The sequence below is a fragment of the Medicago sativa genome, chromosome 2, assembly GCF_051527215.1.
Source record: "Medicago sativa cultivar Bolivia chromosome 2, Bolivia_mono, whole genome shotgun sequence".
Lineage (NCBI taxonomy): Eukaryota > Viridiplantae > Streptophyta > Magnoliopsida > Fabales > Fabaceae > Medicago > Medicago sativa.
Genome location: NC_140750.1, coordinates 82434108 through 82487066, shown reverse-complemented (window position 1 = coordinate 82487066; position 52959 = coordinate 82434108). Strand labels below are relative to the sequence as shown.

Sequence of the window (52959 nt, the reverse complement as noted above, 5' to 3'; positions counted from 1 at the left end):
ATTGTAACTAGCTAAACTAAATTGCAAAAGTAAAAGTTGAGATAAATAAGGCGTGAAACTTGTTAGGACTAGAGTTCCTTAACCAAGCTTCACACATAACCTAATGATCAATACAAATTCTAGCTTTATAACCAATATTATCACAATCATTTCTACAATATCCTTCGTGTCCAAAGCGATATCATTATTTCTAAGGTATCGTTTAAACATTCGTGTCCAAACCATTTAAAAGATAACAAAGTCGGTTGGATAACTTAATCGATCGTGTCCAACCGACTAAATGTCCAAAAGCATTACGTTCTTGATTAAAGGTGATTATCAAAGATTAACAAATGTGTCAAGTAAGATAACCTAAGATAGATTGTTACTCTAGGTCTAGATTCAAGAGTTCGTGTCCAAATCATCTTGAATCTCATTGAAAGCATTAAGAACAAGAATAACAACAATATTGAATAAAAGTGCTTGAACCATATATTTATAGATCAAAGATTACATGTTAGCAAAGGTTAAGTACCTCTCATCCCAACAAAGGAGATTTAGCTACACATCGTCATGGAAGCCTTGCAAGAATGGATTGAAAAGGAAGGATTCATTACAACTTGTGATGTCTCAACAAAGGAGGAAGAATCCAACTTCTAATCACCCTTACTCTCTATGATCTAACCCTATTTCTCTCTCTAAGATATTACAAGTCAAGAACTATCAAAACCTAAGAGAGAAACTAACTAACTAAGAAGCTATATGATATATCTTCAAAGAATAGCAAGTGGGTGTTTATAGACTTCTGCTCTGCATGAACTCGCAGCTGCGAGCTACATCACTCGCAATTGCGAGTTGCTTCTTCTAGACCAATGAGCTTCTGCCACGTCATATCTGAGGTGCTTAGGCCGCCCTAACTCGCAATTGCGAGTAAATGAGCTTGCAGTTGCGAGTTGCTCGCATTTGATACTCACAGTTGCGAGTTGAGTGCGAGTTGCTACTGCCACCTGGATCAGCTTCTGCCATTTTGCACTTTTTCATGATTTTTGGTCTTTGATCAGTGTCTTGGGGTAAATTCCTGCATAAAAGGATAGAGTAAGATATATAAAGCGTAATAAGGCATTTAACACTTATTTCTCGGCTTTTCCTTCAATAACTTGTAAAGCAAGCAACAAAAAATGCTTAAAATATAACAAGAAAGTATTACTTCCTAGCACTTATCAATTATTAACAACTTTTCCTTGTAACAACTGTTATTACTACTTGTAACAACCCTATTACTAATCCATTATTCCATCGTCTACATCGTGTTGTTATCGATTACATCATTATTGTTTCGTTACTTTATTATCGTTATTTAAGTTTAAGGGTAAAACAGTAAAATAATTTTAAAATTCCTCCCCTCCCCTTGCGAATCAAACACACTTTTAATTAAAATATCTCCCCTCCCCTCCCCTCCGTTAAAATTCCTCCCCTCCCCTCCCATCCCCTCCCTTCCTAATTCTTGAACCAAACGGAAGTGGCGAACTGATTCACATATAATGGAGTGTTGAGTTGTGTGTGAAGAAGGGTGTAAATAGAATATAGAGAAGATAATTAGGTTTTGTCTGCAAGTTGAGAAGGGAAATATAGAAAATTTTCACATTTTTTTCAATCCGATTAAAAGACGTACTCGATTGTCCTCGTGAGCTTAACTCAGTTAGTATGGACAATGCATAAAATATGCAAGGTCCGGGTTCGAACCTCGGCCACCGGAAAAAAAAATGACGTACTCGATTTATTTAGGATGAAAGAAGTTACAAACACAAAGTCACAAACAATAGAGAGAACACCTCATATCCTTTACCCCAACAAACCATGAAAATTGACAATTTACAATCCTTTTGGAGTCACTATGACTTTACCACTACAAAAGATTTTTGGAATCAAATCTACATATCGAAAAATTTAACAAAAGTTTTCTGAAGTTTTAGCTGCACCATGAGATTATGTGAATTCTGATTCAACTAAAAGAATTGAACTTTAATTGAAATTGAGAATTAAAAGGAAAATCGATATTTCGATGGTACCGATTGAAACTTAACTCACTGTCACTAAAACTTATGAAACACGTGTTGATACCAAAATTATAAAATTTATGGCATTGAGAAACTCTTGGTGTTAGAATTTGTATAGAAGAAGGAAACTCATTTCGAATGGCCATGGAATGTGATTTGCCGAAGTTATCCATATTAAGTGAAATTCTACTAAACTATTTTGATGTCGAAGATTTCATTTTCAACAAGAAGTGACATATGTTATAAGACACTAGAAGAAGTCATTTAAAGAGTCGAATATTGACATAGTTCGTCGATCAAGCAAACAACTCCTACATAGAAGTTATCGGAAGTTATTCAAAGGAACATGTGTCAATATCTTAGATGTAGGAAGTTATTTTCTTTTCTCTATAACTAGTTGCAATTTTGATGTATTAGAGGTTGGATCCTATTTTCTAAAAGCCTTGTAACACCCACACCGCGTTGGCAAACGGGTTCAGTGGCGGATAGAGATGGATTCCAATCACCTTTTACATTCCCTACAATTTAATATTGCTTTGTTCTTACTTATTCTCATTTTTCTTTTGCAATTTGCATTTCTTTTTTTCTTTCTTTATTTTACTTTCTTTTGAATATGCTCACTTGAGTATTTTTCTATTATGTTGTCATGAGACAACTTGTTATTAAAAGTTGTTGGATGAAATTCTAACATTAATAAGAACAATAATTTTGTTCTTAAAGAACGCATGAAGTGATATCATAAATCTCGAGACTTGAACGAATACTGTAAAAAGACATTTATTCTGTTCTAAAGCGTTGATGGATATTGAAGTTAACATTATCAAAAATCGGTGTAAACAATACATTAAGAAAAAAAGAAATGATATTTGTACAATTTTTTTGTGACAATTTTTTCTTAATCTCACATTATGTTCTTATTCTATCTCTCTTTCTTTTTCTTCGTTTATTGTTTTTGACCAATATCTTCGTTTATTGTCATTGTGTCATAGGTTCTTTATGTTTTCTTTAGGTGATACAAAAAAAATGTATTTGTTTTGATCTTAATGATTCAAATCTTGAGTATATGTTTGTCTTTTTGCGCCTTTGTTTTGATGAAGATTCTTAGATTATCATAAGTATTTTATGATAGAATCTTCATCCATATGATCCTAAATTTTCTTCTTTGATAATTCTCCAATCAATATCATTAACGAATGACTTAACGAATAATTCATTCATGAATTGGTTTCTCTTCATAGTTGATTCTTGTCATTTTGATGAACTAATTCGAATAATTTTGAGTGTAATAAGCATCTTTATAATGAGAACATTCTTTCATCAGAATTGACAATGTTCTCCTCTACATGAGATGACAATATCTTCTTGGTCAATTAACCTTGAATTATTTTGTTGATGATACAATACTTGTCAAGATTCTCCTTGGTGATTGCACACATTGTTTCTTGTTCATTGAGTATCTTTAAGATGTTTTAGTAGAATGTACTTATTAAGACAAACCAATTATTCTCTTGAAGGAAACTTGTATGCCTTTTCCTAAAAATCTTTTAGAAACTATTTGAAGATCATTCTTGAATCTTCATCATATCTTGAAATCCTTTGATTAATTAATGACACTTTGAGCAGGTTTTGAGATCCTCATAAAATGTATGCATAACTTGTTTTGACGTGTATTGCTTAAATGAATACTTAAGGTATGTAACACAACTCAATATGCATATTGTGACATGACTTTAAGATGGGACTTCTTCTTCCTTGAATCTTTAAATTTTGTTTAAATTTTTTGTAGTGACGAGGATGAATCAATTAATCTTGAAGTTCATTTTCTTGTTGAATCTTTTTCAATCAACACTATTTTGATTCAAACAATATTTTTTATGTGGCTTATTTGATCTTTTGATGCTATTGTTTTGGTATTCTTCCATTGATTTTATATATATATATATATATATATATATATATATATATATATATATATATATATATATATATATATATAGAACATATACTATGAGAATGACATTTTTATATGAGAATAGTGAGAATGAATAAGAGCCATGAGATTAAAAAGAATTGGTTGAGATTAAAACATTCCTAAATGAGTCATTTGTCATTAACATCATGATATAATAGTGATTTTTATTGTATCAATAATATTCTTTTTTTAAAAAGGGTGTCATTATTATTCATTTATTTCGGTCATCATCTCTCTCCACGGTCTTCATCTCCTCCATTGAAAAATTCATAATTTCCATTTCAAGATATCAACACTTCAATGGTTTCCTTTAGAATTCGGTTCTTATCACACCATAGAAATACGCATCCATCCATTTCTTTGATTTCAATTTTTTTTCCTTCTAAATTGTTGTCTTTTGTAACCATGTTTTTATTCTATTTTGTCGTGATCCAGTTTGATCTATGAGAAAGAAGCTTGATACTCATTTCACTGTTCTAAGTTTTTTTTTATAAAAAAAATATGTTCTAAGAAGTTTATATATATATATATATATATATATATATATATATATATGGGTAATGATAGAAGACACCTTTTATGAAGGTGTCTTTTATCAAGTTACTCTATGAGCATTTGCGAAAAGACACCAACTTACTTTTATGAAGGTGTCTTTTAGCAAAGTTATAACTAAAAAGTGAAAATCACACCTTAAGGTGTGACTTGTTAAAAGACACCACCAAAGGATGGCTTGTAACAAAACCATATATATATATATATATATATATATATATATATATATGCACTTGTAAGAGATTTATTGTTTGTCTTCTTCTATCAAACGACTTACGAGCTAACATCAATACATCACAATTCATAAAACTTAGTCTTCATTTCATAAAGGTTGTTATCATTAAAACATTCATAAAAAACATTTTTGTTTCTACATTTGTATCCGCGTTGGCATTTGGACCCTTCACGTTTCTGAAGAGTTGGACTCGGTGTTCCTAAAAGTTCACTTGTTTTTTTTTTTTTTTTTAGAAATTTAGTTTCGAGACCGAATACCAGCTCGCTGAATCGTGCATTTGTGGTTAATGTATCATTTATGTTTCCTATGTACTTATTATTACCTTTTAGGGGACATAAATATAAACCAATAGTAAACGAAATAAGAAAGTAAAAATAAAATTAAAAAAAAATCATTTATAAAAAATTGTTTAATGGTGGTTAAAAATAAAATTAAAAAAAATCATTCATAAAAAATTGTTTAATGGTGGTTGATCGACAATCTAAAACAACTTAACACATACAATTAATCAAAATATTCAGAATTGCCACATATACTAAAAACATTAATTGACGTGACAATTCTAATTGTTTTGATTGATTGTGTGTGCAAAATTGTTGTGGACTATCGATCCACCACCATTAAGTAAATCAAGTTTTTGATAGATTCTATCATTGTAATTCTTGGAAAATTACCGTGTAAAAAAGAAAAGAAATTAATTCTATTCTTGTAATTTTAGATTCTTTATATTTTTGTCCTCCTATTTTTTACACAAAATCAAGAAAAGTGAACTTTTTTTGAAAGATGTTTTTTTTTTTTTGAAGAATTTGAAAGATGTTCCTTTTCTCTACTTTGTGTCTACATGAAAAGTGACTTAGATGTTGATTTTTTTATATAATTTTTTGCAAGCATGTTTAGGACGTTAAAATTTGGCTTTCCACATAAAATTAGATTTTTCCTGGCAAGTGATGAATTTTAATTAAGAATTTGTAAAGCGCAAAAAACTCAAAAACAAAACAATGAAACCACGACTCATAAATCAAATTTTGAGCTGATTATTTTTACAAAGATATCCATAAAAATATATAGAAAAGATATGCAAAGTTTCACACAATTCTGAAGCGACCTCAATTTATTTTTATTTTTTACCTAAACATGCACAATTGCAATTTTATTTCGAATAAACATATATTCACGGGTCAAATTTAGTTTCCTAATGTCAAATTTAGCTCCCTAATTTTTCTAGCATGTTTATAATATCATAAGATCATCCGCCATGAAATTTTGGAGATTTTACACAATGGACGAATTAATAATGAATTTTTGTTCCTCATAATTATGAATTTTTTAAACAATTCATAATCAATTTGTCTCTCGTTTAGAGACTTCCAAATTTAATGGTGAAGAACCATGACTGCAAAATTAGAGAACATAATTTGACTCATGAATATATGCTTAATATGAACAAAATTTTGCATATTTTTGTTGGAAAATTAAAATAAATAGAGGCGTCTTTAAAATGCTATGAAATTTTGCAGATCCTTCTTGTATATTTTTTTTATATGTATATGCAAACAATCATCTTAAACTTCGATTTCTAAGTCGAGATTTCCATTGTTTTTTTTGAGTTTTTGACGCTTTAAAAATTGATAATTAATTTTTTCTTGTCGTAAAATTCTAATTTTATGTGGAAACCCATATTTTAATACTCTAAGTATGCCGACAAAAAATCACAAAAAAATTCAACCTCTAAATAACTATTATGGACTTTATGTCTAAAGAGAAAAATAGAAGGGCAAAATTGCAAGAATTTCAAACTACATGGGTAGAATCCGTTTGTTTATATGATCATCTTTCAAACTTCGTGTATATTGTAGATCAATTTGAATAATCTCTATTATATATATTTCCCTTATTTTATTTTGATAGTACACGTGGCACCTTCATATTTCTCATTTCATTTAATGCTTTCTTATCATCTAATCAAAATTGATTATGACACATTTATTTGTATATCAACCAATAAAAAGAGGATCATGACTCATTTGTTTTTCATGAGCCAATCAAAATGGATCATAACTCATTTGTAAATTAATACATGGTTTTTTTTCCTATATATATATACAATTTGTTTTTCATCATTTTCATCCTTCTCCCATAAAAAATGGTATTGTGTATTTTTATTTCTCCCAAAAAAAAATGTATTGTGTATTTTTATTTCTCCCAAAAAAAAATGTATTGAGGTTGATTTTTTTTTTTTTTTATTTGTATGTTAGTTTCCATTGGAGAACATATGGCTCCATATTCTGAAAATTTATTCAATTTCTCATATAAATCCATTATATATTGTACATCTCCATGTATGTTGTCCAAATACTCAAGATCGTCATATGAAACTCAAGTTCTAACGAGTTATCACATAGATCTAATCATGTAATGTAACTTGAAGAAGGTTTATGTACCAAGAGAAAAATTAAGAATGTTTATTTGATAAGTCTATTGTTGGCGTTTTTACATTTAAGCTGATTGTATCGACCAATTTTATATTCTATTGTAGTTTAGATTTTTGCTCATTCCTCTTTGCATATTCTTTTATGATGTGCGTTTGATTCCCGTTTTCACTCATTCTATGAAAAATTTGACTTTTTGTGCTATTGTTCCATATATTCGTTAACCTGGATATGAAAATATGATTTATTTTGTTATGAACTATTCTTAAGATCATTATTGTGTAGCTTAGTAATAACGTGCAAATGAAATTTTTATTTTTCCAGGATTCACAAGGATTAATAATTATATTATTGAATTTTATGAATCTCTAAATCAGCATATGAACTTTTTTTTGTTGCCAACAAACGTATGCAAAATTCTATTTATGTGGCCAAGTTATTATTTGGTAACATGATAAATATGATTAATAACATGTAATTAAAAACATTAATTGTCACTTTTGGATGACTAGAGGTTACTCAAATATGCATAAATTATGGAAATTTATACTAAGCAACTAAATAATTAGAAAGTTCAACCAAATTTGCACTAATCATGAAAGAATATATTAAGAAACTTTTATATTGCAAAGAAAGTTCAAAAAATAAGAAAGTTCAAGAAAATTGGCCCTTAATTAAACGAAATAAAAAATATTAATTATATTGCAAAGAAAAAATGACGTGCTCTCAAGATTTAAATAATCGAGGTTACTTAGAAAAAAAACTATTGAATATTTTTTTTAAATAAACTAAAAATAGATATATTTTAAGTTTTTATTATTCTTTCACATCTATTTTTTTAAATGGAATATTTCATGTACTTAAAAAAATTATCGCTAAATTTTCAAAAAAAAATATCATTAAATTTCGAATACTTCAATTTGAATAATTTAATATTTTTCTTTTTTTTTTTGTGATTTTTTTCATGTTATTGAATATAATCATGATAAAATAAATTAAGAGTCATTGATGTGGCCATTTGAATTAAAACGATTATATTAAATGTCTCATTTATTGGGTCAGATGAAAAAAAAATGTTATTTAAATGATACCATTATATGATATCAGGTTTTGAATCGCTATTTTTGCTATTAATACTAATAATAACATTCCTAATCAAGGTTGGCTCGGCTAATAATGAGTTGACTCAACCTTAAAGACGTGGATTCAATCCCTACTATTAGTGTGAGGATCTCTTTGATAGGGAGTAACTTTGTAAGTGCTCATTAAGTCATGAGACATATCTTGATCTTGATGTGTCCTCCAGAGTGCAACTCACCTAAAATATTTATAATAAAAAAAACAATTTTTTTTAAATTGTAAATTGTAGATTATGATAGTAGTCTTTGAAAAGCCTCAATTTAATTTATGACAAATTAAGGGTGTGTTTGTTTCAAGGCTAGAAATTACATTCCTTGAAAGGACATTCCTATCCATTTGTTTGGTAAAAATTTATATTTCCTGAAATATTTTAGAAATTAATTAATTAAAAAAATTAAAATGAAAATAAATGTTAATGGTAGTGAGAATTTATAGCAAGTTGAGTTTTATTACCATGAAAATTTTAGATTCACATCCTTTAAGCATGAGAATAACAATAGAAGAAACAATGGAAAAAAACATGTGTAAAGCATGAAGATCTTGGATTTTTTCCAAGAGCGGGGGATACTTTCTCCCACACTGGGCGCAGTTGAGCACGTAAACGAATTCCTTCTATCATTGGTTTTAGGAGACGAAAAGGAATATATCAGTTCTGATTCGGTTTGTAAATCAGACGAGAATAGTGAGGTACAAAGTGTCAAGTTGTGGATTTGATAAAGAGAGCGACAAAACTGCTATGTTCAAAAAAGCAAAATTAATAATATGGGATGATACACTGATAATGCATCGTTATTGTTTTGAGGCGTTTGACCGAACCATGCGCGATATAATGTCTTATGATGGTGTCGATAATATAGACAAACCATTTGGGAGTGTTTCTGTTGTTTTAGGTGGTGATTTAAGAATTTTTTTGCCAGTCATAAGAAAAGGATGCATACAAGATATACTTGCTTCATCCATCAACTCATCAAAGTTTTGGAGTCACTGTAGGTTCTCACATTTACAACAAATATGTATTTATGGGCTTCAACCGTTCGTGCCGAGCAAGATGAGATAAGAAAGTTTGTCGATTGGATGCTTTCAATTGGAGATGGAATAGGATCCGCTAACGAGAGTGGATAAATTAATGTACCCATTTTTTATGAGTTGCTGATAAAAGATTCTTCTGATTCATCGTGTTATCTGGTTGATTTTGTATATCCGAATTTTTTGCAAAACATGAACATCTCGGATTTTTTCCAAGAGCGGGGGATACTTGCTCCCACACTGGACGTAGTTGAGAATGTAAACAAATTCCTTCTATCATTGGTTCCATGAGACGAAAAGAAATATACCAGTTCTGATTCGGTTTGCAAATCAGACGAGCATAGTGAGGTACAAAGCGAATGGTTTACCACCAAATTCTTAAACAATATCATGTTTTCCGGTATTCCAACCACAAGTTTAGATTTAAAGTTGGATGTCCAGTTATGTTGATGATGAACATTGACCAAGTAATTGAATTGTGCAATGAGACTAGGTTGATTGTCGACAATCTTGGGAAGAACTTTATTGGTGCAACTGTTATTACCGAAAAAAATGCTGGTGAAATATAATTATTCCTAGAATGAACTTAGTTCCGAGTGATCCTGAACTGACTTTATTGGCTTCGTATTTTGCAATGACAATAAATAAAATTCAGGGTCATTCGTTGTCTCATGTTGGAATCTATCTTTCTAAACCGGTTTTTACTCATGGACAAATGTATGTCGCTGTGTCGAGAATCACTTCCAGAAAGGGATTGAAAATGCTTATACTGGATGAAGAAAATCGTGTGTGTACTGAGACCACTATTGTTGTGTAACTTGAAGTTTTTCGGAATGTTTAACCGGTCGTTCCTGATGACGCAGATGGGTATGAGTATTTTTTTTCTCTTTTAAACTTCGTTGTAATATATATATTTTTATTTGGATATGTATTGGTTGTTGCTACTTGGAACCATTCTAATAGTTGCGTAAAGAAAGATTAATGGATTGGTCATGTAGATAAACTACAATTCTGCAACTAACAATTGAGATCACACTTCTTATTTCATTTTATAAAATCCAATGACATTTATTGTTGTGCAAAGAACAGGCTGAGTAATCAATTTGTTATAGGGACTAATATGTTATATGGAGTAATATTTTTGATCCCTTTTTAACAATATTTTTGGTCTCATGTACCTTCAGGTAATGGTTTTGTGCCTCAAGTGACGTGATATCATTCATATGTACACAAGCTGACGTTAATGGAATTTCTATGGTATTGAAATATCATTGACCAATTGCAATAGGTGCAATACCTTCTCTTAGGCTCTGAAATTAACATTGCCTGATACATTAAGTTGTTTATTTACTGAGACTTCGGTTTTTCTATTATCTGATAGAGCAACTCCAATATTCTCATACTCTGTTTAATTTTATTTATAATGTCAGTATCCATCTGATCTTTCTCATTTTTTTCCTAATGTAAGTCGTACTCTTTCAGTGACCATATCATCAACTATATGTTCTGCTTCATTTTTTATCAATATGTTATATATCCGTTTTTTTTCCTTCTTTGGAGCGCCTATGTCTATGTGCATGCAGAGGACAATTTTGTAGTCCCTTTTTTAAGCCTTTTCTGTTGTGTTTTTGTTGATGGGTTATTTTATAATATGCTAAGTTAAAAAATGTGATAGATAGTTGGTGTCTTAGTCGTTGTTTGTTATACTTATTTGCTACATTGATTGAATATTTATTTTATAAGATGAATCAAGTGTATGCACGATATTAACTTTGTATATATAGGGGTATCCGCTATATAAATCATGGAATTTGAAAGAAACCATATATAAGGGCATCTGGTAGAGACAATTCATCGGGTAGGGACAATTAATTGTATATGCAGTGGTAGGTCTCGAGACTCCAACACCCCCAATTATATGCAAAACATAAAAAAAACTCATGTCTCCATGATTAATTTTAGTCATCCGTGTAAAATATTTCATCATTAAATACTAATGTTTCGACGTTACATCCGTTAAATCATTCCTGTTTAACGATACGAAAATAACTATATAAACGTTGATATTTGTATATAATATGCAATCGAAAATACGATAACGATGCGTTCTATTTACATATTGTGTATAAAATAAAAAAAATAGTCGTAATTCTAGCCTGTGCTTGGCACGGGTTTCCAAGCTAGTTAATCCTATATTATTTGATTCGGTATACATTAATTATATTGCACTAATTGATAAGATACCACCAAATTATATTGCACTAATTAAATTTTCATTGAAGAACTTTTTTGATAGGTTTTCCCTAAAAAACAAACTTTTTTGATAGGAATTTGATTGAAGAACTTGTTTTCAATAATTTTCAATAAGGTTAAATATGTATTTGACCCCATTAGAATTTTTATAGTTCTGTTGTCTTGTGTTTGGTTTTTGTAAAAAAAACTCGTAAACCGCTGTTTTTTCAATTTTTTTAAGGAAAATTAAAATTAACTAAAAATACTAGATGTTTTTTTTTGTTGTTCTTGATCCATGTTTAATTTTATTTTACTTTATGAATATTCCTTTAAATTTTTTTTAATGTATTATTTAAAAAATTCAAAAGAAATATTTAAACGCGATTGTAAGAGTCCACATAAAGGCAGCTTGTGTTATTCTACCTTATTCTTAATTTTCCGTAAAAAAATAATAATGTTCTAATTGTTTTTTTAACAAAAATTTAACCAAATGAACCCATAAGGCATAAACCATAATACCATCTTCAATGGAGAACGCTTAACCCAGTGGCGAACCAGGATTGTTTACATAAGAAATTTCAAGTAAATAATCAAAAAATCTAAAAAAATTGTCAAATTTATAGAGATTTATATAAGAAATTCAGAGAAATTTACATAAAAGATTGAAAAAAAAATTGGGCCGGAGCCTGGGCTTGTGCTCGGGGTCGCCGGGCGGTGAAACCGCCACTGGCTTAACCATATAAACATCGATAGCTAATAGGTACCTCATTCGGTCACTGAAATTATTTTTTGAAGGAAGGTCACTGAAATTATTTTTAGTTACACTGTAAATATAAAAATGCATGATTTACGGTTCTAATCAATTGATGGACTAAATGTTTGCTTAAATTGTAAGAAACTCTTTTTTTAATATTGTGCAAATTCTCACATTACGTGAATTAAGATGCAATGCAACACATCAACATTTGCATGTCTTATGGAAACAAGCTCAAATTAGAAACAAACAATGATAGTCCATTTAATTGTGATACTTGGCCTTTATGAGATTTAATTAAGCACGTAAGAGTATGCTGTGGAACTGACACATTTTGATTATGCTTATGTGTGGGAAGAACTTATTTCCCAACTTTAGGATTCTCGCTTGCTCATGCTGGCAAGGTCATAAAAATAATTTCTCTCTTCTTTTCTTTTTTTATTCTTGTATAGCATCTTTACTTTATTTAATTAATATAATTAATATTTCCTCAAAAAAATTAATATAATTAATATATCTCGACATTATTTATTTTTTTATAAAAAAATTCGGATGAGAAAGGACAACCCACCTTATGTATCCCAGAGACTCCCCTATAAAGATTAGTCATTGTTAAACAAGGATGGAAATTTCATACTAATGACATGGTAATCCAAATATTAAATATTTTCTAATCTATTAAGTTCCAAACGTTGGAAACAAAGGTATTTTAAATTGTTTTCATTTTATCTTGGTCATTAAGTTACAAACATTTGACAGTTCTATTTTGTAATTAAGGAAGCAAAATGTAAAAATTTTGTTATTTTTAAGACTTAAGGGTCCAAAATTTATAAGTTAAAGAAGCAAAATGATTAAAAAAAACTTGTGAGATCAAAATGTATAACGTTCGTAACTTAAATGACGAAATTGAACAAAGAAAATAAGGAGACCAAAGTAAAATCTAAAAATAATTTATAGAACCACATCGATAAAAAATAATTAGTGGATAAAAAATAGCGCTCGTCCAATTCAACGAAAGGGAAAGTCGCGCCACTTAGACTTAGCAGTGTTGTAAAAAATAATGCTCATCCAATTCGACGAAATGGCAAGTCGCGCCACTTAGCGGTGTTGCAGTTTGATAATTTAGTGTTACCAAATTGACACATTTAGATTATATTGTTTTTATTTTCCATATTTATTTGTTTTCATTTAATTAAGGTTTTAATTACTGCTATTAATTTTTTAAAAACTTATTAACTCGTGTTAATTGTTGTTTATTTCTTTAACCAAATGACTACATACTAGCTACCTATAAAATGACTTACTAGGAGGCCTAGCAAATCCACAAACAAACTCCCAACCTTCAAAATACAAAATACCTACGTACTACAGGCTATTCCCAATGACCATGGCCAACACCATTTCAATCATATTAGTCATCCTTGCTCTTTCATGTAATCTTGGGTTGGCTGCTGACCCTCTTCCATCTGATCCACGTCTTTTAGCGGAAACACTTGGAAGAAGTAGATTAAGGTCTCCACCACCTCCTCAATTACCACCACCTCCTCCAGTTTTACCTTCATTTGATCATTTTATGTTGGCTGAAACATGGCCATCAGGATTTTGTAAGTATTTACAGCATAATAGTAAACAATGTATCGCTTCATTGCCGATAAACTTCACCCTACACGGTTTATGGCCTAGCGTCAAAGGTTCTAAGCTAGGAAGAGAATGTGATCCCGACAAAAAACACTTGTTTGATTGGAGCAAAGTAAGTTATATTTTAGTTTTTTTATTATTATTATTATTATTATTATTATTATTATTATTATTATTATTATTATTATTATTATTATACCATGATCTACAAAATGTTAATTATATATATATATATATATATATATACATATATATATATATATATATATATATTTGTTTAATTTGATCAGGTATATAAAGTAGGAGAGGATCGACTCAACAAAGACTGGCCATCATTAGAGATGAGGCACAAATCAAATCCACCGGTACCACGTATTGACAACCTTAGATTTTGGGGGGAGCAGTGGGTAAAGCATGGAACATGCTCAGTGTCGATGTTGGATCAATATGAATACTTTTCTTTGGCATTGAAACTCTACAATGGTATTAACCTAAGAGAGATGCTTCGAAAGGAAAGTATTATACCCCGTGGGATTCTTGTATCCAGACAAGCCATTTTCGATGCTATAAGAAAACACATGAAATGCAAGCCAGAAATTCGATGCCAACAGATTCAGAATCAAGATTATTTATATGAAGTTAGGCTTTGCTTGACTGCAAGCAAAGATCCAAAGTTCATAGATTGTAATTCTGATTACGTTGGTTGTTCTAACAACGCTGACGTGTATTTCTAAACATTGTAAACATGATGATATTTAAATAAAGAAGATGATATTTTGGTGATTTATGCCTTTATCTAATGGAAATTTTATTGCTTTCCTTTTGTAAGTAAAATAGTTTAGTCCAATATTTATTTTCATTATAAGACTTTGATTTTAACAAAAAATTCTAAGATTTAGATAGAAAAGTACACATATAGCCTTATTCTTGATGGTTATACATCAAAATGCTTATTAATTAATTAATTTTGGCTTGTTCAAAAAAATGCCTATTAATTAGATTACCAGTTATAGCAATAAGAAGGTAATTTATAGTTTAAATTTATATTTTTTATTTGAACTTTAGTATGGAGTTTTAGTCTGATTCAGTTTTTCAGCATAGAGATTTTAGTCTATGTTAAATTCAATTATTTTTAAATTTTTAAGTGATTTTATTCAAATTCAATTATTTTTAAATTTTTAAGTGATTTTATTCAGGCATATTAGAACATTATAAAAAAAAAAAATTCTCTATACAAAATTAACACAAGCTAACACTGGATTAAACTATTGATTTATGATAGTAGCCAACAACGCCCTCAATGTAGTTATTTGCAAATTCATTTAGAATAAAGTGCAATAAATAACTTACTAGTGATTTTGGTGGAGGGAGGTTGTGTGAATTCGAGAAGGCTTAGGTGTCGAGAGACGGAGAGGGACTTGGTTTGAGGAAAGTATTGAGAATCAGGTTGGTAATGGTTTTAATACTTATTTTTGGACGGATATTTGGGTAGGGTTGGTTCCTCTTCGGGACAGGTTTAGGAGACTCTTCGACTTGTCTATTAATAAGGATGTGTAACACCCATACTAGACGTATCTAGAATGTCTAGCACGTGCGTTAAGTTTAGTATTGGATACATTAAAATTTTACAACAATACAACTACGAATGAATATATATATATATACAACAAAATGCGTTCGTACATAATAATACAACTCAACTTTTCTAAAGTATAACAGATGCATCCTTGAATATCCACATTGTCCTGCAGCGGTACGAACGAACACTTGTCGCAACATCCATTCGGCTACTAGCTTGCTAATCCAACCTGTTTATCTGAAACAAATAAGGATTGGGATGAGACATAATGTCTCAGTGAGTTCCCCTAAATCCTAGGCTACAGGCAACCTCAGGGGAAACCTACGGTCACCACGTGTCTAAAATACAACCTGACGGTTGATTATACGTGTGTGGGGACTTGCATACTTAGACGGTCGTGCATACTAGGGCCGTCATAGTCTTATCTCACTTGTTATAGGCTTCACTTCCTATACGTGTCATGGCGGTCGAGGGGAATCTAAAACCGCATTGCCAAGAATACGCTCTACGCATTAAGGCCCAAGTCTAACATAATCATGACACGATTCTAACCCGGACGATTAGGGGAAACCTAATATCGTCAACGGTATATCTTTCTCTATACTTGCTCTATGCATTAACTATGTTGTATCTAACAACATATTCCATCTTGCTATCATGCTAGTTTTGACGCACTACGTCTATGCTCTACTATTCTTGACGATCTACGTCAAGGCTCTACTAATTCTTGACGACCTACGTCAAGGCTCTATGACATAACATAAATATATCTAACAAATATGCATAGTCAAGTTCATTCATAACGTTAGCGTTTAACAAACAAATATTATCTGAGTTTATTTTACGGAAAGCCCCGAGTGGAGTAACCCCGAGCGCAATCCCTATCTATCCGATGGAAACCTATCTAAGGTATAACCAACGGCACTCCTGCAGTGACGTGCGGGATCCTTACGGCTAACCCCGTTTCACCTAATGGAAACCTCTTGAACCAACCTAGTGTGGACACAAGAGACACGACACTACCTCTTGCTTACTAAGTGACATGCGGGTTCCTTACGGCTAACCCCGTTTCACCTAATGGAAATCCCTTGTACCAACCTAGTGTGGACACAAGAGACATGGCACCTTTATCTTTAAAATCTTGGTCTAAATATATGCATGAGTATTAAATCTATACTAGCTATCTCTTTTACCTCGGATGTCTATACGATCCAACTAGAGGTAAACTATATGCTTGCTTAACTTACTACGTGAAGAGATATCTAATCAATTCACGTCTTGCCATACTCGTATGGCACTCTAGCTTCTATTCGAAGAGATTACTCTATGCCACTTCGCAACTAGTCAAGCATACTACTCATGCCTAACATTCTATTCTCTACTAACTATTCTAGTTCTTGACAAGCTATGTCAAGGCTCTACTTTCATCCCATGCATAGTTTCTTGCTACCCGAATAATTCGGCTAAAACTCTCTCTTGAGCCATCCTTGTAATACATGCTAAGATTGCCATGATTAATGATGCAAGGATCAATTGACGAGTTGTGCAAATTTCCAATAGTTACTAAAGACTGAAAATGCCAAAACCCAAGTCTTAAGCCATTTAGAAAATTCTACGATTTCATAAGGCCAAGTTTGTTCCAGTTGAGAAATGAGTGAAAACAGTCAAATAATACTTCGAAACGATCGCCTCGGACCCCCACACTACTGCCCCCAAGCACCCGAGCGCAAGACAACGCGGACGTTGTCCTGTCTGGGGCGCCTGGCGCCAGGAGTTGGGCGCCTAACGCTGGCTCCCTGTGTGTGGGCGCCTAGCGCCCTTGTACAGGCGCAGCGCTGCGAACTTTTGCGTTTTCAGTGCTTTCGGCTACGGGTTTTCGCCATTTTCGACCCAAAACTCGTCCAATTTGACCCTGTAATGCACCAAACACATCCAACAACTTGTATAGACTTATTTAAACATATACCATGGCAATTTTAACATGTAAACAACTTGGATTGGCTTGGGGTACTAAAGTTCCATAAAAACTAAACTAACATAAATCATGATTTTTCTACAAGATTAATCAATCCCAAAGGTGGGTAATCTATCTATGGAACTCACATGATATAGCAGCACCTAACAAGCTTTGATCCATCTTGTTCAAGCTCAAACCCTAACTTCAAAGTTCCTCTAATCATGCTAAACTTCTCCTTCTTGATGTTCTTGCTCACAAAGCTTCTTTGATCCATGCTTGACCACTAATCCCATGTGTTTGGAAGCTTTGAAAGATTATGGTAGAGAGAGAGAGTGGCGTGGCTAGAGAGAAGGAAGAGAGAAATTCTTTCTCTCAAAACCTAGAGAGAGAAAGTCATGAAGATAATGAAGAATTTTGGCCCAAAACCACTTTTATACCACTTTGCGTGCAAGTACCAGAATACCCTTGCCTCAGGCGTGTTAAATCTGACACTGATACTTAACTCGTATTAAGCTGACATCCCATAAATTATTTCCATCACACGTATTTTCCATGAACTTAAATCCTCTGGCATTATCGTCTGGTAATATTCTGATGCTGACAGGCGGGATGTTACACTCTACCCCCCTTAAAGAAATTTCGTCCTCGAAATTTAGAAATCATCTACAATCATTGCAACTAAAATCTGTCTCCTTTGGTTCCTGCTATACTAAATCTGATCAAACTCACTCCGTAGAGTTTCGAAGCATACTTTCCTTATCAATACATGTAATTCTTCCTCTTTCTTATTCTGCATATGATTGAATATGGTCTCTTCTATCTTACCATCTTTATCAAAATCACAGAACTGTCTGAGAACATAGTGATTAAAACTAACCTTTGTTATAGGAGGATTGCTTGTCTCGGATCTATTCCTTCTCTGCGTAGCATGAACTCTGCATCTAATAAGTCTTCTCTATCTGAATCACTCAGGATTTGCCTTTAAACTGGAGTTCTACTGATATCCAGGTTTGCCCTGCAGTGCTTACGTGTATCTAACACATCTTGTCATGCATACATTTTATCACACATAGATAATCTCTCTTGCCGCACTTTGCAACTTTTGCCTCTTACTTTGTTACTCATCTTGATAATTCGGCAAACCTATCATCTCTTTTAGGAGTCTTAAGAAATCTTTCTATCTTTCATAACCTCCTTGTACTGCAATTCATGGGTAACTTGTCTAGCTTGGCATGAAGAAGTGAAATCAACTACACTGATTCATCTGACAATCTATTAACCTGTCTGGTGATTCACATGCTCTTGAAACTTTCTACTAAGTCCATTTGCACTTGTATTGGACACTCAAAGCACAAATCCGTGCATCCCGTATGACTTGAGTATCACATGGGTATTGTCATTCATTCATAAAACTTGATCTTCTAGTATTGGCATACTTTTTAGCGCCATTGCTTGTTTGTTAATAACGATACTCATTCTAGCTTTTGTTTCTAAAATTTCTAAACTCTGGTACATAGGTTCTTGGAACGAATAGATGCATGACTAAAAAATATCATTTTAAAACTGTGTCTATACTAGTACTGCAGAACCACAGGACGAGTCCCTATATCTGAAAAAGGTTTTATGACTCTCCTTCACACTTGTCTCTAACAAGCTGGTCCTGAAGTCTGTACGTCTTAAGTGAGCTTACTCGCTTACGACGTATCTCATCAGTCTTAACAATGTGAAATTTCATATTTCTTTTTTTTTTTTTTAAACATCGTTCCCAAGTTCCTTAATACCAACCTTATCTTTAAAAGTTATAAAATCGTGGCTTGATACCATTCTAGAAAGTATCGTTATCAATTAACAAGTATGGTATAAGAGGGTATGCACTTCGTCAGGCATAACTCATCAATCGTACTCCATCAATATAGCATATACTCCTTCTGACTAACCAACAGCTCTTCTACGAATTAGACATCACCAAAAGGCAACTCGATTAATTCATCTGTGTTAACTCTAGTCTTTCTCATCTTACCTGAGTGAAGATGCTTTCTTTAAACTTTTACTTTAATCATTACTGGCTGCATAAGCATCTATACTTACTTAACATAACGAGAACTCCTCGCTTTCCACATAATACTTCTCGCTGAAATGGTATTTCTATCTCGAACATTTTTCACAAAGATTCTTACTACAAAATTCCATGTTCCATGACTACTGTTCGCACCTTAAGTAATTAACTTCCGTTGCGCTACTCTGATTCCCACCGGTTGGCTTCAACCAATACGCTGATCCGTTGAGATGGGTGAACTTTATTCTTCTTCTATTATTACATTAATATCTGCTTGAGCTCTGCTCGATACTTCTATGTTGCATGCTACTCTGCAACCTTGCTCTATTCTTTGCTGGTAAGATTGAACCTCAAGGAAACTTACCTCTGGACATATCAATGTCATACGTACTCTTATTCCTGAGCATCTTAACTCAAGGAGCACATCTTTGCTATTACATAACTACTATTCCATGAAACGTGCTTACAACATCCCATGGTAGACTCATCTTGCACTCGGACAACTTCCTTATGCATCTAACATTGTAGCTTCATATCTCGCATACTATGTTTTGCTTAATTCTTCCTATGCTTGCTCGTTAATTTTTCTTTCTAAGAAATTTCATAAATTAGCACAAGGGTCATTGACGTTGATGACTTTCAACTATATAAAAAAAACATATACTGAATCTAGGTCCTAGTCGTTACTCTAAATTCACAGAACGAGTTGATAACACGTATGTGTCATCAAATCTTAGTCCTAGTGAGTTTAGCCAAACTATACGAGTCGTAACAAACCGGTACCTACAGAATTTCACTTCGAATTCCAAAATGTCAACTTCAATCACCCATATGCGTATGTCTTTCTAAAATCATGTAAACTTTACAACTTAGCATCTTAACGAGCCTTCGCAAGTCCATCAAGCAAAACATAGATTCAAGGGATACTTATAACTTCGCGAAATCCAACATCCTTGTGATTTCGTATGACTCTGCACCATTTAACTTATTGCCTCATGATTTCACATCTGTGACTTCCATTCTAGATACTGGTGCCTCTAAACTCTTGGTCTAAACTCATTCTTATCTCTTGACACATTAACTTCCAAAGTCACAAACCGAATCGATTTTCGTTGATGGTTGCCCATGCCTTTTCCTCTTTTGAAAACCTTAGGGGGTGATATGCATTCGTCACTCGATATAAAAAAAAACAATTTCTCATTGCATAACAGATGGTGAAGACAACTCTCCAATAGTCACTGCATTCCCTAGAGACGAACTGAAAAAAAATTCGCTCCGGGTTCGCTATTGATGAGTTTCTTCAGCTCAATTTTTTTTCAAAACATAGTTTGCATAAATTTTTATTTCTCAAGTAATTTAATGCACATCAGTCATTCCCAACATCTAAAATATCCTACTACATATGCATGGCAAGCATCAACCTAATTCGATACAATTCTCGGCATTTTAGAAATTAATGCCTCATTCCTGATAGCATAAAACTCTCACTGAATCCTTTTTCTACTACGAGTAGCTTACTTCCCTGCGTTACCGCTTAACGTAGCTTCTCGAACACTAGAACCTCGTTCACTTTGAACATTCAAGTCCATAATCTCAATAACATAACGCTAATCCTGAGAGTCTACTAATCCCGTCAACCTACGTCGACTGCTTTCTATCTTGTAGCCTTGCGCTTACTTTCTGGAATACATTTCCGTTCTAACTATGACCCTTACTGAAGCTTCAGGTCCTGCTAAGATATTTCTGTATTCTCCACTTACGGGTATACGAAGCATCATCAACAACTTACCCAACGCTGTCTAAACGTCCTTTCTTAACATTGCCTTACATTCCCGGAGGATTCATACTTCTACTTGCTTAGTTCACCGGCCACCTACTGGCACGATCAACTTCTTACTAATACTCATTCGGAGTTCTTGCTTCTAAGTTCACACCTTCTGGTGCATCTTCTTCACATACTTCGTCCCTCCAGGGTCCTATTCAGCTCTCAGGCATCCATTCTAATCGTCGAATGCTAAATTGAGTTGATCAGGCTCAACTAACAACAACAACTAGAACATTTACCCGGAACCCAATGGTCCCACTACCTTTGTTGTAACTTAATGACCCAAGGCACGGTCTGAATCGACCTGCTCTGATACCAAATGTAACACCCATACTAGACGTATCTAGAATGTCTAGCACGTGCGTTAAGTTTAGTATTGGATACATTAAAATTTTACAACAATACAACTACGAATGAATATATATATATACAACAAAATGCGTTCGTACATAATAATACAACTCAACTTTTCTAAAGTATAACAGATGCATCCTTGAATATCCACATTGTCCTGCAGCGGTACGAACGAACACTTGTCGCAACATCCATTCGGCTACTAGCTTGCTAATCCAACCTGTTTATCTGAAACAAATAAGGATTGGGATGAGACATAATGTCTCAGTGAGTTCCCCTAAATCCTAGGCTACAGGCAACCTCAGGGGAAACCTACGGTCACCACGTGTCTAAAATACAACCTGACGGTTGATTATACGTGTGTGGGGACTTGCATACTTAGACGGTCGTGCATACTAGGGCCGTCATAGTCTTATCTCACTTGTTATAGGCTTCACTTCCTATACGTGTCATGGCGGTCGAGGGGAATCTAAAACCGCATTGCCAAGAATACGCTCTACGCATTAAGGCCCAAGTCTAACATAATCATGACACGATTCTAACCCGGACGATTAGGGGAAACCTAATATCGTCAACGGTATATCTTTCTCTATACTTGCTCTATGCATTAACTATGTTGTATCTAACAACATATTCCATCTTGCTATCATGCTAGTTTTGACGCACTACGTCTATGCTCTACTATTCTTGACGATCTACGTCAAGGCTCTACTAATTCTTGACGACCTACGTCAAGGCTCTATGACATAACATAAATATATCTAACAAATATGCATAGTCAAGTTCATTCATAACGTTAGCGTTTAACAAACAAATATTATCTGAGTTTATTTTACGGAAAGCCCCGAGTGGAGTAACCCCGAGCGCAATCCCTATCTATCCGATGGAAACCTATCTAAGGTATAACCAACGGCACTCCTGCAGTGACGTGCGGGATCCTTACGGCTAACCCCGTTTCACCTAATGGAAACCTCTTGAACCAACCTAGTGTGGACACAAGAGACATGACACTACCTCTTGCTTACTAAGTGACATGCGGGTTCCTTACGGCTAACCCCGTTCACCTAATGGAAATCCCTTGTACCAACCTAGTGTGGACACAAGAGACATGGCACCTTTATCTTTAAAATCTTGGTCTAAATATATGCATGAGTATTAAATCTATACTAGCTATCTCTTTTACCTCGGATGTCTATACGATCCAACTAGAGGTAAACTATATGCTTGCTTAACTTACTACGTGAAGAGATATCTAATCAATTCACGTCTTGCCATACTCGTATGGCACTCTAGCTTCTATTCGAAGAGATTACTCTATGCCACTTCGCAACTAGTCAAGCATACTACTCATGCCTAACATTCTATTCTCTACTAACTATTCTAGTTCTTGACAAGCTATGTCAAGGCTCTACTTTCATCCCATGCATAGTTTCTTGCTACCCGAATAATTCGGCTAAAACTCTCTCTTGAGCCATCCTTGTAATACATGCTAAGATTGCCATGATTAATGATGCAAGGATCAATTGACGAGTTGTGCAAATTTCCAATAGTTACTAAAGACTGAAAATGCCAAAACCCAAGTCTTAAGCCATTTAGAAAATTCTACGATTTCATAAGGCCAAGTTTGTTCCAGTTGAGAAATGAGTGAAAACAGTCAAATAATACTTCGAAACGATCGCCTCGGACCCCCACACGACTGCCCCCAAGCACCCGAGCGCAAGACAACGCGGACGTTGTCCTGTCTGGGGCGCCTGGCGCCAGGAGTTGGGCGCCTAGCGCTAGCTCCCTGTGTGTGGGCGCCTAGCGCCCTTGTACAGGCGCAGCGCTGCGAACTTTTGCGTTTTCAGTGCTTTCGGCTACGGGTTTTCGCCATTTTCGACCCAAAACTCGTCCAATTTGACCCTGTAATGCACCAAACACATCCAACAACTTGTATAGACTTATTTAAACATATACCATGGCAATTTTAACATGTAAACAACTTGGATTGGCTTGGGGTACTAAAGTTCCATAAAAACTAAACTAACATAAATCATGATTTTTCTACAAGATTAATCAATCCCAAAGGTGGGTAATCTATCTATGGAACTCACATGATATAGCAGCACCTAACAAGCTTTGATCCATCTTGTTCAAGCTCAAACCCTAACTTCAAAGTTCCTCTAATCATGCTAAACTTCTCCTTCTTGATGTTCTTGCTCACAAAGCTTCTTTGATCCATGCTTGACCACTAATCCCATGTGTTTGGAAGCTTTGAAAGATTATGGTAGAGAGAGAGAGTGGCGTGGCTAGAGAGAAGGAAGAGAGAAATTCTTTCTCTCAAAACCTAGAGAGAGAAAGTCATGAAGATAATGAAGAATTTTGGCCCAAAACCACTTTTATACCACTTTGCGTGCAAGTACCAGAATACCCTTGCCTCAGGCGTGTTAAATCTGACACTGATACTTAACTCGTATTAAGCTGACATCCCATAAATTATTTCCATCACACGTATTTTCCATGAACTTAAATCCTCTGGCATTATCGTCTGGTAATATTCTGATGCTGACAGGCGGGATGTTACAGGATGTGTCGGTGGCGGATATGTTTTTATTAGGGTGGAGTGTTGGAGGGGAGGTGTGGGTGTGGAGGAACAAATTGTTGGCTTGGGAGGAGGAGTTAGAAGGAAATTGTAGGAACCCGCTGTCTGTTTGGGTATTGGTTGATTTTATTTTCTCTATTTTGCTTTTGGATGCTATTGTTGTACTATTGTTTTTTTTTTCTTTCAATATTGTACTATTGTTTGGCTCTTCTTTGCACATCTTGTGCTATGGAGCTGACTATTTTCTAATGGTAATATATATCATTTTATCTCGTTAAAAAAATATTACTTAAAATTTGTGATCTATTTTTGATTCGTTTTATGACATAACTATCATACTCATACCACCACCTCCTCCGGTTGTACTTTCATTTGATCATTTTATGGTGGACTCCACCATCATTTGTAAGATTAAAAATTGTATCACTTCATTGCCAATAAGCTTCACTATTCATGGTTTGGTTTATGGTCTAACAACAAAAACTCGCCATTAAGAGAATGTGATCTTAAAAAAAAACTTGTTTGATCAGAACAAATTAAGTTATATTTTAGGCTTAAACGCACTATTTACCTCTTAAACGCACTAAGTTTGCAAAAGTGGGGATTTTTGCCCCCTTTTAAAAAAAATGGCCAAAGTCACCCAAAGTTTAACCCCTTTTGCAAAATCTCAATTTTGACATGGTTAATCCTATGTGTCACCCCACCTTGTATAATTTTTATTTAAAAAAAATCAATTTGCCACGCGTATAATTGATAAATTAAAAAAATAAAAAAGGAAAGAAATCCAGAAAGAAGCACGTGAGTAGGTTTCATCTTCATCATTTCAACAGGATCTTCACAAAATTATGAATGACAACATCAACAATCCCTTGTAAAAAAAAAAAAGGCTAAAGTGCAACTTTGGCCCCCTATCTTTCAAAAAGTTGCGATTTTGGCCCTCTAAGTTTGAAAACTACAATTTTGGTCCCCTATGTTTTAGCCCCTTTGCATATTTGGTCCTTTTGGTCAATTTTGACCCGTCAACGCCCATGTGGCATGCCACATGGGTAATTATTAAATTAAAAATAAATAAAAAATCATTTTTTAATTAAATAAATGAAAAATCTAATTAAAAAATTTAAAAAATCAGGAAAATTGAAAAATTAATAAAAAATTGAAAAAAATTCTGAAAATATTAAAAAATTCTGGAAAAATGAAAAATTAATAAAAATATAAAAAAATTCTGGAAAATTGATAATTAATAAAAATGAAAAAATATGGAAAAAATTTAAAAATTCTAGAAAAATAAAAAAAATCTGAAAAAATACGAAAAAAATTTAAAAATTCTCGAAAAATTAATAAAAATAAAAAATGATTAAAAAATAAAATAATCTAATAAAATGAAAAATAATGAAAAAAATAAAAAAGATTAAAAAAATTTGGAAAAATGAAAAATTAATAAAAAAATTTCAAAATTTTCAAAAAGATTAATCATGTGTATTTATAAACCGAGCTTAGGTTTTTTCAGTGTATTTATTTCCAAAAAAATTTCAGTGTATTTTTGTGTATTTATAAACCGAGAATAAGGGAAAAAATATGTCTACTTATAAACCGAGCTTAGGTTTTTTGTTTATTTTTCGAAATTTCAAAATTTTCATTAGTATTTTTTCCGGGAATTTTTGTGTATTTATAAACCGGGAATTTTTGTGTATTTATACACTGAAAAAACCTAAGCTCGACATATATACTAATGAAAATTTTGAAATTTCGAAAAATACTAATGAAAATTCTAATTAAAATTTTAATGGAAATTTCGAAATTCTAATTAAAATTAGAAACGTGCCGAAATTCTAATTAAAATTCAAATTAAAATTTTTCATTAGTATTTTTCGAAATTTCAAAATTTTCATTAGTATATATGTCGAGCTTAGGTTTTTTCAGTGTATAAATACACAAAAATTCCCGGTTTATAAATACACAAAAATTCCCGGAAAAAATACTAATGAAAATTTCGAAATTTCGAAAAATACAAAAAAACCTAAGCTCGGTTTATAAATACACATATTTTTTCCTTTATTCTCGGTTTATAAATACACAAAAATACACTGAATTTTTTTTGGAAATAAATACACTGAAAAACCCTAAGCTCGGTTTATAAATACACATGATTAATCTTTTTAATTTTTTCGAAAATTTTAAAATTTTTTAATATTTTTTTCAATTTTTTTATTAATTTTTCATTTTTCCAAAATTTTTTAATCTTTTTTATTTTTTTCAGAATTTTTCATTATTTTTCATTTTATTAGATTATTTTATTTTTTAATCATTTTTTATTTTTATTAATTTTTCGAGAATTTTTAAATTTTTTCCATATTTTTTCATTTTTATTAATTTTCAATTTTTCAGAATTTTTTTATATTTTTTTTCAATTTTTTTATTGATTTTTCATTTTTCCAGAATATTTTAATATTTTCAGAATTTTTTTCAATTTTTTATTAATTTTTCAATTTTCCTGATTTTTTAAATGTTTTTAATTAGATTTTTCATTTATTTAATTAAAAAATGTTTTTTTATTTATTTTTAATTTAATAATTACCCATGTGGCATGCCACATGGGCGTTGACCGGTCAAAATTGACCGATAGGACCAAATATGCAAAGGGGCTAAAACATAGGGGACCAAAATTGTAGTTTTCAAACTTAGGGGGCCAAAATCGCAACTTTTTGAAAGATAGGAGGCCAAAGTTGCACTTTAGCCAAAAAAAAAAATCAACAATCCAAAAATCTCTTCATATTTCTTCTAAACTCTCTATCTAATTCTACAATTCATCATCCCAATAAGCTCATAATTCTCTTTTACATGTTTCAATTTCATATTCCAAAATGTTTATCATGTTTAAATATCTATTCATCATCCCAATAAGCTCATAATTCTCTTTTACATGTTTCAATTTCATATTCCAAAATGTTTATCATGTTTAAATATCTATTCTCCAGATCTACACATTCTATGATGCTTAGGGATGTGCAAAAAACACTCATTTTCAGACCGGTTAAGACCCGGATTAAACAACAACTTCCATTCGTTACTCTCGTCAAAACCCAGCAACATCAGAAGCGATGTAGAAATCACGACAATCTCAAACCCTTCGATGCAAAGGCTTATGAAACGCGTTGCTCCTGAAAAGTGATTCTGTAACTCGATTCTGCATCCTAAAACGAGCCTCTCTCTCTCCTCCTCGGTCTTTCATTCCCACCGGCGCCGATTTCTGCACCGTCGAAGGCCACGTCGACTTCTACAGCGAAAAATCCCCAAATTCTTTCTTCATAACAGTCATAACACTATGTGAGAAATTACTCTCCATCTGTGTGGTGGTGGAATCAGAGACTACGAGTGTCAAATTCAAGAAACAGTGAGAAGGGACAATTGGATTGAAGTTGTGGAGGAAGAAATGAGTGTTGTTGTTGTTAGTGAGAAAGAAATATATGGTTGTTGTTGTTGTTGTTGTTGTTGTTGTTGTTGTTTGGGAGATAGAGTAAAGAAAAGGGGAAAATGTTGAAGTTGGAGATTAGTTTTGATTTTTGGTTTTTAATTGAATCAATATTGTGTGTGTGTGTGTCTCTCTCTCTCTCTCTCTCTCTCTCTCTCTCTCTCTCTCTATATATATATATATATATAATAGGGTGGTGCGGAGGGTATCAAATGGTAGAGGTACTAGTTTTTGGAAAGAGAAGTGGATTGGTGATCAACCTTTGGCTTCTACTTTTCCTAGGCTTTTTCAATCTCTCATTGCTTAAGGAGGCCAAGATAGTAGATTTGGCTATTACAATCGACTTTTCCTAGGCTTTTTCAATCTCTCATCGCTTAAGGAGGCCAAGATAGCAGATTTGGCTATTACAATCGATGGATTAGTCATATGGAATTTTGTTTGGAGGAGAGAACCCTTTCTTTGGGAGCACAACTTAATTGCTAACTTGTTGGCTCTCTTGGAGGGGTTCGCTTTGGGGGACAGATTATGATAAATGGTGGTGGATGCAGGATGATGGAGGTATTTTCTCGGTTAGCTTTTCCTATAGAGTTCTTGAAGGAATTGTGTTATTGGAGGATGGTTTGAATACCCTAGAGGAAAGAGTTTTTGGTGATCTTTGGAAGAGTCCGGCTCCATCAAAGGTGATTGCTTTCTCTTGGATGGCTTTTCTTGACCGTATTCCTACGCGATCAAATCTCGAGTTGCACCGAGTCTTAACCCAAGAGGATCCTCGGAATTGTGTCATGTGTGGCCATAGGGAGGAAACAACAACGCATTTATTCTTGCATTGTGATTTGACTTGCTTGCTTTGGCTTTTGGTGTTCGATTGGTTAGGTGTTAATTTTATTACTCCGCAAAATTTGTATATGCATTTATCTTGTTGGAGTGATGAGGTTAATTCGAGGTGGTTAAAGAAAGCCTTGTGGTTGATTTGGCATGCCACTATTTGGACGATGTGGAAGGAAAGAAATGCGAGGATTTTCAAAAACCAATTTAAGAACGTTGATGAATTGGTGGATGAGGTGAAGACGTTGTCTTGGGTTTGGGCATTAGATAGGCTCCGGATAGTGTCTTGTCTATTCTATGAGTGGTGTTGGAATCCTAGGGATTGTTTGCTTAGGAGGTGTTGATTGGTGTTTTGTGGAAAGGGCCGGAGTTTTTTGGCAGCAGCTAGGGGCGTGTTGAGGTATGTTTAAGTGGCTGTTTGGGAAGTGTGCTTTTGCTGTCAATGTTTTGGTGTTAGCAGCGCTGCTGTTATTGCTTCATTAACAGTTCCAGCTGAAGTCGTCCCTCTCATTTGCTTTTCTGCCTTTGTCGCATGTATTATGGTGTATTGGCTTGTTTTTTAGGGTCAGCTACTGCTATTTATTTAATTCCATGCCTTTGTCGCCTGCATTATGGTGTATTGGCTTTTGGTGTTGTATTTTCGTTACTGCCTTTGTCGCATGTATTATGGTGTATTGGCTCTTTGTATCTCTTGCCTCTAGAACTTTTTGTGCTAGGCTGTTCTAATATATGCAGTTTCCAAAAATACACACACACACACACACACACACACACACACACACACACACACACACACACACACACACACAAGTAAGGTTTTTTATGTCATGCCCATGTGTCGCTTCCACATTTAATCTCAGTATTTTTATTATTTTTTATTATATTTTATAAAACTAATATTTTATGTGGCATAAATATCTCAACAAAATTCATATATTACTTTGATCTTATCCACTAAATATTTTATTTAATTTTTTAATTTATTTTTAATATTTATGTAGCATAAATATCTCAACAAACTACTAATTATATTTTAAAATTTATATTTTATTTAATTTTTTAATATTTATGTAGCATAAATATCTCAACAAACTACTAATTATATTTTAAAATTTATAATCATCAAAAGTATCATCCAATAGTTCCTTAAAAAAAAGTGTCATCCAATAGTCTATCTTTTATTCTCTATTTACGAAAGTTAATGATTAGCAAAAACACAATTTTATCTCATCCTAATCATTTGATTTTAGCATCGAAATATTTTATTTATTTGTTTTTATTTTAATATAATTTATTTCGTTAAATTTCTATATTTTCATGGAACGACTTCCTATATTTCTTCTATATATATATATATATATATATATATATATATATATATATATATATATATATTATCTAATCACTTACTGTATAAATTTTTTCCATGGAAACTAACCACATATATTATTCTCACATTTTTTTACATGTTTTATTCATGATGTATTATATTTTATTATTTCTTTCATAAATAATTACAACACCTCTTCCACCCATTTTTTATTAAAAAAATTATTATTATTTTATCTTGCCTTCTTTTTTCCCAACACTCTTCAACCGTTTTATTTATTAGGTTTTTTTTTTTCTCCTACTTTATAATATTTTTCTTTGACTATTCCCCTCTCAGTATAACTTTTATTATGTTTGTTATTTTTCATCTCATTATTCTCTTTTTTTTGGATTAATATTTCTTTTTTCTACTGAGAATAAAGAGCGAAAGGTACTCAATTATTTTTCAATTTGTTTTGATTTTTTTTTTTACTATGCTTTGTGCATATAAAGAAACAAAAGATGATGTTGAACATTTTTATTTATCAAGCAACAACATAAAAAGCTAAATTTATCAATATTTCTTTCATTTGTTCTTCTTAGATGCTTACTTCCTTATGTATTATCAAAAATTTGTCGTAGGTATTTAAATGTCAAATAAACATTTAACAGTTTTGAATCGTAAGATTGTTATTATTCTTTGCACTCTATCAATACCTTTTTTTTTCTTTCTCCCTTTATACTTTGAGATTATTTCTTGTTAATGGAAGTGTCACTTTGTTGTTGTTGTTGTTGTTGTTGTTGTTGTTATTGTTGTTATACCTTTTTTGACCAAATGGGGTGCAAATGGATCTGCGACACCCTAGATATATACAAATAAAAGAGAAACAATACAAAAATATTGGGAAACATAAGACCTGACCCATTATAGACAAAAGAACGTTAAACACCCATGTGGGTGAAGCAAGCACAAACCCTAATCCAAAACAATTAGTAGCATGCGCGTACGGATGCGAAACCAAATTGCAAAATAAAGAGGTGTTGTTACTATACTATTACCAAGGATGATAATGAATGTCCACATTTATACATAGTAGTTAACTCTCTCTATGTGATAGAAGTGATATTTATGTCGTTCTCGCATTTGTATGAATATCCGCTAGATGAGTATTAGTGGATACTAGGTTATTTTCAACTGTTCTATGTGAGATTTGGACAATTTTTCTTGAAGTTACAAAGTCAAGCTCTTGCTACTGAGCTGACACCTCTTAGACTTATTCATTCTATTTTGATAAAACAAAAATATTATACAACACACCTTTGCTTTGACAAAAAATTACAAATCAAACAAAAATAATTAATTAGGAAATCCAATTATATTTTATACGAGATTTTTTTTAATGCAATACGACATTTGTATAATTTTACCAATTTAATAACGGGTACATATTTTTGCAAGTACGGGTATTTTAAAATATATTTTTTTATTCTATATGTGTTAATACCCAGTTAATTTCATTCGTATGTGCATCTATTAATTTATGAGTTCTTAAAATATGACATATTCTATTATATTTGTCTGTAACAATTAAGATAATTGTCACGTACCGATCCATGATGAATTTTATTTGTAGATACCATGAATACACAATTTTGCTCAACTTTATTAGGATCTCTTAATTACCAATCTTTTATTTAGGCACAATTTGTTCATATCAGAAATCTGACCGCGTTGTATGTTGAAATATCAATTTTAATGCTTTAAATCCTCATTTTGAAGGTACCAAAATCAAATGGTATATCTATTACTGGCACCAATTCAAATATAATTAAATAGACATCAAATGTTGATGTTTTTGTAAGTGTAGTTCAGTTGGTAGCTACTAGAGACATTATGTGTAAGAAACTTCGAATTTCCCACTTCTCCACACATAATGTGTGTGAATATAGCCACTAGACTACCTGACAAAAAAATTTAAATGTTGATGTGATGCATCATGATTCATGTAATGTGAGAATTTGCACAATATTAAAAAAAGTATCTTAAAATATTTAAGCAAACATTTAGGCTATCAATTGATTAGAATCGTAATCCACGCATTTCTAGTGTTACTATAAATAATTTCAATGAGTGTGATTTTTTTTTGTCAAGTAGCCTAGTGGCTAGAGAAATTCACTTTAAAGATGAATAAGTGGGGTGTCCGGAGTTCGAACCCCGACCCCTGCACATATTGTGCATTATCCCTTACCAAATGAACTAAGCTCATGGGGACTAATGACTGTGAAATTAAGCACACATTACTACATTAGTTCTGAGTTTGTGGGTTAACCCATTAATTTTTTTCTACCTTTAATTTCGAGATGGTAAAGTATCAATAATGATTTTAATACTTTGATTCCTCTTTTTGATGGGACTAAAATCAAATGGTATATCTATCTATTAGAGACACCAATTCAAATATAATTAAAATTTATAGAGAACTAAAACATAACAACAAATATAAAAAAGAAAGTCCCAAGTGGTCACAAGTATTTGGACACACCATTTAATATAGGTTGTGCCTAAACTTTGTGACCAAGTAAGACTTTCTCTTTACTACTAAAAACTAATCAAAACACCTATCTTTACTCTTAAAAATTTCACACTGTTGAGCATTAACCAAGAGCTTACAATTAAACCTGAATATAATACTTCTTCAGATTTTTAGTAGGGACTGGCCCAGTTAAGAATTAGCCTGCCTAAAATAATAGAGCTTAATAAAAAATTAAGAAAGTACATCTCATAGAAGGATGTATAAATGCCGATTTGCCTTTTTTTGCCCAGGTGAGATGTATCTTAGATTAGAAGTACAACCTCAATGCATTTTTTTAATATTTAAAAGCCCATTTAATTTAAGACAGACAAAAAGTCTATTAGGCTACACAAACAATAATATAAACAATAGAGCTTATAGAGGCGCCACCCTATAAAGCAAAAATAAATAAAATAATTTATACACTATAAAGGCAAAGTCTTGTCTTATTTGATTTTATTTTTCCATATGTTCGATGCCTTTGTTGCAGTGTTAAGCATCCCTTCCACCTCTCTATTTTGCTTTGCCATTAAAATCTTCATTTTGTCCACAATCTAATTATTCTACTGCACGTTCAATTTCCCATATCCTTCCCCACCTATTTATGTTTAAGTCCAGATTTTGCTGGTTCAATCATATTGAACTTTTTCCTTATATTCTCCAATGACATCTCATTTGTTTCCTTTTCTTTTGTATTCCCTGCAGAATTATTTGAAGATGGATAAAATTATTAGAAAAGCTATTGCATGAGAAAGGTGATGAAATAGAAACAACAAATATGAAGGAATGGGGGAGAAATTGTGTATTACTGCAAACTAGTGTTTAACCTCTTCATTTTTTGCTTTTCATTCATACAAAGGTATTCCTTATATTTCTAATATTCATCCTTTTATGGTTTTCATTAACTTTTTGCAGATGCAATCCTTTATAATGAAATCAAATGATGATAATTTGTTTACCACTAATTACATAACTAAATCTTTGAGCCAGGCATAACCAAATACATTTCCTCAAGCTCTAATTTTGATAATTGCGGTTTCTAATTAATTTATTGAAAGAACATCAAGCTCTATTTATAGACTAAACAAAGGAGTGTTGTAGAAATCCTAACAGTTCAGTAGTTAAGCATTAAGCTAATAACAGACTTGGCAAAAGCTAACATATTTATAAATGATGAAAAAAAATCATTCCTATCTCAATTTTAACTTATGCATAGGATAGGTTAACCAACTTGAAACATGATTTCATCAGGTGCAGAAACATTTAGAATTGAAGCTCAAGGCAAAATACTTACAATCGGTACTTACGAAGGCGCATGAAGCCCTTGCCGGATACCAGTCTTCCACATTTGTGTAAAACATTCTAAGGCAATCCTCCTTGATTTCAAAGAAACAAACAGCAACATGAAGACATAACTGAAGAACACAAGAACGGAAACAAAAAGATTGGTTTCAATGCAAGTAAGCAAGTAACTCAAATTTTCTTTTAATCACCAATTTCTCACTTATAAGTGCCCACTACAAATGACAGGTTTTTCGTAATTGATGTTTTATTAGAATCACGATTGATGATTATTGTAGAAATATAGATTCTAAATCTCATAAATTTGCAAAATTTACAGAGAGTGGGTGCAAATTTACAGAGATTATTGTAGAACACCAAATGACCAATCAAAGTAAATTCAAAATCATATCTCATAAACTAACAATTTCAAAGGGGAAGAAATCAATGTATTCATATCAAGTTAGCAACAGTAACATAGCTGCACTATCACAAGGAAAACACGCTCCTAATCTTCCACTTATTTCATGTTTTGCAATGCTTAAAACATATTAATACAAATTGAACACTCTGCAATTCTTCGTAATCTCTCCATCAAAAATTAGGACTTTAGGACTATAGGGTTTTGACTAAATATGACACTTTGAATAGCCTTGATGGTCATGTAGGAAGCCAGTAACAAACTAAAATTTGATATCATTACTTTTTCTTACTGATAATAATAATTTCACCTTTTGTCCTTTATATTATATATTGCATGTTGAATAACCCAATCATACTCATAAATGAAAGACATTATTTCATCTTGTTTCCTTTCTATTGTATATTTAACTTAATTCCTCCACATGTGCAATCCTACCAAAAACAAGATGAAGGTTGCCCTAGCTCAGAGAGCTTTTGATGAGCCTCAACATAATCAGCAAAGAAATCTTCATCGTGCAATCATTGACAAATGAGAATCATTAGATTAACATATCATCAGAAATAATAATTTCTCAATGACAAATATATCATAGAAAAGATTGTGGGAATACACATACCGCAACATATTTCTCAACCAGAAGGTGGGATACAAGGTCAGTCACAAGTGCAGTATCACTTAGAAACTGAAGAAGGCCTTCCTTCACACCACTCAACAACTCCCTGATCATTGCATGAACGACTAAATAAAAAGAATTTAAAATTGGAAAAAAGGGGATGCATGGGTGAGAGATAATGTTTTAAATAGACCCACTTGAAGTATGAGTTGTCAAAATGAGAGTTTTAGAAGTACGTGGTCCCTCAAATCCAGATCCCTCCTTGTGTGCAGCTCGCAACCAATTACATTAAGCATACCCAAAACGGTCACAACCTCAAAATTGAGAATACGATATTTTTCATAACCATTAGAGAAGTAAAAAAAAATATCTACAGAATAATTATCAGGGCAATGGTGGCAAGTTTTTGCATCGGCAGTCAAATTAGTATTAGATAATAACGGAAGAACTTTTAAATGCCACCCCAAGAATAGATAATAACGGAAGCAAATTGAAACAAAAAAAAAATATCCTTCATATAAAAGGATCATGGCACAAAGCATACACTAAGTACGAAAATCTTGATAAATTTGGTAGAACTGAATATCATATACTTCTCGAAAAGCCAAAATTATAATAAAACATTACTCCAATGATACTTATTATAAAGAACTATCCTTGAACTAAATACAAAGATCAACGATTCTGAGCGTAAGCGCCACCCCCAAGACTAGCAGGGAACAAACAGATCGCATCATTGACCAACACCACACCACTCACCTACCATTACTACACTAGATATAGATACAAGCTGAAGCTTTGACCCAATATTCCCACCTTATAATACTTGACTCTGCCTTCAAAACATGTTTGTTCGTTTTTTTACATAAAATCCAAATAAAAAGTATTGTTTTTACAAAATTATTACTACATGAGTACCGCACAAGAAAGTGCTCAGATAGTTGGAAACGAACACTACATGTGAAGGATGTTGTTCTTTATCTAGAGATAGAGAAATAGAGAGCTGCAGCTGCTACTTCTGCTCATGTGTAGAACAACTAATCCAATTTTTTTTACCTATTCCTGTTTTCATTCTACAAATTGATTTAAATTAAAAGTTAAATAATTTATTCTGTCTCAAATAACGAAACTTCAAAATAAAATGTAAAGTATTACAACTTCGAAAAACAAATTTGTATGGAGATCTACAACAGTGAAGTAATTCACACAATGGTTCAAAGCAATTGTACCAAAAATTCCTAAAAACTGAAAGAGGGTAAAAATACAGAAATGATATCCAAAATTTTCAACATGAAATCAAATAAATGGACACTAAAATGCACATAAAATCAAATAAATGAACCCTGAAACACCAGGTTTTCAAATGAAAACAAAAAAGAGAAAGAAAAAAAAACACAATTTTCAACTTTAAACAAAATTAAAACCTTACCATATGCATTATCATTCAGCTTATACGTAAACCCATCAACTTTTTCTTCACAGTAGTTAAACTTTGCCTTCAAACATTCATTCTTGCTCGATGCTAAATCGATAGCTGCATTGTTTTGTTATGTATGATGTTGTTGATTATCTTGGCTGTGAAATAGACAATAAAGCAAAATTAAGAAGTTATTAAAAGCTTAATACGAATACATATGTGCCATATATGACTGTAAGGTTGAATTTGATATATGCCATATATGACTGTAAGTTTGAATTTGTTGTTAGGATTATTGTTAGTTGTTGTACAGTTGGAAATTTTAGCTTGTGATCGTGTTTATATTTGTGTCGTTAATACTATATACTCAATAGTCATAGAAGATTGAGTACTCTGGAGTTCAGCTTAGCTTCGAAAATGAAAAACATGTTAGCATTGTTAAAAATATCATTACTGCAAAAAAGAAAAAGCATAAACAATAGGATAAAAGCGATGTTAACAACATCACCTAACCAAAGACACCATCAACTCTAATTAATACTACAGATATAAGTACTTGAAACAAATTGAGGAGCTAGACCTTTCTTAAGCATGTACCAAGGCATTGCAATGGACTTCTATGTGCCGATTCCAACTCCTTTTGAATATTTTCTGCAGACAAATAAAGTGTAAGGTGAATGCACAAGAAATTACAATAATCAATGCGAAGACAAAGGAAGCACACTAAAAAATATAAAATCCTACACAAATAGAACGATGCATATATATCAAGAGTCAAGACTCCTAGAAGAGTTGAAACCCGTTTCAGTGATTGGGAGAGCGGTCAAGTGCACCACAGCAAAGCCAATTGGCTAAGGGGTCAAAATCGAATAATCCATTTCAATAACATGCAATTAGAAACATTTTGGGAAGATCAATAAACTGTATTATAGCCAGACTTAGTATTTTATATCTTTAAAAATACCAAAAATGTTAAATCACAAAAATAGAGGTTGTCGCATTTTTATTTCTCAAAAATCATATAATAGAAAGAAAAAAGACTATTTTTTTTTCAAACAAAATATACATTACTAAAAGATGAAATGGAGTTGAGACTTTGTTAAAACGAAATTTACAATAAAAGAAATGGCAAAAAATGAGTGACTAATTTTTTAAGCTGAAATAAAAAACTACATATAAATGAAGATGAGACTTTATTTTTTGACAAAAAAATGAGATTATGTTATAGACAAATTTAACATGCATCAAGGGTAGATCCCGTCAAAAAAAAAAAAAAAAGAAGATCTGCAAAAACAGTGAAAAGAACCACAAGATCTCAAACAACAGACTTTATATTTACTGCCAACACCTTAAACTATTACTTTTTCTTACAGATCTCTACATGCAGTAGTGCAATCAGATGAACACGTAAGGTGGTTGCCGGTGTCTTTGAGCTCCAGCGACGGTAATGGACTGAAACATTAGAAAAATGTATCATCAATATTTAGGAAGAGAAGATCGATATAGAGGAAGAGTAATATGAAATAATGTGATCGGAAAATTAAATACTCACGGCGACGGAAACTTCCAGCACGGTGATCACCGGTGACGGTGCCCAGGCCGTGAAATAAAAATGTTAGCAAAGACTTTAGAGCGACAAAGGGGAGACCACAGAGATTATGGGCAGCTAGGGTTTGAAGCAGGGAGAAGAGGAGTGAGTTTATGTTTTTCCTTTTCATTTCCATAAACTAGAAAATGAAGTGAATTCTTTTTCAGACAAAAAACAACTAATAGGTGATTTACATTTTTATTAGAAATTAGCAAAGTGAGAGAGGAATGTACACACGTTGGGGAGAAATGGGTGAATGTTGAAAAATAAACATTATTTTTTCTTTTTACTCAAAAAAACATTATTTTTTCTTTCCTTTTAATTTTTTTGGTACCATTTTTAGTCTATAAAGTCCGAATACTCCAAAACAGAGATGTACCCGTATCGGATGTATCGTATACCGATACTCCACGGATACTCGTGGATACGTACCCACGAAGTATCAGAATTAATTATTTTAATTTTTAATAAATATTTTATCGGATATTTATGTGATACTCCGTAAATACACAAAGATACTTCTAAGATACTTCACAATACGTATCCTAGGAAAAGATGAAGGATAAAGAAGTGAGACAATGTTGTAAAAATTCATTATAGATGTGTATGATTCAATTTTAGATATGCATCAATATAATTGTTTCTCGATGAAACACTTAAAATTATACTTCTTATGGATGAATTTAGCGAGAGATGTGATTCAGTTAATCAACATTAGATAAAATTTGTGTTGAGTTCTTTAAAAGATGTTTCTCTCGATATCCCAACATATGAAAATGTAACATGGTTTATAAGAAAACTTTAAAAAAAATTATTTTAATCACATGTATTATATTTAAAAAATTGCAACTTTTATAATAATGCAATAATGAAGAGTAATCGGTGTTAATTTTCTTCAAGTATTTTACATACATATAAGTTTTACTATAGATTTTTGTTAACGTATCTTAATCGTATCGTTCCCTAAATTTAAAAAAATTAGTGTATTCGCGTACCCGTATCGTATCGTACCTGCACCCGTATCCGTATCTGGGCTTCGGTTTTAGTCTTGCAAATAGTAAACCATAACACCTTACTTTTTTTACAAGACAAAACACCTTACATTATAGTTAAAAGTTTAAAAGGTAGACACAAAATCAAGAACCATGAATTAAAGTTGATTATAATAGTTTAAAAAAAATAGTGATGAGGCTCAATTAATTGGGTTAAGATCCTCTCTATTTGATAAAATAAATGGAAGATACAATTTGATTGAGCTTTAGTATAAGTCTTTTTACTTAAACCTTGTGTGAATCCTGACTCTTTAATTATAGCTATATGTATTATCGTATTTTTAATATATGTTGTAATACGCCAAAAGTTATGTTGAATTGAGATATGGCTTGATACTTAACCTCCCAACTATTATTTGACGTGGCCTTTTTTTGTGTGTTAACCATCTGGTTTTTAGGAGAATGGATCCTGGTAATTAGGCATGGCACCAAAACCCATACTTGTGGGTACCCGCGTAAACACACTCCGATTGGACGAGTTTTCCCGCTTTGATTGGGTTTGGCTTTTCCTTGATTCCAAAACATAGGTACCGGACATGTTACATGGATATATATACTCACCCGGAACCCATACCCAAACCCGTCCTTCGGATGTTAAAAATTACTATATTACTCTTTTTTATATAAATAAAAACTCAAATCCTAAACCATTTCACTCAATCAATAAAAATGTCAGTGTGTCTGGACTCACTTGAGTTTTTGATCTTCCTTTTCCACATGTCACACCCTCGGTCTCTCTTTTCTGCAGTACAACATTGCCCTAGAGGCAGTGGCGGAGCCAGGATTTTTATAAAGCCCGGGCGAAAAAAAATTTGCAATACATTTATAGGGGTTTACGTAAGAAATTGCAAGCAAATAATAAAAAATTTAAAGAAATTTCCCAATTTATAGGGGTTTATATAAGAAATTCAAGGGGATTTACATAAGAAATTGCAAAAAATTTGGGCCGGAGCCCGGGCGAGTGCCCGGGCTCGCCGGGCCTTAGAACCGCACCTGCTTAGAGGCTAGAGAAAACTTCTTTTTGTATTAAAAAAATCATTCGCTTTGGGTACAGGGATGAGATACCCGAACCCGTCGGAGACGGGGACGAGATTCAATTTCTCATCCCCGTTGGGTATGAGTACGGTGATAGGTAAATATATGGGAATTGGGGATGGGGACGGGGACGGGGACGGGGGAGGTAAAATATGTCCCCACCTCGCCTCATTGGCATGCATACTGGTAATTTGGAGTTCGATCGTGAGATAAGTATAGTTTGGCCAAGAATTATTTCATCCAAGAATCAAACTCAAGTTCCTCCGAACAATTCATCATTTGGTTGAACTCATTAATCACTTGAACCCAATTAATTTAGTAGTTGTAGCTAATCTTTGAACCTAAATGACATTATTTTTTACACTAAAAAAATGATTTTTTTGTTTTGTTTTTAGTTGTGTTAAAGCATGTAATGTTTTTAGCTGAATGTTTATTCTATGTTGAACGTAGGTTTTGGATGTCTTTTTTTTGTATGATGTTTGTAATTTGTATTTCTATTCCAAAATTCCTGTTATTTCATTTGTTTTTTGTTTTTGTGTCTAACATATGATATTCGGAGTCAATTCCTGTTTACATTTGTTTGTGCGAGTTAATATTTTATTTTCGGAGACAGTACTTTAGTTTTAGATTATTTTTGCTGTGTGAATATTAATATCTGAAGAATTAATGGTTGGATGGTGCGGTGATGGGATTAATTTATAGTCAACCAAATGAGAATTTTAAACCGTGCGACGCACGGGTTAGGTCACTAGTATATGCACATTGCCTTAAAGTAACATTATTCAAGCAAATCTCTTTATCATTAAACCCATCGAATTTGGATAAAAGCCTTTGTTTGAATCTGAACCTTCGTCGTCACTCTAAAAGTCCTCATCAAATTTATCTAATCATAGGACAGAAAAAGAGAAGAGTATGGTTCTTTTACGATCGAATTGTAAATATAAAAATTGTTCTAAATCAATTTACTTACAAAAGCAATATCACCTAAAGAGGAAAAAAAAATCAATTTACTTACAAAAGCAATATCACCTAAAAAGGAAAAAAAAGAAAGAAAAAGCAATATAAATTGAGGAGAGCGTGAAAAACGTCTTCTTCAATTTCCACGACGGTGTTCTTTCTCTCCACGACCGTGTTCGCCGCTCTCCATTCCCATTAACAACTTGAAAACCATTATAGTAATCAATCAGAATCCATAATCTCGTTAACTACACTTAAAAAACCATTTCAGAATCCTTTCGAATATGCATCTATCAACAATAATCCAAAAATAAAGGTTCCTGAGATTAAATGAATGATTTTAATCACATAGATTAAATCAAAACATAAGAAAGGATAATCACGTATATGGTGCCAAAGACAAAAAAACCAAAAATAAACCATCTCCAACAACACTATCTTTCAAAACAGAAATTAAATGAATGATTTAATCACATAGATTAAAGTGTGAAAATATAAGAAAGGATAATCACGTACAAGGTTATCGAAGATTTGCATGGCAATAGAGAAATAAACTAACAAGTAAAGAGTGAAAATAAGTGAGAAGAGGAATTGTACATACCTTTAGGGTAAATAGGTTTAGTCAATTTTGTGAAAGCAACCAATTTTTTTTTTACAGAGGAGAACATGAAGAGAACGTGTTTTGGGGGAGATTGCGCAAAGGAGATGAAAAGTTAAAACCTAATTTAATAATGGGATAGGATCAAATGACACTATGGTGTCAAATTAAATTTGACACCAAATCATAACCATTAATTCAACTTTAATCCGACGTCTCTCATCAATTCATTAAATGCTCAGATGCTTGATGATAATGATTTAAATTTTAATTTTAGAAACAATTTATTCTTTCTTTTTTTATTAACTATTTACCAAAAATTCTCTAATGGTATTATTACGGTTTCTTTACACTATTCACTGTCATTATTTTTTTAAGGGCTTATCATCCTTATTTCTTTATTTCTATTAACCTTTTTTATTTTGATTTTTCTTAGAAGAACCCAAAGAAAATTGATTTATAAAGAGCACCAGAACGATTGCATAAAAAAATTAAAAAGAACTTATGCTACTAAACGAAAGCAAAACACAAATGCTAGAAGATCTGATAAATACTACCATCCAACAAATGAAAGAGTAGCCAATACAAAGAGAATACAAAGATGATTGAACAAAGATTAGTAAATAGAATCTCTAAAAAATTGTAGGGAGAAATCAAATGGTAAATAATAATAAAAAAAGGAAGAATAAATTGTTTCTAAAATTAAGATTTAGATAATTTGATCAAGCATGTGAGCATTTAATGAATTGATGAGAGACGTCAGATTAAAGTTGGATTAATGATTATGATTTGGTGTCAAATTTAATTTGAGACCAAGGTGTCATTTAATCCTATCCCTTTAATAATTAAAAATAAAATAAATGATTTTCAACACTAAATGGTTTAACAGGTTACAAGTTAATTGAAATAAAAAAGTGTGACACATGTCCAATTCTTATTTGGTGTGTTAAAAGAGAGTGTTAGTGGGAGTGACCCTAGCATTTCTCATATAAATTTCCATTACACTTAAGGCATAAATCACCACATTTAAATATCATAATTCTGATCATTGATCGCCTGTGCCATACTTATATCATAATTTAAAGGTTTTTTTCTAGATTACCCTATCTTGTTTAGGGAGTATTTACCCCTCATGATATCAACCAATCAAAATGTAATATACATTGGCAACATTAAATGTCAAATAAATGAGTCAATTTTTTCAAAAAAAAAAAATCAATTTTAATCATAAGGTAACTTTTAATACTTTTAATTTTTATTTAATTATAGACAAGATTACATTAGAGGTTCTTTATCTTATTTATTTGTAACACTTTGGTCATTTATCTTTATTTTTTTTTCCGTTTAAGTCCTTTTTTTTTGTTTGGTGGTTTAAGTCTTTTATCTCTCATAAAAGCACATATATATCATTTTTCTCATTTTTTTTATTAGAAAAAATACATAATTTTATTTTTTAAAATATATTTTTATTATTTAAAATATATTTTTATTAAAAATGAAAAAAATCCAGAAATATGATGAAGATGTTCATCATCTTCATCTTCTTCTTTTGAATCTTCATCATCTTCATTGAATCAAAAAAAATTCTACACAAATATATCTTCAAATATCATGAATTAATGTCATGTTCACCTAAAATCTTCTTTTAAACACAAAAATCAAAACCCAATAGAGAAAGAGATTTAGTTTGATCACAAAAAAAAAGATTTAGTTATATAAATTGTCACACCGTATATTATTATTATTATTATTATTATTATTATTATTATTATTATTATTATTATTATTATTATTATTATTATTATTTTCTAACTCATTATTCAAACACATCATAAAAATAACCCTAAAATTGAGAGCAATTTTGCACATCAATTTTGTTGTTTCCAGAACAATCTTAACTTTCGTAAAGCCTAAACCTTCCGCCAGTGACTAAGCCTCCACCATCCGCCTTGCAACATTTGTGAAATTAAGGTTTTGATTTTTGTGTTTAAAAGAAGATTTGAGGTGAATATAACATTAATTCACGATATTTGGAGATATATTTTAGTAGAACTTTTGTTGATTTAAAGAAGATGATGAAGATTCAAAGGAAGAAGATGAAGATGATGAACATCTTCATCATATTTCTGGATTTTTTTATTTTTAATAAAAATATATTTTTAAAAATAAAATTATGTATTTTTTAATAAAAAATGAGAAAAAAGATGTATATGTGCTTTTAAGAGAGATAGAGGACCTAAACGGAAAAAAAATAAAGATAAAGGACAAGAGTGTTACAAATAAATAACATAAAGGATCCCTAATGTAATCTTGTCTTAATTATATTTTTTTAAAGGATGTCTTTATTATATTTAGGTGTTCAATCTTAATTAATTTACACTACATGACTGGCTTAGAACAATTAAAATTTCACATCAAATTTCTTTCATCTGAATGTCCTTAAATTTATCAGTTACATTCATAAAAAAATTTCTTCCCATTTTGATTGTTCAATTTTGTCGTTCCAAACTGCCGCAGTTTTCAATTTTCGTGAGAATCGTCGTCGTTCGTTTGATTTCAAATATCATGAGAATTGCCGTTATTTCCAGAACCACGTCAGGTATGGTGACTTGATTTTTCTTTTTGATTTGATTTTTCTTGGTTGTGAGGTAGTTAATTATAACAATTGAGTAAGTCATCCGTTGTACTTTGAGGACTACTAGCAGGTGTTGCCGCTGTGATGTTGTGGGAGTTTAGCATTTTTTTCGGTTGCTGTTGAAATGGTTATGTCATGATGCCTTTGTTCTTTTGTTTGGAAAGGCTTTGGCTGATAGTGAGGCAGGTCTATGCGTGTTAGTAGATTTTATTAGGTTGGCTGCTTAAATAAAAAAAAATCAATTCACGATACCTGACGCGGTTCTAGAAACAACGACAATTCTCACTATAATTGGAAACTGAGGCAGTTTGGAACGACAAAATTGAACAATCAAAATGGAATGAAGAATGAAAAAGAAACAAGAATTGATCAATAGGGAAGAATAAAGAAGAAGAAATTTGAATGAAGGAGATATTTTTGTTCTCACGTTCGAGGTTCTGGAATGGAAGAAATTTTATGAATGTAAGTGATGAATTTAAGGACATCCAGATGAAAGAAATTTGATATAAAATTTTATTTGTTATAAGTCTTGTAGTGTAAATTAAAAGTATTAAAAGTTACCTTATGATTAAGATTAACTCTTTTATTTTTAGAAAATATTGACTTATTTATTTGACATTTAATGTTGCCTATATATATATATATATATATATATATATATATTACATTTTGATTGGTTGATATAATGAGAGGGTAATTATCTCCTAAACAAGAGAGGGTAACGTAGGCCTCACCTAATTTAAATGATTAGAAATACACTTCAGGGTTGTCACAACCAACGTATTCAAAAGTACAATCTATAAACTTTGGATCTTTGTTTTGCTTGCAGTCAAGCAAAATCTTATTTCATATAAATAACTTTGAGGTGCTCATCTTCAAGGTTTCAAGATCGATTCTCTTGGTACTAATTTGGGTGGGCTAATTTAGTCTCTTAAAAAAAAAAAAACTTTGATTCTGAATCTATTGGCATCGAATCTGTGGCTTGAATTTCATTTGGTTTTGTATAGCTCTAGAATAGACTTCTTTAGCTACATGAGTTCCACCGGGCATTCTCCCTTTGAAGCATATTTCTTACGTTAATGGTATTGTAGATTACCAAAGAAAAGTATTGAACTTGATCCAACATGGACACTGAGCATGTCGCATGCATTTTCCATTGTTTACTCCAAAATGGAAGGTTGTCACTGCGAGTGAATCAGCTCGCCACTGCGAGTAAGCACATTTTGATGTTTTAAAATTACAAACATATTATATTTATTTAATCTTGTTATCTACTAATTCATTTTGTGAGAATTTGTTTCATGAGAACAATCTGAGAACGTTCTGGCAAATACGATGAAAATGAAACAGTACATCAAAAGTGAACAAGTCTGCACAGCAAGAAAGCATGGCAAAATAGCATTTAATAAATGTCTCTTGGGCTTTAGGAAAAGGGTTCGACCCATTTGGATTCAAGAAGCCCATTAAGAATAAATGCACATGGCTTAAAGCATGACATCACTAAAACAAGGGACAATGACATCATCTGCATTGGGCAACAAGTTATACAGCTCATAACAACTGGTTATCTCATGCGCAAGCAAGCAACAGTGTTGTAAAAGCCAGGCAGTTTATACAGAACATTCTGAGAACGTTCTGGCTATTTTAAAGAAGAAAAGAGAAATCAATTGAGACTTTGGACATCTATCAAAAACGTGTCCAACAACTCTATTTTCTCCCTTGATCACCAAGACACTCCTCACCTATAAATACAGGGCCTTTGAAGGTTATAAGCAAGAGTTTTTGCAAGCTAATATCTCTCTAAGTGAAAATCATCACTACAAACAAAGCTCTTCGCAAACAAAGCAAATTCCAAGCTCTCTCATTATATCTCTTGGATCTTATCTTTTGAATTTGCTATTATAAAACTTAAACTACGAGTTGAGTATTTATTTGATCCACACAAATCTCATTATACAAAGTGTGTTGTATTCTTCTCAAGTCTATTGGGCTTAATAGTTTGAGGTAGAAAATTCTAACCTTTCTTTTGCTAGTGCGCAAAGAATTGTAGAAGCCTGCTGAGGTTGATAATACAGGTGTAACAGACTGATCTGGTGTGATCAAGATCTTATAGTGCTAGTCAGAAGTTTATGTTAGCAAGAAAACTATAGTGGATAATCTCACACGAGGTGTGGGGACTGGAAGTAGCCGGGTTTGGTGAACCAGGATAACTCTCCTGTGTTATTCTTCTCTCTCTCTCTCTCTCTCTCTCTCTCTCTCTCTCTCTCTCTCTATTTAAAGTTACACAACACACACACTTTATCACACTTACATTAATCTCAAGAACATTCTGGTCCAAGATAAAACAATTACTTAAATATTTGACTAAGGTTTAAAATCAGCATATAATATTGTTTTATCATTCTGTCATCATTCTCCAGAACATTATGGTCTTTGTTAAAATAAACTTATATTTTAACTTAACATCATTTTTCTCATTCTGCTTATAATCATTCTTTAGAACATTCTGTTTTGATTAAATTGTTATATACTCTAATCTTGTTGAACTAACGTACACCAAGAACATTCTTGAGTATATAATTCTAAACTTAACTTTCAGGAATAATTTTTAAAAGGGTCACAATTCAAACCCCCCCCCCCCCTTTCTTGTGACGTTTATTGCTACTTCAATTGGCATCAGAGCCCGGGCTCTACACAAACACCTAACAAGTTTGGAGGAAAAGATTCAGGAAGAAGACAATGTCAAAAGAAAAGTATATACCAGAAGGTCTATCATGCACAAGACCACCATTCTTCAATGGAAAGAACTATTATTTCTGGAAAGGAAAAATGGAACTATTCCTCAGATCCCAAGATGTGGATATGTGGAAAATAATCAAAAATGGGAATCATGTACCCATGACAACTGATGCAACAACAAAGGTGGAAACAATTACACCAGAAGCATCATGGTCAAAAGAAGATAAAGAAAAAATACTCCTAAATTCTAAAGCTCGACTCTTTCTATCATGCGCACTAAGCATGGAAGAAAGTGAAAGAGTTGATGAATGTGATACTGCAAAAAAGGTTTGGGACACTCTAAAAATCCATCATGAAGGAACTAGTCACGTAAAAGAAACAAGAATAGACATCGGTGTAAGAAAATTTGAAATCTTTGAAATGAACGAAGATGAGAACATTGATGAAATGTACTCCAGATTCACATCCATTGTGAATGAATTAAGATCACTTGGAAAAACTTATACCACTCATGACCGGATAAGAAAAATATTAAGATGTCTTCCAAGCACATGGAGACCCATGGTAACTGCAATCACACAAGCTAAAGACTTAAACTTTTTAGCCCTTGAAGATCTCATTGGATCATTAAAGGCTCATGAGACGTTACTTCAAGATGATAAACCATCAATGAAAGGAAAGATGGTTGCTCTCAAAGCATCTCAAAGTGAACAAGAAGATGCCATTTCACAAAGCGAAGAAATCAAAGAATCCAATGAAGAATAAAACATCCAAGGAGAAGCAGAAGACGAACTAGCTCTCATCACAAAGAAGATTCAAAGAATGATGAGAAGAAGAGATCAGATAAAGAAATACTTTCCTAACATGAAAGACAACTCAAAAGGAGAAATTGACAAAAGTCAAGTAACCTGCTTCAGATGCAACAAACTAGGGCATTACAAAAATGAATGTCCATTAAACGAGAAGACTCAGAAGAAATCTCCCTACTCAAAATCGATGTTTACATGGGATGATCTTGAAGAACCAAAAGATGAAGACACTGAAGCCAACATGGTTCTAATGGCGAATTCAGAAAACGAAGAGGTAATTCTTTTTGACCAACCTCAAGTATACAAAGAGTTAGAAAATAAATTTGATAGTCTTCTATTTGATTCAAACTTTTTAACAAACAAATGTCACTCTTTACAAAAAGAAATTTCTGATTTAAAGGAAGAAAAAGAAAAGCTTCAAACTTTGAATAATGATCAAAAGAAAACTATTCAAAGTCTACAAGATTCTTATTTTCAAGCAACTGAAAAAATAAAAGCCTTTGGAAAAACCAAACTTCCTGAAAACTCTAGGAATGAAAATATTGTTCTTAAAAGAGAAGTCAAAGAACTTAGAAATGATCTTTCACAATTTATAAAATCAACAGAAACATTTCAAAAAATTGTAGGTTCACAAATGGCAGAATTTGACAAATCTAGTTTAGGTTTTAATCAAATTTATGAAAAGTGTCTTATACCACAAAAATTAAAATGTTCATTCTGTAAGAAACAAGGACATCATGAATCTATTTGTTTTCATAAAAATAGAAAACAAGAAATGAAAGTAGATCAGTTTATCTCAGAACATTCTCAAGAATATTCTTCTTCATTAAAAAGAAAAGAATGCTCATATTGCAAAAGATTAGTTCATCTAGAAGTAAACTGTTTTCTCAAGATTAAACACCTTGAGATTTATGAAGCTAACCAAAAAGGACCCACATCTTCATGGGTACCTAAGGAACCACTAACTCAAAATGCAGGGATCCTGACAAGATGCAAGAACAAAGCCATGGTACTTGGACAGTGGTTGTTCTAGACACATGACTGGGGATAAACAATGCTTCATCTCCTTCGTAAAAAAGGAAGGAGGTCTAGTAACCTTTGGAAATAATGACAAAGGACAAATTAAAGGTAAAGGTATTATTGTTATACCCTAATTTTGGACCTAAAAATACTAACTCAATTCATCTTATCTTGCATTTTATGCCATTTGGTATGTCTCTGATCAATTGCATCTTTCTCTGCATTTTATTTCAATGTTATTTGCAAAATTCACATGCAAGGGTATTTTGGTCATTTCCTGTGTCAAGCTTCTCTCAGTCTTTCAAAATTTTGTTTGAGTCCTTTCAAGTAGTTTGAATAAGTCTCTGTTTCATTCTATGTCAAGGTCCATTTTAAAAATTGCATTTGAGGTCATTTTGAGTCAGTTTTGCCCCTAGGGGCATTTTAGTCTTTTCAAGTGTCAAAATTCTGTTTAAACTCCTAAAATTGTCTATGAGTCTTTTGATTTTGTTTGAATAGGCTCTTGCTTTAATTCTCTGTTAAAAAATCCATTCTAAAATTGCATCTGAGTCATTTTTAGTCGTTGTGGCCCAAGGGGCATTTTGGTCATTTCACACAAAATTTCGGCAGAGAGAGGTTACTTTAAAGTACCTCATTTAGGCCATTGGTTCGTTTTAGTCCGTTTTGTCAATTTTAATCGTTTCACTTTACGTTATTTCCAAATTACGTTTTTTACCAATTTTATTATTAATTACTTTTAAAGTCTTTTTTTCATTTTTTTGCATTTTAGTCCCTATCTTTCAGTATTTTGCAGTTTAGTCCTTTTGTCCAAGTCACAAGTCAGAGGCCACGTGTCAGATTTTTATTAGTCCAGTTAGTTACAGTCCTAGTCCACATGGCAGCTCCTGATTCGTCCAGCACTTACACTTGTCACTATAAAATCCAGTCATCACAAGCCAAGTCAACACACTATTCATTTTCCACTTTTCCCCATTTACTTTCTGCCACGTCACCAACCCTCTAACAACTTTCTTTCTCTCTTTTTTCCTTCCTCTCCACCGTAACCCTATCAATCCACCACCACAACCAATTTCTCCGACCACCACCTCACCACCGTAACTAACCCTCCCAACTACCTCCAATCACCATTCAGCCACCCTAACCGCCCTCTGGCCACCGCAACCACCCCAAAACCACCGTCAATACCTCATCTTCACCATTCATACACAAATTTTAGCAGTGCAAAACATCAAATCTCACTGATTCGAACGATTCAAATCTACACGTGATCACCACACCACAAAGATTCAAAGAATGCGAACAAAAAACAGGGAAGGAAGGATCGAACGTGTCTACCAGATTGGGAACAAGAAGAGGGAGTAAGAATCAGATTCAAGCAACGGTTGAGGAGATTCGAAGATTCCGTTGAAGCTATTCGCTTACGTCGCGCGTGTTCTCCAGTTACATACAGGTAATTTCGTTTCCTTTCGTCTTCTTTGTTTCTATTCCAAGCCGTAAGCTGATCTTCTAGGTTTAGGTTGTTTTGTGTTGAATCCGTGAAAATTAAGCCCGGAATTGGAAAGAAGAGGAGGAAAGAAGCGTTTTCATGTAAAGAATCTTCGAATTTGAGCAACTTTGGGGACTCGCCGGAATCTGCACTTCTCGCCGGAGAAGATGAAGTTTCCGGCGAGCCTTTGAACTTTCCGACGACCTCTTTCCAGTTTCCGGCGGGCTGTTCTTTAGAGAGAGATGAGAGGATTGGAAGTTAGAGAGAGAAAGGAGGGCTAGGAATGAGGAATGAACCGGTTCCTAGGCTTATATAGATCCTGGACCGGGTTGACCCGTTCCTGGACCCGTCCATTCCCTTTCTGAGCCCATTCCCCATACCTGTGTGGTACACTGCTATGCGCACCCCCTTTCTGTACGTTTCAATGATCTTTTTTGCTATTTTCACCCCCCCTGCGCATGATTTTTCTATGATAAAATTCCCAAAAAATTACTATTGGTTTTTGATGCTTTTTGATGTTTCTTGATAATTCTTGCATATTAAATCTTGGTCAAAAATGCGTGAAAAAATATTTTGTTAATTGTTTTTCTTGTTAAAATGTTGCTAAAATTTGTAAGGATCTTTGAAGATTTGAGGGACTTTTCTTGTGAGTAATTTTGGTATTTGAAGACTATCTTTTGGAAGGCAATTGCATGTAAAAAATTCATTTCAAAAACATGTAGGACATATTCTTGTTTTGCTTGCTTTTTATTAACATTTTTGTGAAGTTTTGATGTGGTTTTGAACTTGTAATTTTGTTACATAATTGTGGCTTTGAATATGTGATTCCTTGGAGTGAATTTGCCTATTAAATGTGGTATATGCTTGCTGTTTTGAGTTAGATTTTGTGAACTTTGTGTTGCAAATAATGTGAAATCTTTTGTGAAATAAAAGTGCATAAAGAGCTTGAAAATCTTATAACTTTTGGCATGTTAACTTTCCTTGGTTCTCATATTTGTTCCTTTGAAATGAATCACTTGAAACGTCTTAATGTTGTGAGAATCTAGGTCTTGAGCTTGCTTTAGGATTATATTGAATTTCAAGTCCTTTTGTCACCTTTTTTGCTAAAATTGTTAGTTTACTTTTCTTGCAAGTTACAAATAGCTTTACTATGTTTTTTAATACTAGTTTCTATATCATTTGTGCTACTAACCCTTTCATTTCATGTCTCATATTCTCCATAAGCATTCCCATTTCATTCCATATCTCATCTCTTTCTCCACTTTTATTTCTTGCATTTTAAGTTTCAATTTCATGCAAAAATTAGAATGTAAAGATTTAGGAATCCTTGTAAAATTTTACTTTCATGCTTTTGATTTCTTGGCAAAGAGGCCATAGAATGTATTTAGGGTATGATGTAAAGGACAATGGACTCTAATGATGTACACCGACACAAGCACCGACACATGCACACACATCACTTTAGATATATAGTTAGAATATGCATGTTTAGATGCATGTTTAGGATTGTATGTTTAGATGTATGTTTAGGCTTTATACTTAGAAAAATCATTTTCCAAAAAAACTTGAACAAACTTCATTCAAATCATTTTCAAAATAAACCTTGGGATCAAAATCCCATTGTATTTTCCTTTTTTCATTTTCTTAATCAAATTTCAATGAATTGTAATCATACTTGACTTGTTTTCCAAAATAACTAATCAAACCTCACCTTTTCTAAATCTCATGCCCTTGAGGCCTCTTTCTATTCTTCAAACTCCATTTTCAAACTTAAAATCAACCAACAAAAACAAAAACATTTTTGGAAAAGAACTACGGTGGATTTGATCCCTTAAACGGGTACGTAGGCAAGGAACAAAATTCCTTCAATTCAACTAAAACAAAAATCCAAAAACATTCTTCTCCCTCAAATTCTTCATTTAGAAACTCTTAGGTTTAATAAACACTTTCAAAATAGCATTTAAAAATAAAGCGCGCGCGTAGAAATTAAAGACGGTTCCTATAGGTTACTATAGTCGTTATGGGTGCCTAACACCTTCCCGTAGCGAAAACAACTCCCTGACCTCGATTCTCAAGGGTTTTGCTTACGTTTTCCCTTCCCAAGAAAAAATAAGATATCACCGGTTTAAAAGGTTCAAACGTAATCAATGTTTGACACCCGAAAACCAAGATAAAACAATTATTGGTAAGAAAGACTCTGCAAAAATTGAGGATGTTCAATATGTTGAAGGTTTAAAACACAATCTATTAAGCATAAGTCAATATGTGATAGTGGATTTGAAGTTGTTTTTAAACCTAACATATGTATAGTAAAACATACATCCTCAGGTAAGATTTTCTTTACTGCATCTAGAAAGAAAAACCTATATGCTTTATACTTAGATGATATTCCAGCTGAAACCTGTTTTATGACTCTTGAAAAAGATAAATGGATTTGGCACAAAAGAGCTGGACATATAAGTATGAAAACTATTTCAAAAATATCTAAACTGGATCTTGTAAGAGGACTTCCAAAAATTGATTTTGAAAAAGATAGGATATGCGAAGCTTGTACAAGAGGTAAACAAGTTAAAAGCAGTTTTAAAACAAATGATTTTATTTCAACCAAAAGACCTCTTGAACTACTTCACATAGATCTATTTGGTCCTGTTAGAACCGCCAGTTTAAGTGGAAAACAATATGGTTTTGTTATTGTTGATGATTTTTCCAGATATACTTGGGTTCTATTTTTAAAACATAAAGATGAAGCATTTGAAGCATTCAA

At 32.4% G+C, this 52959-nt stretch overlaps 1 protein-coding gene and 3 long non-coding RNA genes across 6 annotated transcripts; 2 read left to right on the top strand and 2 right to left on the bottom strand.

The window, feature by feature from the left end:
• Positions 1-13763: 13763 nt before the first annotated feature.
• On the top strand, positions 13764-14748 carry LOC146951531 (ribonuclease MC-like). The gene is made up of 2 exons (XM_085748749.1): positions 13764-14126; positions 14305-14748. The coding sequence occupies exons 1-2, from the start codon at positions 13764-13766 to the stop codon at positions 14746-14748; spliced, it is 807 nt and encodes a 268-aa protein (XP_085604875.1).
• Positions 14749-15270: 522 nt separating this feature from the next.
• LOC146951530 (uncharacterized) lies at positions 15271-24135 on the bottom strand. The gene is made up of 3 exons (XR_015027931.1): positions 23879-24135; positions 17697-22013; positions 15271-15830 (listed from the first exon to the last, which is right to left on the bottom strand). It is a non-coding gene; the product is annotated as an uncharacterized LOC146951530 (long non-coding RNA).
• An 8696-nt stretch (positions 24136-32831) lies between these two features.
• LOC146951529 (uncharacterized) lies at positions 32832-38033 on the bottom strand. Of its 3 annotated transcripts, none has more exons than XR_015027929.1 (9): positions 37829-38033; positions 37638-37728; positions 36857-36927; positions 36289-36434; positions 35057-35173; positions 34863-34965; positions 34554-34751; positions 33836-33956; positions 32832-33240 (listed from the first exon to the last, which is right to left on the bottom strand). It is a non-coding gene; the product is annotated as an uncharacterized LOC146951529 (long non-coding RNA). The 3 variants fall into 3 exon arrangements; XR_015027928.1 differs by having other exon boundaries at positions 34682-34751; XR_015027927.1 differs by lacking the exon at positions 34554-34751.
• On the top strand, positions 33240-44667 carry LOC146951528 (uncharacterized). Its single transcript, XR_015027930.1, has 4 exons — positions 33240-33400; positions 33793-34001; positions 44024-44105; positions 44212-44667. It is a non-coding gene; the product is annotated as an uncharacterized LOC146951528 (long non-coding RNA).
• Positions 44668-52959: the final 8292 nt, after the last annotated feature.

Excerpts from the sequence above, each read along its gene's own strand:
- LOC146951531 (XM_085748749.1), top strand. The coding sequence starts at position 13,764 with ATGGCCAACACCATTTCAATCATATTAGTCATCCTTGCTCTTTCATGT. Across the intron at positions 14,127-14,304 it reads ACTTGTTTGATTGGAGCAAA|GTATATAAAGTAGGAGAGGA; the intron begins GTAAGTTATATT and ends TAATTTGATCAG.